A 72,089-nucleotide genomic window follows, 5' to 3' on the forward strand; every position below is an offset into this window, starting at 1 on the left:
TCACATTCTATAGTTTTAATGGATATTTTTCATAAACCGACTGGCCGCTATTCTGTTCGAATAGCAAGAGTGTGGATGAAAGAATAAGAATGAGCTTCATACGCGAGTGCTTGCAAGAACTTTTGACGTGCTAAGCCAAGCATAACTTGTTTAAAGTTGACATAAGTTGCACTGAGTTTGACAGTTCTATCAAATCAAAATGTGTCACACACGTTAAGTGCCGCACAACCTAGCCGAGAATGATTTGGCGCCGGGAATACGCATTTGTCCGAATTGTTGGATCCTCACGGGCTCTATCCTTATAAGTTATCAACGATATCGTGCTGTGTTGTAAACAAGTCATTTTAAAGTAACTTAAGTCCAAGTCAAGTCATAATCAGACCAAGTCAAGTCCTTTTAATAAACTGACCCGATTAATAGCAATAACTCAATTAAAAAATAACATAAACGCAACATTTAGCAAGAAAATTGCTTTACGGGCCAAAACAACATAAATAACCCAATTAAAAAAAAATCATTAGTGAAAACATTTCCTTTTAACCCAAATCATTGGTTTAAAAGACTTGAGTCAAATCAAGTCATTTAAAAGCATTAACTAAAGTGCACTAAAATCAGGTCATTGGCTTAAACGGTTATAACACAAAGGCATCGGTTGAAACACGATGGTTTAATTTCACACAATATACAAAGGTTATAAACTGGAAACAGCTTGATACCTGTTTTTAAAAACGCAAAATCTGAGCATGGATGCAGGGGTTCTTAAACTGTGGTCCATGAACCCCTTGGGGGTCCGTGAACTAGTTTTAGAAGTTCCATGAAGGCCTAATTAAAATATTAATGTATATTTACAAAGTAATCAAAGTAGGATGCGGCCCTTGTGAAAGCAGCAACAACATTAGTCCGTATATTGGCAAGGGCGCTGTCGTGTCCATAACAAATGCGTATTCCCCGGACCAAATCATTCTCAAGCATAGGTTAAACAAAATGTAAGATTCCATCAAGCTGTGGCCTCCTAATAAATAATAACTATTACATATTATGTTGTATCCTCCGTTATTTGCTTGAGACGCGTGTTATTGTCGATGATTTTAAAAGGCAATTTACCAAGTTACTAAAAAGTAATGTTACGGATAGCGTAATATCCTGGATGGGTGCTAATTAGTGCGAAAATAGTGTAAAAAAAAAACATTTTAACTTTTTTAATCGTACGTGGTACACGAACAGCAATTTGCAACTGGTAGCTGGCCGTCCCTTTAAGCCGCTGCTTAAAAGTAAATCCACCATGCTGTGGGCTCTTCTTCACTATTGTGCATTACGACTTAATTACGTTGTAAAAGTTGTGTGTTTTGTGCAAATGAACGACTAGACACTCAACCTTGGGTGAGCACGATATATATTTTGCGTAACGGAAACCCGTGAGATATATTGATCGGAAATTACTAACAAAATAAAGCTTAAGTCGTAGCAGCAATTGTTCGAATTGCGCGAAATTCAAGCAAATACGTAATCCTGGTAGATTCCACACTGCGTCCAACAAAAGAAAAAAAATCCCGTTTTAAAAATACCTGTGTCAATTTAGCATGAAACCGAAAGCTAATGTTCCGCATTGTGTCTAGGATAAACTGACGAAACATGTTTAAAATAAAACCTTTTAAGGATACATCCAGTGTTGTAATGGCAACACCATTACAAATTAACGAAGGCGATGATCGGCCCTAACAAATATGTATTTCCGGCGCCACATCATTCTCGGGATAGTTTAGTTAACTGAACCGGCTCCAACGTAACGTGATTTCGTGATATCGGATTTCGTCCGATCGATTTAATCGGATGGCGTATAAATTATCGCAGTTATCAGCGTGACTGTGAAACATCTATGACAAGGGTGACCAACCAGTCGGCGACCAAGAGCCACATTATTGCTGTGGTAATCGCAAAGAGCCTCACCTTACACATCGGTAGAAATGACTAAAAAAAAACCGTTTCACATGCACAGATACTGTATTTTCTCAACCTAATTTATTTTAAATCTTGGGATACACACCAAAATAAAAATGAAAGATTTATACTGCCATTTGTGTTATACTTAGCGGGACTTTTGACCATGCTTGTCTTCAGTAATCCCTTTTAAATCTGACTGGTATTATTTTGTCACCCATCGGACCAAAATGTTTTATTCTTTAGCCAATCGTTGCCAATCGAAGCAATTCCTTTAGTTTTAGTTGTAGCCTATACGTCATAACTGATCGGTGGGTTGATTTAACGATCGGTGGGTTGGTAAACACAGTTCTACAAACGTAAGTGGATCCAAACATGAAAAGTATTCCAAGTGCAGCCCGTTTGATATTTGAGTATTTTTTAATTAGCACATGTTTCCAAAATATAGCTGCACCTTCCTTTGAAATAGATTTCAGAAGTTCCTTTCCACGAAGATCGATTAATTATTTCTAACTGTGCCGCATCCTCGTCTGATACCAGCGGAGCATGTTGTTTAAAAATCAAGACATATTTTTAAACTGATTACTTGTTGCCAATTAAAGCAGGCTGGTATGGTATTAAAAGTTTGCAACGCGTCTAATTGAAGTGAAAGGAAACGAACGACAACGAAATAGACAAACGCCAATTGTTATTCAGAATGAGGCGTTTGTATTGTGGCCAATGACTGCCAACCTGTTTTTTAATTTAGAAAAAAAAAAAAAAAAAAAATACGATTAAAAAAATAATATTAAATAATCATAGAATACTTAAATATATATGCAAGTATTCTATATGCGCATGTAGGTTGGTCCACGCGACCCCTAGTGGCAGAAATCATCCCTTTTTTAAACTATTGTTTTTTCTAATATACTTTTTTTTAATTGTATTATTTTAACTATTTAAAAAAAAAAATTGGATGGCAGTCATGGACTACTATAGATATTATGCAAAGTCACTAACAAATAAAATAAAAAAAGTATGTTGGCGACAAATTAACCAAAGTTGACTTAAAATTTAAAGCAATGTGAACGAAAGAGCCGCATAAAACTGGTCGAAGAGCCGCGTGTTGGCCACCTCTGATCTGTGACATATATCGGTAGAGAACCATTCACAAACGTAAAACCTTAAGTTGTAGCAGCCATTGTTCGCATTGCATGATATTCAAGTAACGTAATCCTGGTACTACATTGCGTCCAACGTAAGTAAATTCTCGTTTGAAACTGAAAATTGGTTACTATTAAAACTGCCGCATTAAATGCGAAATTTTGTGAACTCTACCTAAATTTGTGTTTGTTACGTTTGCACTAAACGCCAAACTAAGCTGGGTTTAACGTCAGACAAACACGAAATTCATTGAAAATATAAATTACTTACTGTTCAAACTGTGACAACAAACGCTATATTTTGCGAACTTTGCCTAAATTTGGCATTGTCAGCGACCGACCGGGCGAACATGTTGCCACACACAATCGTTCGGCTTACGAACTCTCTCTTTTATGTATATTCAGATAAAGAAAAATTGCAATTTTTAGAGTTTGTGAGTTCACAATCACACTTCACAACATGGTATAGTTTGAATTTCGGTTTTAAATAAATAGTAGCAGAAATAAGGTCGTGTCAAAAAACTTTTGCATTTAATAATCAAATTTGGAAAAATATAGTTTTGGGGGCCATGGCCTGGTAACCATTCTGTCTGACGTATTTTAGTCTGGCGTCAAAACTTCAATCCAATTTATAAACCCGCCGTAGTAAATTAAAATGTTGACCTATCGAATCAGTCACCCCCCAAAAAATATCCAAGAAACAAAAAATCTTCACCTGATGCAGTGACGTCATCTGCTTGAACAACGTTGCCAGGGTTACCGAAGTAGGCGTCACCCATGACCATGTTTTGAACGTTGTACTCGTTACGCACTTCTGTCACTTCTGTGACGTTACGCACTTCTGTGACGTTACGTACTTCTGTGACGTTACGCACATTTGTGACGTTACGTACTTCTGTGACGTTACGTACTTCTGTGACGTTGATATTTTGCGTCACTTCTGTTACGTGAACTTCTGCTCCAGGGAAAATAGTTGCGTTGTTCTGTTGAGATGAAAAAATTAACATCAATGTAAAGCAATATGACCGAAATCTAAATAACCTTAACATCGGAATAAGATTAGAAATATGATTAATAGCTAATGGATGGAACAAAGTCTTAATAAAATCTAAACCCACGATATTGTTGGTTTGTAGACCTCACAGTATGCTTCCACAAAGTTGCAACGAAATATTTTGTTTAAAGTTGCTCACCACAGTAATATCTTGAACATTTTCAACCATCTCCTGTTCGGCTTCGGCTGCTTCGGCCATTTTCACTCGCACAAGTTTAACTTTACACAAAGCTGCTCAAACAAGACTAAGTATATTTATATAAAGCTTAACATACCATATTGCGACGTCACGATATGACGTAATGTGTTTTGGTATGTGACAAATAAATTTAAGGAAATTTATTTAAAGATTTTTAATTCCAACTGTCTCCAGGTGGTGGTTATTTTATTTTTGCTCACCCGCTAGCTGTCGCTACTGAGAAAGCAACAGTCTCAATATTGACGTCACTATACGAGCACGCTAAAAATGAGCCAAAAAGGTTCATAAAAACATTACAATCTAAAATATCAGTTCATAAATTCTACAATCATTAAACAAACTTATTTATGGATGTATTAAGCGTTTAATGAGCTTTCGACCTTACTTAACTAATATCTTTTATCAAAATGTTTTTTAGTCAAACCTTAAGATAACAAAATCAAAAAAAATAAAAATAAAAATCCTTAAATTTAAAACTAAACTTGGCTTAAATATTTAGTTTAACAAAACTAAAAAGGATTCGTTAAAAACAATTTTTGTTAACTAAATAGCCATGTAGTTGCTTGCATTTCAAAAACAAACTTTTTATCATAATAAATTAAACTTTTTCAATTTTATCAGATAACATTAAACGCAAAAAGTTCCGTAAAATTTTGCTCAAATCCTGTCTATCGAAACCCAACCTTCCAACAGTTCGTTGTTGTACTAAACTTCGCTCAAATACCAACGCTTCGTGCAAAGCGCGCGTTCTTTGTTCGTTTCGCAGCCGAGTCAATGTTTAACTCATGTTGCGCAACTTTCCGAATTGTCACGCCCACAAACCACAATGTATAAAGGGCATTTTCAGTTACAATACACTTTTTAAGTAGAATTCGACTGCTTAAGTTTGTTTTAAATTCATGTTATTTAAAACTTTAAAATATTATTTCATGTTCGTTTTGCAAAAGTCTACAATTGAAACACAAGTTGAATATTCGTTGCAATCTAATCCACCAATCACAGGCCTTTGCTGAACCACGTGACTTGGATGCTTGTTTTGCGAGGCTGAAACAGGAACCACCTTAAATCTTAATCTTATTCTGCAAATTGTTTCTTCTCGTGTGATGGGTTTCCCTGGGAACATGCACTAAGAAAGGGGCGGTTTAAAGGGTGGTCCATCAGGCCTTGACCTCCCAAAAAGATATAAAATATATTTTTCTTACTTTTACTATGTAAATCTAATCTAAGGAGTCATATAAGCCACATATTCTTGGTTGTTTTTCCATGAGAGCCATATGATGCTTTTTAACATCTAGTTGTAGGTTGGCAAAAAACAGTAAATTGAGCAGAGTGGTTTATTTTGTTCTCATTTAAAGGACATAACATAATATGCACCTAAAATGAATTAGCTAAGTTTGTACAACTTTGATTACGGAGTTCCGTTGATAGAATGCCTTTTGGATATTAAGATAAAAAGATTTCCCAAACTGGATAAAACATAGCAGTCTCAATAAAAAGGAAATATTAAGTTAGGAAAGCGACCGTGGCCACGTGAAGATTTATTCAGATCATGCTCAGAACTGATAACTTAGATTTATTTGGAAGCAAGATTTTTCATCAAAAGGGCAATTTGACGTCACAAAAAAAGCCATATTTGGCTCGCGACCCATAGGTTCCCGACCCCTGCTGTAAGACAAGGGTGGTCTAGACTGGTGGTGCTATTTAAATCTAAATTTAATGCGAAATTTAATACGTTTTCCTAATGTTTTTTGCCGTTTCAAGCATATTTTCATCATAAAAACGCTATGCATACTAAGGTATGTTGACCTATAAAGGTTTTATTTTGGTAAAAACATTTGAGGTTTTTTACGTAATCGACTAGCCGCCATATCCGTGTAAACTGTTGTTAAAACTTTGCAGACATTGCAGTGCAAGTAACAACATTTTTAAAAACTTATATTTTGTGCTGCAACACTGTACGCCACAAAAATAACGATTATATGGTGAGTTGCTTTGTAGCTGCACTTGTATATACACCCTTTAAAGCGCTGCGAGGTTTACCAGCAGATAAAGCCCTTTGCCTAATATTGGAATTCTGTCGTAAATTTCCTTCGATTCCAAAAGAGGTTCGCAAACACTGCCGTGGCTTTTTACAGAGATCGACAACCTTAGTTTACAGCCATGGAATCGTAAAAGGGTTGTTGAGCTGTGTGCGTCGTAACAATGTGTGTTCAAACTCGCGCCTAACTTTTAGTTAATGTTTAAGATTGTCTGGCAAAAGTGTTTAAACCTAACGAAACAATAAAGCCAAAAAACTCATTCATATAACGAAACAATATAACAAAAAAACGTAGTTTTTACTCGAGTTTAAAAGGATAATGTGTGGGCCGAAACCATCGTTTTGATATGATTTGTTCAAGGAAAGTGAACCTTGGTGTGATCACGTGATCGACTAGCAGCTATATGTGCCTGGCCTCGTGTCACGTGACCTGTTGTGAGCTGGTTCTTTGTGTTGAAATACAAGGTTTGCATCTAACCCGCACACACAAAATGTAACAAAGTTACGTCATGATGTCACAACGTTACGTCACATGATGAGACGTCACACAGTTATATCTAAACGTGACGTCATGAAGAGTAATCTTAAGAAGAGTTTGTTAAATAAGTTTCAGGTTAAAAACGTGTTACTTCCAATACAAAAGCTTCATGCGCGATTGTTACATTTAAACAGTTAAATTGCCAAATAAAAACAGTTGAGGGGAAGGTTACGTGCTTCCGTGGAACCGCATCTTGCAGAGTCAAAGGGCATCTGCTGTAAAGATTTCCGGTTAAGTAAAGATTTTCCGATTTTAAAAAACTTATTCGATCGTTCGATGCAAAGGCCGTCGCGAGTTAGGGGATGGGCGTAAGAACAAGTAATTTGACTTCCAGAAACAACAATGTGTTTAACGCTCAACGTTTCCCAAAATAATGCTCCAACGCAATATCGCCTTCTAAACTTTGCGGACATTTTAGTCCGAGGAATAGGTTTTATTCAGATCGCATTAAAACACGTTAGAGTTGTGACATCAAGGTTGATATGCGGCCAACTAAATAAGTTTTTCTTGTTACTTTTGTATTATTTAGGGCTTGACTGTAAAATTAGCCTGAGGAAAAAATCATATTTGCTTGACACTTTCCACAAAACAATAATATCATAACTTGACAATTAGTTTTTTTTAAGGTGAAATTGCCTAAATAAACAAATAGCAATAATTTACAAATTGCATGACTTTGTGACAAGTAATAATCAGATTCGCAAGATTAGTGTAACATAAAATTAGAGCAATATATCGAATCATATATTTAGTTTGATACTTCGCGCAATTTACCAAACAACTCGACCCAGAAACAACAAAATAGCAAAACTTGCGCCACACTGAGTCCTTGACACTTACACTAGTGGTTGATAAAATATGGGTCTAGAGTTCTGGGCAATTTATTGGTATTCTAGTTTTGTAATGCAGTTGTGGGCGCTGAACATTACAGCATATTGCGCCGTGTGACTCATAAACCATATAAGGTTAGCTCAAAGCAGAGTATTGATGCCGTTATTTTGGGCAATATTCGATTAATATGTTAGATGCTGTGTATGTGTCACGAATCCTTTCAATAATGTTTTGCCAAATTTAAACAGGTACACGCGATTAGACTGGGTTTTAGCTTCATATTTGCACACAAGTTTGCTCAATAACAACAGGTGTTCTTAAGATTAATTGCTTTCTGATATAACTTTGTGACGTCATCCTACAGGTTTCCATGCCCCCAAACACAACCCTTGATCCACCCCTGCTGTTGTCCTAGTGGTTTTACGTAGTGGTCCTTCAATAGCTCTTGAAAGAACCTTGGGCCGCGACAAAAAGTTTTCCGACCAATGACTTACACATTGGCGTCCTTTTAAAGTCAAACACTTATAATGCAAGATAAGTTAGTGCATCTTAAGTGTTTGACTTTAAAAGGTGTTTTTTAATATTTCAATCGTATTTGACGTAAAAGTTCTGCGTTATGTGCTACTACAACATTATTTCCAACATTTTAACTTCGATTGACACCAAATACTCCCGTGTACCCACCCCCTTGGTCACGAACAAATAAATACTTCACATATTGTTACAAGGGAGATCTAATAATTAAAATAGGACAAGCTTGTTGGCCTCCGAAGAGTGATCCTTGGGGGTCGCTGCATTAACTTAAGCGTGGTTTGTATTAGGACAAATGCATCGCGCCTTGTTCACACTTGAGCTGTTTAAAAAGGACTATTGTGTTGTGGATCAGGAATTGGGAGGGCGCTGTAACGTAAAAGTAATAAGTGACGGAATGTTATGTTGTGCCAGCAACAATTGGAGCCGATGTTCTTAAACTGGGATACGATGGAAAGTTACTTTTGTAGAGCATTGCAGGGCGAATCTAGGATTTTGTATTGGGGGTATGGAAATAATTTCGGGATGACGTTACAATGTCACGTCAAATTGAGACATATTTTTCACAAAAACTTTTTGAAAGCAATGTATTTTTAAGACTGAAAACATTCGCGTGCAGCGTGAAAAACACCTTTATATCGTTTAAGTTGCAAGTTTTCATTTTATAGTGTTACACCGATTTTATCGTTTGTGTGCGCGTTTTTATTCTCAGCTTTATCGTTTGTACGCGTGTTTTCGCTTTCCTATTTCTTTCTCACTCACGTAAATTATACCACTTTTGCACCTCACCTTTCACGCTTTATTTCTTATCTTATCCCATTTTCCGTTGGCACCTAATAATTAGTCACGTTTGACACTCACACCTTTTCCTCGCGTTGTTGTGAATGGCGTACCCGAAATCCAATGTGGGCAGTCGTGTTTTGGGGCTAGCTTGAGCTCATTATAGAAACCCTGAGGATTTACGTTGCTGTCACCTTTTTAGGCGTTGGCCGCTTTTCGTTGTTTTAGTGTTTTAGTATTTTACTGTCGCTTATTTTAATACAATTAAAAGACACGCGTTGTAGCGCTTGGCAGTCGGCAGGCCGTTAAATAAAGTTCTGGAATAGTTTGGCGTAACAATAGTGTGTAGTGAGACGCACGATGCTTTTGGGCATAAAAGACAAAAAATAGTCATAAAATTACACTTTGTGGTTCATAACCCAGTGCCCCACATTTATCCGTCCCTCAAATAATGTTATACGCTTTCTCTTTCTGTATTTTAAAGCTTCCATAGAGATATTCATTATAAAGGCAATTGAAACATACTCGGTTTGTAAAATTATGGTTTGTATTCCAACAGCGCAAATTTATTTGCTGAATTTTTTCACAAAGACTGCGCCGCTACCTAGGTTCAGCCAATAGGCGCGTTGCCCGAAAAAGGTTTCATAGACGCCGTTCAAAGCAATAGAAGCCCAAGGTGTGTTGTGGCCTCGGGGTTAAACAAGGTGGTTATGTGGAGCAGAGCAGCGAGTCACCCAGACAATCTTGTGCTCGACTCTCGCGCCTTTGCTCGCTATAGTATTAATTGTTCATCAACAAGCAAGAAGGTGAGCACTTTTAAGTTTTAATCAATTTGTTGACGCGTGTTATATGATATGTTTAGTGCCAGAGAAAAATACGGCTAAAAAAAAATAATGTGCACTATTTCGCATGTATGACGTCAAACTACACTGTGTGCTTATTTCGTTCATTTAATTCAGTGTTTCTTAACCTTATTTACTTGGGGCGCACGTTAGAGACGTATGAAAACGTGGCGGCGCACCTTACGAGCGAAGCGAGCGCGAAGTTTTGGAAGTGTACCGATATTTGTCTTAAATTGCCTGCATTTTTTATTACATGAGTTTTATGGTTGCATATCTTTAAAGGTACTTCCGTTTTTTCCTTTCGCTCGCGGCGCACCTAGCAGCCTTCCATGGTGCACCAGTGCGCACCGGTTGAGAAAGGCTGAAAGCAACTTAAACAAGTTATTTTATACCGGCAAGCGACTACTCTGGGATCCTTGTAAATCTTGCTAGACTGAAGATCGCGATTTCAAACCTCATCACTAGTTGTTTATCCAGCCTGGCCTGGCTCGCACTTTCATCCTGATTAGGGCAACTGATTTCTGCCTACGATTAATATGTCGCTGTTCGTGCTTATAGAATATTCTGTAATTTGTACGCGACAATAAACAGAGACTTGGTAACAACTTCTGGTTTGTGGCTTCAAGTCAGCACTGATAATAATTAAATCAACTTCCGGCCTTCAATCCAATAAAGGTTTGCCAGTATTACGTCATAGTGCAGTGCGCTGTTATAAAAATATTAGGAAACATCGCAATTTTATTTTCATTTTAACTGAAGTAAAAGCAAACACAAAAAGCTCCACAATAAATCTTGTATTGCTTGTAATTAAGGATGTACGATACTAAGACTTGTATCGGGTATCGGCTCCGATCCGATATTATCGGACAACCTGCTTGTAATCGGGGCTTTGGAGCCGGAGCCCCGGAGGCGCGCATTTTAACGGAGCTGGAGCAGTTGTTTAAAAACAAAGATTCAGCTCCAATGTATTTCATAAGATGCCATGCTGCTACTAATGGCTGAATTCATATAATTTAACAGCAACTCTCACAAAATGAAGAATTGTTGCCTCTTTGGCGCCACCTTTTCTAACTAACCATTGTGGTGTTTCGTTTGTGATTATTTTGAAACGCTAGATATGGCAAATTAAGCGTTCATCCTTAAACATTAATGACGCCGGAGCAGTGATATCAATAAGCTCCGGAGCTTGAGCTAACCTATGATATCAATAAGCTCCGGAGCTGGAGCTAACCTATGATAAAAGTGAGCTCCGGAGCTGGAGCCGGACCAATTTAACATTTACGCCTGCTCCAAAGCCCTGCTTGTCATAAACAAATCGTAAAACTCATAAGCAACAAAAACCGGGACAAATTTATTGATTACAACGAAAATAATCAATACGCAAGTTTTAAGTATAATCAGACAGTTGTAGCTAGCAGCAAACATGAATTAGACTTTTTAGAACAAGTAGCGAACATGATTACTCTCAACATATTCTCTGTTTGGACTATTTATACAATACTTTTGTTTCGTTGTAGATATATGAAGGATTCAGTTCTGATGGGCGAGTGGGTTGCTCCTGGCATTTCAATAAGCACGTAATCTTCACCGAATCTGTTGATCTATGATGCAAGCAGAGCAGGCTAGACAAACAACTAGCCTGCAGTGAGGTTCGAACTCACGACCTACGGTCAAGCCGGGACCGTCGCTCTACCACCTGAGATATGCAGGCTCTGAAGGAGAGTCGAGAAACAACCATACGCCAATGCTTGCTCAATCTGTTAGTACAAGCAAGTATTATTACATTTCGTTTCGCGCATTTATAGCTCAGCCCCGCCACCGAGTGTTCAAAGTCACAAGGCAGGATTAGCAATTGGAGAAAAGTTGTTCTGAATGACACAATAATCATCTCACAACCCTGCCAAGCTACTACACATTTCAGGGCTGGCCTTGAATTGAAATTTACACTCGCCAGTCGGGTATGTGTCTACCAATCAGCATTCGCCTGGACAAAAGTTATAAAGATTAATTTGTTTTCTGTAACAAGGACGAGTTTTAAATCGTTCTTCAGGATTTTTTAGGTAAATTCTTAAAATCTCGCCAGGAGCGAATTGCACTCGCATTAGCGGGCGGGCGCAAAATCCCAATACAGCATTTATATATTTGTTTGGCGTTATGTGAAATGAAATCTCTCATTTTGCTTAACAACAATATTGACAAAATGTTTTTATTTGTCAAATAAACGTCAATTAACTGCTTACTCAGATACAGCAGTATTACAACTACCAGAGGATTACCAATTACAATAAGCAAAAGAACTGTTCTTCGATTATTACAAATAAACATCAGTTAATTAATTACTCACATTCACACACAACTTGTGCATTACCAGCGTAAACTTGTAGGGCGTGTCATAATGTGTATTACCGACTACTAGGTGTGCTGTTAGCTTTTATTGTTGATTCCATCACAGAAGGTTGAATACAGGGGGAGCAAGGAGAGCAGAGAAAGTGGTTCTGGCCTCAGTGAGAGACAAGGCCGGTCTCAGGGAGTAATTACAAATGATATAATCAGAAACAAGAAGAAGGCGGTTAACATAAAACAGCAGGAATATATTCTCTGCCGTTATAAACAGACCTACATAATTCACAAGCTGGCTGCCAACAAAGGAATAATTGTTCAAATTAACTGCACAGAAATCAGTGCATAACAAATTACTGGACAAGATGCATTTGAAAACAATAATGTTAAAAAAGTTCTAACATTTTTGTAATCTTTGGTATATTTCAGGATCCACAAATGATCATCACAGCTTGGTCTGAAAACAAATTAGTGTTTGTGTGTATATTTGTCTTTCTAAGCATCAAACTTTTATGTTATACAATACTTTTATAAACTTACTTATTTGTTAAAAATTGTCTGTTTTGTATTAATTTAATAAACTCTCCAAGTTTTACATTGCTGGTTTGGGCAGCTTATAACTGCGCACATGAAAAGCAGAGGTTTCATTTCTCTGCTTTGTGCAAATTCTCAAACCAACTTTAATCAATTGGCAAATTTTTTAAATATAAACTGTAAGTTTGCTATGTGTGTATAAAAACTTAGAGTTGTGAAAACTATTTATTTCCAAATCACCTGGTTTAGGTGTGTGTTGTGTTGGGCAACTCGTGCAGATTTATCCAAAGATTGAAACAACTCGTTAATAGTAGCACAGCACTTCAGATTCTGATCATCCGACAATAGTAAGTTGGTTAAGGTCTCCACTCAACATTATTAGTGAGGTTTGATGTGACCAACATCTATTGGATGAAACCAGTGCAGATTATAAAACGCAACAAAACAACAATATTAAAGCACACAAATGATTTACAAATGTCTAACTAAATGGTTCCCAGACTCTCTACAGCTGTGCACCAATGTGACTGAAAGAAATTTTTAAACATTAATGTAGTAATGGTAAATATTAAGTTATAATTATACTCTGTTTTGCAGAAAATGTGTTTTTCTTCTCTTAGTGTAGTGTGAGCTATAAACGTTGAAGAACCACTGGTTTACCTTTCAAATAAGACATTAAAACAAATGGCAACATAACAATATGGCTCCACTCCAATGCTCTTGGTTTATCTACCAGGCAAGCCATGGTAGGCAATAAATAGAACAAACAGACAACCAGAATTGTTTAATCACCTAAAATAAGTAACACAGCTATATTTTTGCAAAAAAACTTTACCAAAAGCTTAACACCAGTTATTAGCACAAAATTGAACTACTTAAAACTAAGGTCGATCCTTGTGCGATTTGAATTCAGCTTATCAATTTAATAACTGATAATATTACAGTATGCCTCAACATGTAGCAATAGTAAACATGTTATAATTGTATTTTGTTTTGTAAAAAATGTATTTTCTTAGTGTAGCATGAGCTATAAACATTAAAGAACCACTAGTAAAACTCTAAAAACGACATTTAAACACATGGCAACATAACAATAAAGTTACACTCTAATGCTTAGGCTTTTTGTCAAGGAAATCATTCGAAAAGTTTTTTTTCAAAATGCTACCTACTTCTGTTTCAAGCTTTGATATTCAGATATTCATGCTACATATATAACTACAACCTCCAGCCATTATGCTCCAATAGCTTACCTTGTTTATTTTTGAAGATTCTTTCAATTGAAATAATTTAAAGTTGTTTTGATAAGCAATTTTTTTTAAACTGCAATAAAGTGTAGTTGCTCAATGATTGTTTTTAAGGTTAGCTATGTGTAGTGTTACAAGAGTCCTATTAAGTAGCAACAATAGCAAATTAACAAAATTTACATTTAAAAATTTTTTAAAATATTTATATTTTTTTGGTCAAGATGCTTTTGCTGATTAGGATGAATTATTTTACAGAGTTATTCAAAAAATAAAAATAAACTTATAGCAAAATCATTCATTTCTATTTTAAAATATCCATTTGCCTATTTTAGTAATGTAGTCGCACATCAATTGATGATTGTACACATTATTTAGATTAGCACTGGGCTTTAGCAGGTGGTGGTATGATTAAATTTAATTTACCCAGTTTACCATTAAATTCGATGATTCATTCCCTAATTTGTTTAAATGACTTTGTTAGACTCAGGGGTGCTTAGTGGCTATTTTCCCGGCTTGTTTGGTGACACATACAGTACACCCAGTCACCTGATACAGTACACCCAGTCACAACTTGTGTAGCTGAAATATGAATTACTATTATGAAAACTGTTTGGGTGATTTAAGCTTTGTGTAGCTGTAACAAAGGCGATTAAAGTTTTTGGAGTTTGATCGACTTTTGACAGCTGAACACTTTCAAGGTAATCTTACACAAAATGGGCAGCAGCAACTGATAAATACCTCTGTGCAGGGAAAACTGCATGGACCAATCCAAGGTTAAAGTGCATCTAGCTTGTTTAAAGAATGTTGAAGTCGGGTGGTCGTTTAATAATTTGGTTTCATGTTTGGTCTGTTAAATAAACAATGGGTTTTACTTGCCAATACTTTTCACATCGGGACATTAGTTATTTGAAGCAAAATCCACTTGTACACCTGTTAGCTTATATCGTATTGTAATTTTACAGATCCAGTTACAATAGTGCGAATTGCGAAGCTCGGTAAACGGGCGAGACGGGCTCTTCCTATTTCAATGTTCTTTACTCTTCCGGGGTAGGTGTGTAATAACTGGAAAATAAACACTTAAAATCAATGCTCTTTTCGAAACCGTTGTAGGTGTAAATATTTTTAGAGGAACTGCTGTCTGACGCCATTTTATATCAAAAATATTGTTCGAAAGATTTTTATAAATATTTCGAATGTTCAATAAATGCTTTTTTAATACTGTTTAGCCTAACCACATAAAGTTCTAATAAAAAGTTTGCAAAATCTCAAGAACTAATTATTTAACGAAATGAGAGCTGTTGTCAAAAAGCGAAACATGTAATTAATTTAAGCAACAAAATTACTACAATTGTAATTAAATGGGAAAAGCATAAAAAGCCAATCAACTTTCAATCCTGTTTTGTAATTTACCCCACCAAACTTCTACGTAAAATTTATTAACAAGTGAATTTATTTTTTATTTCAAACATGTTTTACGGCTGCTTTAAGGTTACCCAGACGTAACAATGCCTTGGTGACGTCATTTCGACGTCATTTCATTTCATGACGTCATTTCATTGTTGTGTTTACAGTTTTGTTTAAAAAGTAATTTGCCTTAGTTTAAAATAGTTCTTTGTAAATAAGGTTTATTCTTCTTTGTAAATAGCTAACGCTGCTAAAAGTTGCTTTTCGCGGATTGGGATATTATTCAATTATTGAACTGACGTCGTCGCTGAACTGTTTTGAGTGAACTTGTCGGTAAGAAATTTTGTTATGTTTTATTATTAAAGTTGCTATTTTAAAACTCTGGTCAACCGGCAGCCATTTTTATCACAAGTACGCCTGTGGTTCTTAACCTTTTTTTTATTTCGTGGATACCCTTTTCTGGTATTTAAAACTAATAGCACTGGTCTAGAATCCCACCGCTGCGTTTTAATTATTAAAGCAACGCACAATATTTGTGTCAGAGCAGTGGTTGGGTCCTCGAGACAATTTTCTGGGACCGCGAAGCACCTAAAAAAAATTAACACGACGCTCCTGAAGAACAACATTTTTTGTGCAACAAAATTTTTTTTTTCACGTTATTGTACGCTTGAGTTGAATTGGCCATTGTGACGTCATAGCGTTGCGTTGTGCAGCGAAAGAGAATTACGTTTTTACGGCTTGCTGCCACTGTGGGTTGTACGGTCATGGTTTTTAAACTGCTCGTAATTGCTTAACACAATTAAAGTGATTCGTTAGACGTTAGAGGTTAACATAGCCGAGCTGTTAGCCAAGAAGCAAGTGCACCCGTCCCATTGGCACCATTAAAAACAAATGTTATTTTGTGCATGTTTTTAAGGAACTGCGAGCAATTTAAAAAGTAGCTGAGGGACCGTTGCGTAATTGTTTCAAAAAAGTTGAGAACCACTGGGTTAAGGTGTCAGTAGGTCAAGTATTATTGCATTGATTGTTTAATAATATTGCTTAAAATACCCGAACGCTAACCTTAACCCAAATAATGTTTGTTGTGGTAGGATTCTATACCAGCTATTTACTCTATAAACAACATTTTTTAAAAGTAGTTTTCAAGAGAACGTAACCCAGGGTTTGTCAACTTTGACCCTCGACCCGTTTAGGCCACAGAGTAGTTTTCGAGCCACAAACATAAAATATTTCAATTATTACAGAATTAAAGTTAAATTTGTGGTTTCCATAGTTGTTTCACAGACCTCCTTTATGACGTTTCATGACGCATTACCAAAACGTGAGCAAGGGTCATGGAGTATTGAGACAAACAAAACATAAATTTTCTGAAGTTTAGGTGCGCAATGTAATATATTAATAATTCAGCTATGTAGCATAAAGCTACTGCTAAAATTTGCGCAGCGGTAAATGATGTAATATACTGAAATCTGTAAACGCAATAAAGTGACGGCTGTAGCTGAGAGTTCAATTGCGAATGGCACTTATGAACACTTGAGAATCCCTGACTATAATATTTCTTCTTAACATTATTAGCCTACCTACTTAAGAGTAACTAACTTTTAACTTGGATTAAAAATATTTTAATGAAAAAAAGCAAATTGTTGCAACGTAACGATAGCATATGGAAAGCATTGTGGCGTAACAATAATATCGGCAAGCTAATGTAGCCAGACGTAATAAGTTTAAGTTGTTTCAGTTTGTTTAGAAATAGAAAGTTAAAAAGTCCGTGATAAGTCATTTGTTCAATTGACCAAAGTCCAGTCGACCGGCAAATAATCGGTAAAGTGGGTAACGTCAAACATAATCGGTAACGTGGGTAACGTCAAACATAATCGGTAACGTAAACTGCTAGAATAATAATCGGTAACGTCAAACACTAAAAACGTTTTGCGAAAACTTTAGATAAATAGCACAAAGCACCTAAAATTTTTTTTTTTGAGCGTTTATAAAATAAATCTTTTTTAGGCGGTAAAACTTGTTATTTTGGCCAAACTTTCCAGATGTGATGTACGACCTTATCGACCAGTAGGAAAAAACGTAGTTTGTGCTGATAACTTACACAATTGCTTAAAATTTTTTAGTTTTGTTCACCACAAGCATTTATCTCCAGATTTCATTCACCCTTGGTTGGTTCACCCCTACACAAATTTTATTCAACCTTGTGCGATTCACTTGATCAAGAAACATTGACTTACACCATTGTCGATCTCTTAAAACATGAAAACCACTAAAAAATCAAAATCCCCCTATTGGGGAATCCCCACCAGGTGTAGAACTTCTGAGCGAAGCAAAGCAAGTGCTGTGACGTAGTTTGGATCGGTGTCTGGAATCGTAGTTGTTTGTCTGACGCCGCTTCTAGTGCGCCAATACGCCCTGCATATTACTTATCCGTCATTTTGATGGCAACGTTTTACAACTACTTGCTTGTACAAACACCAACGTATTCTTGGCTTATCATAGTTGGTGTTTATTTGTGTAACTTTTAGGCTTTAAATTTGGTGGAAACCCTTCCTTAATAGAAACGGCGCTGCAGGAGAATTAAGGCGAGCGTCTTTCACTGGTCTGTTTATATACTGAGCTGCTACTCGCCTGGGCGTCCCAAGCCAAGCCGTTAAGTGTCGGGTCAAGATTTAGTTAGGTTTGTTTGCTTATCGATGCTGGTGTGTCTTACATAGCTGCTACAAGTGTTAATTGCCAAAGGAAAACTAATTAAAACTAACATTTGCAAATTTCTTCATCAAAATGGAATTTTAATTACGACAAATACACGTGCATAAAATCCAGACAGAACAAAGCACGAATAAATTCATTCAAATAAAAGCAAGGAAACAACAGGCAAGTTTGAGCCTCGCATTAAACAACTGATCGAAGCAAATAGATATTTCATCAAACAAGAGAAATAACCGCTGCTGTGGCTTAACCCATCCTTACTGGTCGGTTGCTTGTAACTTTTAATTGGTAATTTGTTAATTGTTTCTACAAACTAATGTTAATTATGGATGTTCAAGAAAGAAGTCTGTAGACTCTTGCAAAGCTGTGAGAAACTCGACAGTTGGGGGTAAATATATAAGCAATAAACAAACTTAGAACAACAACAAATGATAAGCTGACAGCAGTTGGAGAAAAACTCCAAGAAATAAAAAAATGTTTGATAATTACGATTCGATCACTTAACAGGAGTTTAAGCTTAAAAAACACGAACAATGCACCGATATTACTCACAAATTGAAACATGTTTTATGTTTCTGAAGAAATACAGTGGAAATGTCAATCACACAAAGTCACAGTGAATCGCACAAGAATAAATTCAATTGCAAAAAAACAAGAAAATATAAAACAAAAAGCAAAGTTTTGCATTAAACAACAGATTTAAGCATGGTGGGACAATTCTGTCAAAAAAGGGAGAGAAATTTGAACTAAGATTTAAAAATACTTTCGCTGTAAATCTGTAAACTAATTTTAACAATAGTAAACCGTACAAAAATAAATCACATTCGCAAAACCAAGAAATGATAAAAACAAAAAAATTTGTCAAATAAAATCTGGCAACAGATTTGATCCGTTTTTTAATATTAAAAAAAATTAAGGAAACAATTCCAACTTTCAATAAACTTCTTGGTCACGCATCATTGCTTCACATAACGTGGCAAATTTTTAATCGTCTTCTGATTTGTAGATTTTTCTAGGAGAAAAAATATATTAATTTTCGGATATTACGCGCCAATATAAAGTATTTGTGTAATAGTTTTGTTATTGTTTTCGAATTTTACTTGTTTCAATAAAATAAAGCCATGAAGCACTAAATTATTATTGCAAATTACTATTACCTATTATTCCTGTGTAGGTGATTTAAAATGTTTACTTCTGGACTTACAGACGGTTAAAACTGTTCGGAAACGTTTTTCAAACAAATCGCGTCATTTAAAACCATGTGTTTCGCAGGAACTTATGAAATCGTTCGTTGGTTAATGTTAATGTAAACATCGTTGTGTTTCTCAAATTCGAATCCAAAATACATTTTAGTTTCACTCATTTTTCCAGATGTACGAACGCTCACGGATGACTCCTAGTGGCGAAACACGATTCTTAGTAAAACCAGGCTCCACCAAAATTATCGAGGAAAAATATCGATTCTGTTGTTTCTATCATAAAGCGACCATCAGTCAGTTGTCCAACTATCAGCAATATGCAAATTAATCGAACAGAGATTAGTTGAAACAAATTCTCACTTGGTGGCGTCGGCCGATTCCAACTCTTGTTCTCCAGCTGATGTGAAGTTGCAGTTGTCACTCAACAACTCTCCAATCTTTCCCCGGCATCTTGCCAACGCACTGGCCCCGCGGTCGCCGATGGGATTGCTGCTCACAACAAGAAGCTTCATCTGCGAACAATTACAACTGGAGGTAAACAACAAACTTACGCTTGTGAATGTTGACAACAAATAAAGACTCATAATAGCTTGCTTGAAATCTAGATACTCGACATTTTATTCGATAACAAATACCAAATGACGTCATTGCCATGGCCAAACAGGCAAAACAAATGGAAAAATATAATTTTTTCAGGTTAAAATTTGCTTTAGCCGTAAAAAGTTTAGCTACCGTCAGTTGTTAATAACCTAAAGGTAAAATCACTGCGATGACCGCGAATCATGGCTGAAATTGCAATATTAAATTGGTTTATATAAAAAAGGCACTCATACCACCCACGTATTGGCTGGGATTCGTAATGTTTAGACTTTAATGCTGGGAATAATAGTATAGGACGGCTTACACTTCCTGCACATTAAGTTATATTAACTGACTAAATGTGGTGTATTTCGCCACTAATTGTGTTCACCGCTGTATGAGGAAGAATATATAAAACAAACCAACAGAAACGAAATATTTATCGCAATAAAAAGACTAACGACAGCCTCTTCATAATTCCACCCATTTATCTTTATGCACTTCTTGTTTTTCTTTTCTTATATAATCCCAGGTTGCGATTGAAATGCAAACAAGCTTAAGCCAGACATTTTATCAACGCTGCTGAAAAGGCATTTATTGGACTTCAATAAAAAGCTAAAATAATATTTTTAATAATTTTTTTTAATTTTGTAATTTTGAATTCAACATTATGGTTACCGTACTCAGTGAATGATTAAATGAATATAAAGTTTAAATTAGTTTTGGTGGCGATCAACTTTTATCCAGCCCTGATGATAAGCCACGTTTTGCGGGAATTCCTTGCGTCATATTTACACACAATAATGAATAATATTAAATCTAAACATATATATATACATATACCCCTTGTGCACGCGCCCTAGGAACCACGATCGAGTTTGGATGAGCCAACTTACTGGATGCTCCCTGCGTGCGATTGCTTCGCTCAGTTCTCCAACTTCATCGATTCCACAGTCTCTCAACCACAGCTTGTTCACTTTGTGCGCAATTGTTGCCAGGCAACCAGCACCACGTGACCCGATCTTGTTTTCACTCAGGTCCAAGAAATCCATCTGCATAAACACAAGGAGGTTTAGACAACAGAAATAACCAAAGGGCAACAATATTAATTTCTAGTATTCTTTCACTTTTTAATTTGTTGCTCAAATCCTTGTTAATGGCTTGTGTTGTTGAAAACAGCAACATTTCAAAACATGGGCCAGGGCATTTTAATCAAGAAAAAATAATAGAACAAATATTGAAAAATATTTAAAAAATACTGAATTGTAAACAAAATGCGGATTTGTGTAAAATAAACACGATGCCGCATCGTTCAACGACATTTGAATAAAAATATAAAACTGTAAATTGAGTATTAGGGTGATTAACTATCCTCAGCCCCAGGGACCTTTACCAGTATATTCGTCCCTGGTCTGACAGAGAACTACCATTGCATGGAAATGTCAGGTTGGGCAATCAAGAGGTTCGAAGCCTCAGTGCTTTGTTAACTCACGGGATGTTGTCGTTGTTTGATGCTGCTCGCCAACACCAGGATATGGTCGGATGTGAGTCCGCATCGCCCAATACTGAGCCTCTCGATGTAGGGGATGCACCCAGATAGCAGCTTCACCCCAGCTTCATCCAGAATGTTGAAGCTCAAATCAAGAAGCTCAATCTACATGCAACAAAGTAGATGGAATTGTACCAGTTGGTTGTCTGGGGTGACTGTATGTTACGTCACAGTACGAAAAGTATTAGTGGTACTACACTAACTTCAGCAATAATTCCAACCCTAAGCCAAAATCTAAATCCAAACAGAGGCAAACACTCCGGTGCCAAAACGCGAGGCCTAAACAGTGATCAACACTCGCCCTACAGTTTGACATGTTATTTTGGCCTTTAGATCTAAATCCGAATAATTTGTGACTTTTCCAACAGGTTCAGTTTTCATTTCGTCACAGATATTACTGTATTTGGTTTTATTATGCCGTTGGTCGTAAAATTGTGTTGTTACAGATAATTCTGCTTTCTATAGTGTTGCTTAGTAAGTCTTATTGTGGGTTTCACTTGTATAGGATGGGTGTCGATAATATCACACATTATTACTACACTTTGTTGAAACTCACGGTATGTTGTCGTTGTTCGATGCTGCTCGCCAACACCAGGAGATGGTCGGATGTGAGTCCGCATCGCTCGAGAAGAAGCATCTTGATGTAGGGGATGCACCCGGATAGCAGCTTCACCCCAGCTTCATCCAGATTGTTGTAGCCCAAATCTAGAAGCTCAATCTACATGCAACAAATTAGATGAAGTTCTACCAGTTGGTTGTCTGGGGTGACTGTGTGTTACGTCATATTAAGCAAGTGACGTAACTGGAATTACAGGTTTCACATATCAACATTGACCTGCATCTAATCTAATAGTGAATGGCTTGGTGTTTACCATGTTAATACTTTTGTGTTTTTTTTTTATTACTTTAGAAATAAATTATTTACTCTCAAATAATTCATGCTCTGTCATAACACACACAGCTTATAAATTCAATTATTATGTGTGATATATGTATTAGTACCGGTTGTGTTTTTCTTTGCAAGTTTTCGCAGATAAGTTTGATGTCGTCGACAGAAAGGTTGCTGCGTATGATCGTCAATTCTTTCATCTGTGGAACCATCGGTGCTAGAATTGCAATGCTGATGGTAGCCTCATCTACGTGGAACTTGCGAATCTGAAACATATAGGAGAATGTATAAAGGTCAATTGATAGATTAGACTTCCTAGGTGTGCTAAACTCATCTAGATATTAAACAACCTGATCAGTGGCGTATCCGACAATTAATAACAATCAATCAAGCGGTCTCTTTAATTCATTAGTCCCGCTGCCTCTTCGACAAACTATACACGAGTCCATTTTAAATACTTTTTGAGTATTTTAACCAAGTGCGAAAAATGTTCGCGCTTCGCGCGAATTTTCTTTCTACGTCTGTTTTTTTACGTTTTAATGCTGTCTTTAGAATTTCATCATCGCTTTACCACCGTTGCTCCGTGGAAGGCTTCTAAGTGCGTCGCGGACAAACGGAAAACGTATTCAAACATTGGACATTTATTTTGTAACGTTTTTATTATTTTTATTTTCGGCAATGTAATAAAAACTTGTAAGAAATTGAATAGAAATGCCGTTATCCCCACCAAAAAAATCGAGCTCGCTTCGCTCGCCAGGTGTGCCCTCAATTAAAAAGGTTAAACACTTTCAAACAGATTAACTATTGAAGTGGAATCAAATAACACGGGGGAGAAACAATCTTCGTTTAGTATTGCAGGTGGCGAAAGACGTGCTTGTAATTTATCGTAGTCCCGTACATAGATCTACCAAATAATCAATCACATATATTTTACGTTCTTGTTTTCGTTTTTCTCCTGAAGTTAACGATTGCACACTAAGCGGTTTCTCAGATGGCATACGGCAGGATTGTCGACGACGTACGTGTGCGTTTTGCGTCTAAAAGTTTGATTTTGCTGGACGTTAATTGGCTGTTTCTGATATTACTTATGACGTCATTACAATCGCTATTTTATGACGTCATTACCGTCAGACAAAAAACGGGGAATTACCTAAGTTGAAAAATCGGGACCCCTTTTTGGATTTCTGGATACGCCCCTGGACCTGATTAATGACCCCCCTCCCCCCTTCCAGGAATGTAACACAAACTATCGTACCCTATTAAATAATCACCTTCGCGGATTTAATATTTGTGTTGCCATCGCACCATAGTCCACCATTATACGCCATTTAACCTACAGCCGCCACCTCCCCAATTCAATCAAACACGCACACTTTGTAGTTGTATAGGACAGGGGTTAGCAAACGATTTTTCAGGGCCGGATAATTGTTAAGGATTGTGATCCCTGGCCGGATAACTTTAAGATTTACGTTTGCAGGCCGGATTTATTTTTGTTTCGCACCAAAATGACTTGATTATTACACTGGTCAACAAATTTTCACTTTTTTTTCCAATCAAAATAAAATATCGTCAAATCAGGGGCGTATCCAGAAATCCAAAATGGGGGGGGGTTACGAATTTTCATCTCTGACGTTAATGACGTTATAATATAGCGACGGATATGACGTCATAAAATAGCGATCGTAATGACGTCTTATGCCTTCCATGGCGCAACGGTAAAGTAGCGCTGATCTATTTGAAAGACACCGTCAAAAGGCAAACAAACCGGACGCAGAAAGATCATTCGCGATAAGCGAGAAAATATTTTGGCACTTACTAGTTAAGTGGCCAAAAAGTATTGAGAGGTGGTGGGCGGATCCGGCCCCCAGGCCGTAGGTTGCCGACCCCTGTCTTACACCGACATCTGATATTAACGCGGACAGCAAACAGCAAGAAACATCAGCACCGGCTAACTCGACGTTTTTAGCGAGAAAAAGGCGGAGACCGCTTGATTTATTGTTGCTGATTGTCGAACACACATTTGCTAATCAGCCAACCCGAACGAATAACAAAGGCAAAAGAAAAAAAATATCTAGCATTTACGGCTGACCGAACAAGAAAAGAAAAACGGCGTTTTGCGTTTGATTTTAATTTCGCATTAGCTTAAGACGCGTGACCAAATTACATTAAAAACATTGCCGCTTAGAACGATGAGTGACAAAAACGTACAAAAAAACGAAAATGTCACTTACAAAAAAAAAAGGGGGGGGGGGGGTCCGAACCCCCAACCTTTACAATAAAGCGTCAAGCCAGGATAAACTTGAATAAAACTAAATAATAATTAAAATTAAATTATATTTAAGTAGCTTTATCTAGCACTGAAAAGCAAAATACATCAAAAATTTAAGCAGTGTAACTAACATATGACCGACAAAATACAATATTATGTAGTTTATATATTTATTAAATAACCAACCGTGTGTTGTGTTTCAGCAACGGTCTTGATCAGCATCTTCAATCCATCCCCGATGAACTTGGCTCGTTCCATAATCGCTCCAACGTTGATGGTGATTGGTTTGTTGGTGGCGCGAAGCACGTGACAGAGACTTGCCACGTGGTTGGGAAGAATCGTGCGCGAAAGCAAAACCATGTCCGGGAAAACTTCCACCACTGATCTTGTGATGTCATCAAGCATAGACTCGTAGGCGAGACTGCACAGCGTGAACAACCTCTTGTCGTCTGGACGAACTTTGAACTTACTGTATTTTACACGAGCCTCAACACCAAATTCAAAATATGAAGCGATTGAAACTGGGAAATCCTTCACAGATGTTTTGGCGAAATCTTTGGTCATGGAAACAAGCAGATCCTTGAGCAAGCCTCTCTTGGTGAAAATATCAGCTGAAGAGATTGGAAACAGCGCGTTTAGCTTGCTTTGGAGTTTCGGATTGAGCAGACCGAAGAGAAATTGAAGAACCATTTCCCAATCGACACTTTTCAAGTTTTTCAGTAGCTCTTTAAACCGTTCCATGGGGGTGTCAAACATAATCTTGAGTGCTGCAAAGAACTCTTGCAGGAACTTGTGATTGAACAAAATTGTTCTGTCTCCTTCCAAAATTTTAAGACTGATATCCCTGGACCGACCTTGAACTTTGAGAAAATCCCCCAAACCATTTGTTTCAAGACCAACGTTGGTGAAATCTTGTGCTTCAAAGGTGACTTTCTTGTTAAGCATTCCATACAAAGCTAAATCAGAGAGCTTGCGGAGGACACTTGGGTGATTCTTGAAGTTAACAGAGCGAATGTAGTCGTTCAGAAAAGATGTGAACACATCAGTAGTAGTAAATGCACCACCATCCAATCCATTCTTTAGAATGTATTTTGGAATTGCTTTGGCAAATAATGGGATGAAGCTTAATGCATTGGCTGCTGGATTTTGGTTGAGAACCTCTTTCACTTTTTCGTATTTCTCCTGACTTTTGCAAATTTCCTTGAAAAGCAAATCCTGTGAATTTTCGCCGAGACCAAGTACCTCAAGTGGGAAGTGTGACTTGCAATCTGGGTTCAACTGGAGATATGCTTCCGGTCGTGTAATAAGATACTTGAAAGCATTGCCAAGAATGTCAGACCGCAAAAGGTTTTGGAGAATGACTTCTGGTTTTGCTCTTTCGTACAAACCAATGACTGGTGCTTTCATTGAAAGATTGAAACCTGTTTCATCCATTGAATCCATGATGATCAACACATTATTGGATTTGGAGATTCTTTCCAGAATTTTATTATCTGTTTCCACATCATATTTCCAGTTGGAGTTGAATAGCTTTATGAGGAACTCAAAAACACTAATTTCTTTGCTGTTGTCTAACGATGGCAAGTTTACATAGAAGATGTAGCCAGATGCAGGTTGATTATCACACCCATATTGCAGAAGTTGTAACCCTAAGGTGGTTTTGCCATAACCAGCTCCACCAATAATAACTATAAAGTTGCCATACTTTGCAATGAAGTTAACTTTCGCTGCCTGGTCGCTGAACTTAGATTCTGCTTCTTTGATTGCATTTTCTTTTGCAGCCTGAGAGAATTCATCCACCTCAAAAAAGGTAACATTTTTCTCATTGCCTCTATGGAGCAACATTGCGTTAAAACCTTCTTCTTCGACATTCTTCCTGTTAATGACCAGGAGTTTAACCAAGATTGTTTCTTGAGATTTGACTTTGATGTTGGCCACTTTGTTCTGGTTCGCTCGCAAAGCTGCATCTGAGAATTAAAAAAACTCGACTAAAATTGAAGAACTTGAACTGAAACTCAACACTTAAAAAACAGATAATATGTCAAACAAATGGAACTTTAAGCCCTGCACAACGAACAGATTTCTGCTAAGTCACAGTTTTACTGATCAACACAAAATAAAGCAACGCAGCTATGATGACAATTACCAACAACATTAAGCAGCATTTGAAACCTAGTATACAGTACATGAATGAAATAATAAGGTCTTTTGCAATACACCTCTTTTAAAGCTTTATATTTTAATACACCAAAAGCCATCGCAGACTCGCCGAATCTGACGATCTATGATGCAAGCAGAGCAAGCCGGAAAACAACTAGACTGTAGTGAGGCTCGAACTCACGACCTCGGTTATACCGGGACCGTCGCTCTACCCACTGAGCTATACAGGCTTAGAGCCGTAATCGTTGGTCAGCAGCTTCCGATGAGGCTAGATCACAGTTGTTATTAAACACATATGTGTGTGTGTCTTTCATTGCTTTATAATTTAATTAATCACTTCTTTTCCCGAAAGTCTGCGTTACAACAACTTTTAAAAGACACCTCTACATAGAACAATTGAAAACTAACAAAAAGAATAATTCATTTGACATTTGGGGATGTTAGAAAATTTTACCACGGCGATAGACACAAACCTTTCCACTTGCTTATATGCAAATTACAAACAAACTACCGCGGGGAAACCATTTAAAGAAATTTTGATTCTCCAAATACATGAACAAACAGCAGTAGCGGATTATCCCATTTTTACCGGTTAACCTGATAACATAATTAACATTTTTGGTTCGCTTTTACACCTTTCAGCTCGTTTTCGCCAAATTTGCTGTGGGCAAATGTTTTCTATTTTTAGATTGCAGGTTTATATTATGCGATTAACCGGTAGGTTAAAGTACAAATATCCAGATATATCCGTTATTCAAATACTAAAAGCTCCTAATATCCGAACGAACCCTACTTGAAGCTTAGCCGACAAATTGGGGCTTGTAATGGGTTGATGAGCTGAACAAAAGTTTAAATAAAACAAAAACAGAAAAAGTTTAAATCTGAGTCAACATACAATGATAATATCACATTTCAAACTGGATTTAAGAGATGACAGAAAAGAGACTGCAATTCTATAAAGCAGGGATCGGCAAACTGTGGACTGACAAATGCAAATCATCTGGCCTGCCTCTTTTCAAAACTGGGCCAAGGACCAGACATCACATTTAACGGCTATTATGCAATCCTACAAACAATTCATCAAAATAACTTCTCCACTCTGGACGACCACAACAATGCAATGAACACATCGATATCACGTGACTAGATTGCCCGGAGGCTTCAGATCCACTTTAACACAAAAATAACTGTTAGAACTGTTGCAACCTGGTATGTCCGCTAAACTAACCAGTGAAACAAGTTGGTATCCACTGTCCAAATATACAAGAACACCAAATGAAATATTTCATGTAATTTGAGTGTTTGTGGAATATTTAACAAAATACATGTTCATTTGAAGCCAGTGTTCACAAAGAAATAAAAAGATAACATTGGTAATATTACTTGTTGCTGCTCAGTGGCATGGTGGGGTTGGTAGCTGGGCACACTATATATTAGAAAACTGATAACATTAAGCCATTTACCTATTGCCTTGCCATGTATGAAGGGCAATTGTTAAGTTATAAAATTGTTTTTATAGAAAGTGTGTCGCGATTTTGTAGTGTGCCACAAACATTAGAAACCCACTGCATTAAAGCCTCAATTCTCACAACTGGTCACCCAAAAAAATATTGTTCTATCATAAATCAACAATAGAAGTCGATTTGATACAGAAATATATTTCAAATGTGGTGGATATTTATTTCGGTGACTGAGCGATATTTTGGGGTTCAACGAAAGGTTTCGTAATTTGTCGGACTCGGCATTTAACAAAGGTTAAGAGTCACTGCTATAAAGGGTATCTTTAAAACACAAGTGTAAAATTATTTTCAAGGTGCTTAAGTACATATTTATCCTATAATTTCCTAAAAAAAGTAGATGATAATGTTGCTAAAATATTGTTCGATTGGTGACTTTGCTAAAAAAATTACCAAGAAAATATATTAAGTTTGGGGCTCAGTTCAACATAATTAAAAAATGAAAACATTAATGGCAAAGGGCACCTACTTGAATATTGCCAGGAAAACGTCGACAATATTTTTGGCAATTATTAGGAAAAATGTGGTGTTTGTAGTTATTGTGTGCATTTTCAAATCTAAATAAATGACTTTTAGCTTTCCTGCTGAAATTAAAACAAAAAAATGCTTTTTTGTGCTCAGTCCCAATAAAATAAAACCAGATACTAACTAGAAGGGGGTGCGGTTGTTGTATTTGGGGGTATATTTTCAGGGCTTAGCGTATTTAAATAAAAAAATTATTTATTTTTTTTAATATATTTTTTTGTTAATACTTAATATTTTTTATTTTGTATTGTAAATTTTATATTATATATTTTATATTTTGTTTTTTATTTTCCTTAACATGTTTCTAAAAGCAAAAACAGATATGGGCCGAAAATTTCTCCACTTAATTTATGGCTTTAATACGAAAGGGGTTCAAATATGGCGTATTTGGGGAATGATCGAAACATATATTTAATAAATAGAATTTACGCACATAATGCGTACGGCCATGTTATTATATTTTGGCCAGCTAACATGTTTAGGCAAATATTATTATTTGGGAAGCCTACACTATGCAAGGATCTGTAATGTAGCTTGATAATAAATTTCAAAGCCAAAAAGGTCGAGTAGATCGACAGCATCTTGATTAAGACGTTTCGATACGAACTTGTATCATCTTCAGTGACTAACTGACATTTAATAAAGCTACATTTAATATTATTATTCTCTTTAAATGATGTAACGTATACGGTTTGCTATACTTTTTACAACTTTTTCTGGGTAAATTTTTACCATGCCTTGGTCCGAGCGATCACTGTTAAAACAGACTTTAAATCTGCAGTTTAGAGCAATTTACAAAACAGGTTTATGTGCCTAATAAGCCACCTTTTATATTAAAAGTTTTGCAAATTTAAATCCAATAAACACAGTGTTTTTGTTATTTATATTTATATGACGCCATGCAATGACGTAGCTTTGTAACGTCGTCGCTAAGAATGCATTAAAGTAGAGCATTCTGTTGTTGCGGCCCTTGTATCATTATATTTGTTTAGGCCTGGTGTTTATGTGTTTGAATGGTGCAACAATTACAACATGTGCTAACAGAGATGTGTCCACTGCCTCAAGGATTCGCATTTAAATTTGCGGTGGTAAAATATTTTGTGTTGTAAGAGCAATTAGTTTTTTTACCAAGAGAAGCCTCTTTCTAAAAGGCAATTCGCATGCGCCTAGTTTAACTAAGACAAGCAACTTCGTACAATGAACGTTGCACGCGCAGGACAATAAAGCGCAGCAGGATGCCAGCAGCCGCCTCGTCGCGACGCGAGCTGAATAAAGGAAGTAATATGAAAGCATTCTGTGTTAAAGTTTTTCTGCCGCTAGATAGGAGAAGATAGCTGTTATAAACTAAAACGATGACGTCACACTATTGTTACCATACTAAAAAAATGAATGCGAGGAAGAGAATAAAATACGCTTTTAAGATGGCTACAAAAAATAACTAAATACATCTGCATTCTGTTCCTTTTTTTTGAAAAACAGCATGCAACAACCTTTTCCACCAAACTACTCAGTGACCAGCCATAACAAGAATAAGGAAGACATTATAATTGAAGAAATTTGCAAAAAACATTATAAATATATGATATTAGTACAAGAAGTAAATGATACTAGGAAAGCAAAATATTTCAGTACAACTTAAAACAAAATAGAACAATTTATAAAAAATGTGTGCAATTCAACAGCAATAATAAAAACCATAAAATATCTCAATTAAAGCAATTTAAAAGAGTTTGTACACATAGGGTAGATTTAATCTGAAAAAACACGTTTGTGGTCGCCCTTCAAATTACACAAAATATTTCTTTTTTCTGAAGCAATAGATTCAGTTAAATTACTTTCTTTTAAGTTACAATTTAACCGACTAACATCGCAGTGTAATGCCAATAATAATAGGAATATGACCATTATATATCATTTATTTTTAAAAAAGAAAGTTTTAGTTTTTGCGAGCTGCACTTTGTGACGTCATGACACAAACTACTATTTTAAAACTACGTCATCCAGCTCATTAGCATAAAAATTTATCATAGTTTTAAATTTGGAAGAGTCTATTTACCTGGACAACAAAAGTTAATAAAGTAGTTAAATCGATATAAAGTCACCAATGGATGTGTGTGTACCCAAAAACTCAACTAAATTTAAATTTAAAAAAAATGACGTCATAATAGCGCGGTAATATGTTCACACGGATTCAACCTGCTCTCCGTAAGCCAAATTATATTAAGGGGACAGGGTTTAAATATTTATAATATTGATTTATATTTACTTTTGCAGTAACTGCCACAAACTTAGCCACGAAAGCTGCACGGGCGCATGTAGGGGAAAGCGGGGCAAAACGGAACCTCACTTTTCTCGTTAACGAAAATTGCCAGCGTCAATATTTGTTTGCTGAACAGTGACTATCGCCGAAAAAACGTTTGTCGACAAAAATCAGACTGATTCGATTTCGCACAAACCAGGGAGGGGAGAAAATGTGTTTGGGGGATATTGATATAAGGATAGCGCAGTAAAATGATGCATTTATTAGTAAAGTTCAAGTAAAGACAGAGTAACTTTTTTTGTTAAATAATTTGTAGGTAAGGGTCTGTTTATTAATCTAAAACAGTCGGCATTTTAATTTGAAAATTTTTTAAGAAATCAGGTTTTCATGCGATAGATAGTGTTGGGGCAAAACGGCCCCCTCACAAGTTAATCCGTTATTACTAGAGAATAACTGAAACTTATAATTGCACTGTTTGTTTTTTTGATTAGCATTTCAGTAAGACATTTTGGAACTGGAATAAAATAAATAATATATCATTACTTTATATGTTTAGATCAGTTTTGTAGCAAGGCCAAACAATCAGACGTTTTACCAATATCTCTTGTAAAAAAGCTCGATTGATATCTGTTTAAAGTTCGTATACATCGAGAGAAATATAAGGCAGTTTACGTACGGCCTATTTATACCATGTAACTTTTATATAGTTACAATGCTTCTTATTATAGTGTTATTGTGATTTTCTTGTATGTTTTAGCAAACTTTTGTAAAATATTTTCAACCTATAAGACGCCATGTATACCATTACTTAAAATATGACGTCACGTTGTAACGTAACTTGTGACAATATCTCTTTTCATGCACCCCTTATACACAAATCCTTGATCCGGCATTTCCACACAACAAATCATTTAAATTACATTTTATAAGTGGGGTCCGTTTTGCCCTGTTTAAAAATCGACCAAAAAAGTTAATTTATTCAGGAGGTATGCTTCTTTCAGTTGTTTTTTTTAGCATAGGAGTAACTTTCAGTAAGACCTTTCAGTTAATACCGCTACTCATAAAAAAATATGTTGTGAAACTCGAAATATAGCATTTATTCCTTAAGGCAGGGGTGGGCAATTATTTTTTACCGCGGGCCGCATGAGAAACGTAAAATGTCCTGGCGGGCCGGGGAAAAATAAGATATTAAATACAGGGAGTATGACGTCAAACTCTGACGCTATAAAACAAGTAAGCAAGCGAACTTGTAATTACGTTTGGAGTTGTGCGCAAATGTGCAATGTGAGTCGAATTTAAAGAAATAGTGACAAGACGTAGCGCGAACCGCGAAAAATTTGCATCTATATATCTTTTTAAGCAAACTTTAATTGATATTTAGGGGAGGACGTGACGCATTGAGCACAGATAAACAACGTACATTGCTTTATATATTGGTGATTATTAAGTTGTTGGGCGCATTGAGCAAACATTTAAGGTTAAAATACGTAAACATTTTCGCACAAAAACATGCTTTTTGAGGCTTTAAGTTACCCAGATTAATAAATCGGGAGAAACACGCAGCATGACATCAAGTAAAGTAGTTGGCAAAATTTGAATCAGTATCTGGCAAAAGGGTCGATGTTCCGTTCATATTTTAAAGACAGAATACATTTGACCTAAGCGCAAAAATATATAAAGAAGTTTGTTCAAATTTCGTTTGAGAGAGTGCTGCAGTGCAGAGGACGTTTTTTGTTTATAAATTCCAAAAAATCGCGTGAAACATACAAAAAAGACAAAATAAATTCGCGCGAAGCCCCAAAACAATTTCTATTTCACTATTTAAAACAGGCTAACCGCGGGGCGGATTAAATTGCTTGGCGGGCATATGTTGCCCAGGTCTGCCTTAAGGGGTCCGTTTTGCCCCGCCTTCCCCTACGTTAGGTCTGGTGGGCTCAGGGTAAAACACAACATAACTTATTTCTAATTAATTCTAAAAGATTATTAAGAACTAATATGCTGAACTTACCTTTTTCTTCAACTAGTTGTTCAAGCCAGGCGATGTTAGAGCCTGCACGTTTGCAAAAAAAAGCACAAAATGAAACCAAACAACAGTGATTGTGTGGTATTAAATGGATTTAAAAAAATTAACAGTTTGTTTACTTTGTTGAGGTTTAGGTTTTGAGAAGTGTTGCTTTTTAAAACAAAAGCTACATTATAAAAATATTACCGATTCGCGCAAAGCGAAAATACTCCAGCCATGAGACCGAAACAAGAACAACGTCAACGACGAAATAAAACACAGTTCGGAATAAGACCACAATAACACTAATACCTAATGGTATTAATACCGTCTAAATCGGAATAAGTCATAAAGCCTCATGTGGCTCTTCACCCAGTTATATAAGATTCTTACGTTCATGTTGCACTTATGAGTTTTTCGAATGTTTCGATTTCGTTTGGTTAAATTATGGATTATTGTCGGTTTCGACCCAGACTGTTTGCTTTAAGGCCATTGTATTATTAGTAACACTTTTGAAGCAAGATAAACGCAAAAAATATGCCAAAATAATATTGATGTACGACATTATATCGAGAAATGTGTATTTTTTAATCAATTCGTCGCGTCTCCTTCTAAATAACATTTTGTCTATTTAACAAAACAAAGGCACGTTTTTCGCTTCGTGCGATCGCTTTTAGGGAGTGAGTAAGAAATGGAGTGATAGGCTATTCTTTTACTTTCACGTGTGTAAGGTGTGGTTCTTTGCGGTTAACCAAGTAACAAATGGGGCTCTTGGTATCTGTTTGGTTGGCCACCCCTGCTTTATAGCGTTTAAGTTAAAAAACATTTAATTTCAAAGATGCGTTGAACGCACGACGCCTTTGGCTGAAAAGATTTTATCAAAACGGCAAGCAAGAACGGAATTAGGAATAAGACCAAAATAGAACTACCTTACGGTCGTAATAACGACTCTGGACTTGAGTAGGACCACGTAAAACTACCGGAGTCCCGAGTCCGACGTGCGCATGCGCAGTACCACATTTTTAAACTGCTATGGCCGCCAAATAAAAAATTCGCACCGGTGCGCCATGGGAGGCTGCCAGACAGGGCCGGATTACCATAGTAGCAGACGTAGCAGCTGCTACGGGTCCCGTAGTTTTTTTGTTGCAAAATAGTAGTTGCACCCTAATTTTTGGCTTGCAAACTGAAGTAGCATCAGGGAATATTATAGTTGCAAGATTAAATTACTAGTCCTAATTATTGTAAACTTTAAAAAACAGTAATTTCCGCTGGAGGCAACTGCCTGCTGTCCGGACACAATAATGTATCCGCTAATTTGAAAATACTTTGACGCTTTTTAGCGTGCATACCCAGAAGTGTTACTTATTAGTTTCGGTTCCAGCTTGGTTTCCCAGTCGCACAAAAAACACTCGTGTTTACCTCGCAACGTTTTTCTATAAAACGCTTTGCTTTTAGTCGTCATTATTCCGAATTATGCTGCAGTCAAAAGTTTTGGCGAAAATGCGAAGCGGAAAACATCTCACTGTACTCAAGAGAGATTATTTTCAAAATTGAAGTTCATTAAAAACTATCTGCGAAACACAATGGGGAAAGAGCGGCTACACTATTTAACTTTTTTAAGTATTGAAAGTGAAGTTTTGAAGTCACTGAACTCATCCGGAATAATTGCCATATTAGTAGAGATCAAAATGCGTCAACAAAAGGAAAAACCCTTGAATGATATTGCTGTGGTTTTATGTTTCTCCTTGCAAATAAAACATGACAATATAGGGTGCGCCGCGAGCAAAAGGAAAAAATAACTTAACATATTATAGAACATGTATTTTTACTTTCCGATTAAGTTTAGCTCATTGATCCCACAGTATTTTCAAGTAGAAAATACAATACGATCTATAAAACAACAATATCTAAATCAGATAATTCTATAATACCATATAACTAAGACCAACGACGATAACGCCAAATTCGCATTAATGACCACGACAGAATAACATCAAGAATAGTCTAGATAAGACCTAAACATGTACAATTACGCCCAAGACTGTAGGAAAGGGTACGACATCTGTTTGGCATTGGCCGTTTGCTGTCGACATTTGGGCGCCGCTGTTTTAACCCCGGATTTTTCGCCCTGTTTGCCCTGTATGTGCGGGTAGTTGGTGGTGTTAGCAATTGGGTTAGAGTTGAAAATATTCGGGGAGTTAGTAATAGTTATAGGTGGGGCTTGGGGGTTAGATAAAAGGTGGTATAGGCCTTATTTTTTCCATTTAGGTCTGATTCCGATTTCGTCATTATTACGACTATTAGGTATTAGTCCTATTTACGCCTTATTCTTAACTGTATTTTATTCCGAAGTTAATGTTGTTCTTATTTTGGTATAAAGGCTGTAGTTTCTTTTAAGATATGCAACTATAAAGCCTATATAATAAAAATTGCAGGCAATTTAAGAGAAATAGCGGTACACCCCAAAAATTGTGCGCTCGCTTTGCTTGCAAGGTGCGCCGCCGCGTTTGCAAATGTCTCTAACGTGCGCCCTTAAGTAAAAAAAGTTAAGAAACACTGGGTAAATGGGTGAAATAAAGGCTGTATAAGTCTGAGCCGGACTGGGGACGAAATAAAACATTTAGAGTCGGACTCGGTTTATTTTTAACCGACTCCGCAGCCCTGGTTTGCACCAATAATTATATAACAATGAACAAATCAGAAGCGAAAAGTTCCGACATTATTTCAACACATATTGGCACTTTCCCCCCTGACGCTAAACCCACTTTAACCTAAAACCGCCGTAATAAACTAAAACGTGGACCTATCTAATCAGTTACTTCAAAAAATATTTAACAAAGGAAAAACCCTCACCTGATGCAATGACGTTTATATTTTGCGTAACTTCTGTGGCGTTGGTATTTTGCGTCACTTCTGTTACGTTACGCACTTCTGTGACGTTCATATTTTGCGTCACTTCTGTGACGTTAATATTTTGCGTCACTTCTGTGACGTTGGTATTTTGCGTCACTTCTGTTACGTGAACTTCTGCACCAGCGAAAACTGTTGCGTTGTTCTGTTGAGATGAAAAAGCCATAATATAAAAATTAGAACAACATCAACATTTGAATAAAAGACGGTTTAAAAAAAGAAACAGTTTGGAATAAAACACAGTTTAGAATTAGACACATTTTAAAATAACAAACAATTTTAAATGAGATCAGAAATAGGATTAATAGCTGATAGTCGTAAAAAGGTTTCAAAACGGAATAAGCCCTAAACCCACGATATTATTGGTTTGTAGACCTCACTCTATGTTTCCACAAAGTGGCCACGAAATATTTTGTTCCAAGTTTAACCAGTGGTGAAAGTAAACAGGAACGGTTTGGACCGGCGTCCCAGTAAAATAATGTTACAGGCCCCTCCCCTTTTTTCTTTTTGTTCCTGAAAGCTTTAAAACTAAGAATGGGTTGAATAGTTTTGCATTACGCTGAACGATAATCTCAGCTTTCCTAAGGTCACTTCTTCATACGCTCGTTATGACGTAACTTTGTGACGTCACGTTTGGAAATCTTCATGCGTTACTGCAAGTGAAATTTCTACCTTCAACTCTGAGTTGAACAAAAACTCACCAAGTTAATATCTTGAACATTTTCAGCAATCTCCTGTTCGGCTTCGGCTGGTTCGGCCATTTTCACTCGCACAAGTTTAACTTTACACAAAGCTGCTCAAATAAGACTTGGTATGTTCATGTAAAGCTTAACATATCACTACGTCACAATATATGACGTAATTCGTTATGGTATATCACAAATGAATTCACAATTTAACTTTACACAAAGCCGTTCAAACAAGACTGGGTATGTTCATGTTAAGCTTAACATATCACATTACTACGTCACGATATTTGATTGACTGATATAAGGTTTGTACGTTGTAAAGTAACCTGATATTCCAGCTCATATACCTACACAACATTTCGCGTTCACCTCAGTACAGCAGTAAGGCACTTGCACCAAGCTGCAGGCAACAACCAAACGCAAGCTCTTTGTTGAAGGCGGACTCCAAAGTATTTCCTTGTTCTAAAGGAAATTACGTTAAGGCTCCATCCATTTAGTTTGGCCCCCAACGCCTTTACTCATTTCCGCCTCTTAATCACGCGAGCTATTGTTAAGGTGGTTAAACAGTTAACTTCACGTGAATCATCCAAACTTTATTTTTAGGCCTTTTTAACTAAGTATATTTACTTTTATTTAGCCCTCCGCGAAAATCTAATTATGTTGAGTGGATTAAATTACCCTGGGAAAATGTTTCAGGAAGTGTTTTATATTTGGATGTGTACACTACAGTAATAGGCCATTTCAACTAGCTATATTGGAAATTGTTCTTAATATGTTGCTCAATGCTTATTTTGACAAATTGTTTTGTCCCAAAGGCGTCGTACGACCTATCACAACATCGAAAATAAAAGTTTTGGGAAAACAAAAGCTCTAGCGATATAAAGGCGTTTATCGCTTTGCGCGAATTGATAACATCGCTACAGCTTTTGTATTGAAAGTAACAACTCTCCAATCTATAACATTAACAAAATAAACAAATTGTGTGCAACGGGTTAGTTATTATAACGCCACGTATAGACTTAGATATATGACGTCACGTTAAATTGTTTCCTCCCCCCCCCTAGATCCGCGCCTGGTTTCAAGTAAGTTGCAATGCGTGTTGTTCTACAGTTAGTTGCTTCACTGGCGAGGTAATATAAATCCATTGGACATTTTGTTACTTACATTTAGGAATACCTGATGTTTTATTTTGATACGCGATATTTCGCATAAGAAGTATCGCGTCCTCATACGATACAAAATGACTTGATGACTGTGTCCAAACAAACAAATGAATAAAATTTCCAAAAGTTATTTTTTCCAGGCTTCCAAGGTAAAGTGTGCTTTAGCGTAAGGGAGGGCGCCGCTAAATATTGATCGTTCCGGTGGTGATAAGCAGTGTTGTGTAGTCGTTAAACCAATACTATAGTCAAAACACGAAAAGAAAGGCAAGACTCCGACCGAAAACATTATGTTAAGTCCGGCTCCGACTCTACCGCCTGTAGGCCTGTTTAACTAAATTACTCTCCCAGTGCAGCCTCTGTAGTGTAAACGGGCCGTTACGCTCAACGATAATCTCAGCATTCCTAAGGTTACTTGTGTATACATCCGGTGTGACGTAACTTTGTGACGTCATGTCCAAACAAAATCCATCGGACAGGGTCTGTTTGTGAGATACGTTAGTTCAAGGTACAATAACTCAAGGTGTGGTTTGCATCAGGACAAATGCATCGCGCCTTGTTCACACTTGAGCTGTTTAAAAAGGACTATTGTGTTGTGGATCAGGGATTGGGAGGCCGCTGTAACGTAAAAGTATTAAGTGACGGAATGTTATATTGTGCCAGCAACCATTGGAGCCGACGTTCTTTAACTAGGATACGATGGAAAGTTTATTTGGTTGTACATTGCATTGGCGGATCCAGGATATTGTTTGAGTTGGGAAATAATTTCAAGCCTTCACAATGTTACGCCAAATCGTGACATATTTTTCACAAATCTTTTTGAAAGCGATGTATTTTTTAAAACTGAAAACACTCGCGTGCAGCGTGAAAACGCCTTTATATCGTTCAAGTTGCACAAGTTTTCATTTTATAGTGTGTGGTGAGACGAACGCTTACGGGCATAAAAGATAAAAATAGTCAAAAAATTACACTTTGTTGTTCATAACTCAGTGCCCCACATTTATCCGTCACTGGAATAATGGTTTCTCTCTGTGTTTTAAAGCTACTGTGGAGTTACTCAATTGTAAAGGCATTTAAACATAACGTTATTTATGTCAAACTCGTCCACAATAATATTGTAGGTTTGTAAAATTAAGGTTTGTATTTCAAAACCGCAAAATTTATTTGATGTATTTTTTTACAGAGTCTGCGCCGTTATCTGGGTTCAACCAAACGGCGCGTTGCCTGAAAAAGGTTTCATAGACGCCGTTCAAAGCAATAGAAGCCCAAGGTGTGTTGTGGCATCGGGGTTAAACAAGGTCCTTATGTGGAGCAGAGCAGCGAGTCACCCAGACAATCTTGTGCTCGACTCTCGCGCCCTTTGTTCGCTACAGTATTAATTGTTCGTCAACAAACAAGAAGTGAACACTTCATATAAGTTTTAATCAATTTGTTGACGCGTGTTATAGAATGTGTTTAGTGCCAGAGAAAAATATGGCTAAAAAAAAATAATGTGCACTATTTCGCATGTATGACGTCAAACTACACTGTGTGCTTATTTCGTTCATTTAATCCAGTGTTTCTTAACCCTATTTACTTAAGGGCGCACGTTAGAGACGTATGAAAACGTGGCGGCGCACCTTACGAGCGAAGCGAGCGCGAAATTTTGGAAGTGTACCGATATTTGTCTTAAATTGCCTGCATTTTTTATTACATGAGTTTTATAGTTGCATATCTTTAAAGGTACTTCCGTGTTTTCCTTTCGCTCGCGGCGCACCTAGCAGCCTTCCATGGCGCACCAGTGCGCACCGGTTGAGAAAGGCTGAAAGCAACTTAAACAAGTTATTTTATACCGGCAAGCGACTAATCTGGGATCCTTGTAAATCTTAGTAGTCTGAAGATCGCGATTTCAAACCTCATCACTAGTTGTTTATCCAGCCTGGCCTTGCTCGCACTTTCATCCTGATTAGGGCAACTGATTTCTGCCTACGATTAATATGTCGCTGTTCGTGCTTACAGAATATTCTGTAATTTGTACGCGACAATAAACAAAGACTTGGTAACAACTTACGGTTTGTGGCTTCAAGTAAGCACTGATAATAATTAAATCAACTTCCGGCCTTCAATCCAATAAAAGTTTGCCACTATTACGTCATAGTGCAGTACGCTGTTATAAAAATATTAGGAAACATCGAAATTTAATTTTCAGTTTAACTGAAGTAAAAGCAAACCACAAAAAGCTCCACAATAAATCCTGTATTGCTTGTAATTAAAGATGTACGATACTAAGACTTGTATCGGGTATCGGCTCCGATCCGATATTATCGGACAACCTGCTTGTAATCGGGGCTTTGGAGCCGGAGCCCCGGAGGCGTGCATTTTAACGGAGCTGGAGCAGTTGTTTAAAAAAAGATCCAGCTCCGATGTATTTCATAAGATGCTATGCTACTACTAATGGCTGAATTCATATAATTTAACAGCAACTCTTCACAAAATGAAGAATTGTTGCCTCTTTGGCGCCACCTTTTCTAACTAACCATTATGGTGTTTTGTTTGTGATTATTTTGAAACGCTAGATATTGCAAATTAAGCGTTCTTCCTTAAACCTTTAGTTTTTTCCGTAATGGCGCCGGAGCAGTGATATCAATAAGCTCCGGAGCTGGAGCGAACCTATGATAAAAGTGAGCTCCGGAGCTGGAGCCGGACCAATTTAACATTTACGCCTGCTACAAAGCCCTGCTTGTAATAAACAAATCGTAAAACTCATAAGCAACAAAAACCGGGACAAATTTATTGATTACAACGAAAATAATAAATACGCAAATTTTAAGCATAATCAGACAGTTGGAGCTGGCAGCAAACATGAATTAGTCATTTTAGAACAAGTAGCAAACGTGATTATTTCCAACATATTCTATGTTTACACTTTTGCTACTATACTTGTGTTTCGTTGTAGATATATGAAGGATTCAGTTCTGATGGGCGAGTAGCTTGCTCCTGGCATTTCAATGAGCACGTAATCTTCACCGAATCTGTTGATCTATGATGCAAGCAGAGCAGGCTGGACAAACAACTAGCCTGCAGTGAGGTTCGAACTCACGACCTCCGGTCAAGCCGGGACCGTCGCTCTACCAACTGAGGTACACAGGCTCAGAAGGAAAGTCGAGAAACAACCATACGCCAATGCTTGCTCAATCTGTTAGTACAAGCAAGTATTATTACATTTCGTTTCACAATATTTCGCGCATTTATAGCTCAGCCCCGCCACCGAGTGTTCAAAGTCACAAGGCAGGATTAGCAATTGGAGGAAAGTTGTTCTGAATGACACAATAATCATCTCACAACCCTGCCAAGCTACTACACATTTCAGGGCTGTCCTTGAATTGAAATTTACACTCGCCAGTCGGGTATGTGTCTACCAATCAGCATTGGCCTGGACAAAAGTTATAAAGATTAATTTGTTTTCTGTAACAAGGACGAGTTTTAAATCGTTCTTCAGGATTTTTTTGGTAAATTCATAAAATCTCGCCAGGAGCGAATTGCACTCGCATTAGCGGGCGAGCGCAAAATCCCAATCCAGCATTTATATATTTGTTTAGCGTTATGTGAAAAATTAAATCTATCATTTTTGCCTAACAATATTGACAAAATGTTTTTATTTTTCAAATAAACATCACTTAACTGCTTACTCAAACACAGCAGTATTACAACTACCAGAGGATTACCAATTACAATTATCAAAAGAACTGTTCTTTGATTATTACAAATAAACATCAGTTAATTAATTACTCACATTCACACACAACTTGTGCATTACCAGCGTAAACTTGTAGGGCGTGTCATAATGTGTATTACCGACTACTAGGTGTGCTGTTAGCTTTTATTGTTTATTCCATCACAGAAGGTTGAATAGAGGGGAGCAAGGAGAGCAGAGAAAGTGGTTCTGGCCTCAGCGAGAGACAAGGCCGGTCTCAGGGAGTAATTACAAATGATATAATCAGAAACAAGAAGAAGCTGGTTAATACAAAACAGTAGGAATATATTCTCTTCCGTTATAAACAGACCTACATAATTCACAAGCTCAACAAATGGCTCCCAACAAGGAATAATTGTTCAAATTAACTACACAGAAATCAGTGCATAACAAATTACTGGACAAGATGCATTTGAAAACAATAATGTTAAAAAAGTTCTAACATTTTTCTAATCTTTGGTATATTTCAGGATCCACAAATGATCATCACAGCTTGGTCTGAAAACAAATTAGTGTTTGTGTGTATATTTGTCTTTCTAAGCATCAAACTTCTATGTTATACAATACTTTTATAAACTTACTTATTTGTTAAAAATTGTCTGTTTTGTATTAATTTCATAAATTCCACAAGTTTTACATTGCTGGTTTGGGCAGCTTATAACTTCGCACATGAAAAGCAGTGGTTTCATTTCTCTGCTTTGTGCAAATTTTCAAACCAACTTTTAACAATTGGCCAGTTTTCTAAATATAAACTGTAAGTTTGCTAAGTGTGTATAAAAACTTAAAGTTGTGAAAACTATTCATTTCCAAATCACCTGGTTTAGGTGTAAGTTGAGTGTTGGTCAACTTTGCAGATTTATCCAAAGTTTGAACCAACTCGATAATTGTAGCACAGCACTTCCGATTCCAATCATCTGACAATAGTAAGTTGGTTAAGGTCTCCACTCAACATTATTAGCGAGGTTTGATGTGACCAACATCTATGGGATGAAACCAGTGCAGATTATAAAACGCAACAAAACAACAACATTAAAGCACACAAATGATTTACAAATGTCTAACTGAACCGTTCTCAGACTTTCTACAGCTGTACACCAATGTGCCTGAAAGAAATTTTAAAATACTAAGAAGAACTCTAAATATTTGGAATTAAACTATTCAAATTTCAAAGCCATGTAGGTAAGCATGTGCGATTCGAATTCAGCTTATCAATTAAATAACTGATAATATTACAATATGCCTTGACATGTAGTAATAGTAAACATTAAAGTTATAATTGTATTTTGTTTTGTAAAAAGTGTATTTTCTTAATGTAGCATGAGCTATGAACATTGAAGCACCGCTAGTAAATTCTGAAAACAACATTTAAACAAATGTCAACATAACAATATAGTTACACTCTAATGCTCATGCTTTTTGTCAAGAAAATGATTCGAAAAGTTTTTTTTCAAAATGCTACCTACTTCTGTTTCGGGCTTTGATATTCAGATATTCATGCTACATATATAACTACAACCTCCAGCCATTATGCTCCAATAGCTTACCTTGTTTAGTCTTCAAGATTCTTTCAATTTCAATAATATCTAAAGTTGTTATGATAAGCAATTTTTTTTTTAAACTGCAATAAAGTGTAGTTGCTCAACAATTGTTTTTCATGCTAGCTATGTGTAGTGTTACAATAGTCCTATCAAGTAGCAACAATAGCAAATTAACAAAATTTATATTTAAAAATTTTTTAAAATATTTATATTTTTTTGGTCAAGATGCTTTTGCTGATTAGGGTGAATTATTTTACAGAGTTATTCAAAAAATAAAAATAAACTTATAGTAAAATCATTCATTTCTATTTTAAAATATCCATTTGCCTATTTTACTAATGTAGTCGCACACCTATTGATGATTGTATACATTTATTTAGATTAGCACTGGGCTTTAGGTGGTGGTACTCCAGATTGGAAACTTTGGATATTGCGCGGGGGAGATGTTTTGCAGCTGAAAAAATGCGCGGCTGAAAATAAAATTTCGACTTGAACTTGCGCGGCTGAAAATAAACCACCAGGCTACTGAACGTTCTAAGTTGCGACATTATAATAAACTTACAGGTTTACAGCGTTCATAGAATACTTGAAGCACTGAGCAATTTTTGTTTGGTATGCGGGCGCAGCTAAATATTTAAAAAGCTTGACAGTTTAGCATTTAATATGCAATATTACTCGATATTGCCTAATTTGACGTCACTTTACACGTGACCGTTGTCCACTGATGCGTGACCAAAACGCAGAACTGTGCGTTTTTAGCGTTTCGCAGGGGGTTTTATATGATGCATTATATTATATAGGTCTTATAAACTAGCGTTAAAAAATGTTATGCAACTTCAGTATGCGGCCCGCCAATTTTTATTGTGCTTGTTGTGGCCCTTGTACCATTTTAGTTGTGCAGGCCTGATTTAAGGTGACACATTTTCGGTCGTACACGAGTGATGAGTGAATAAATGTGACGTCATGTTTTACAGGAGCCATACTAACGTTTCTGTTGTGTTCTCAGATTAACTGAGTGCGTTTACTTTCGAGTACCAGTCTAACAAGTAGCAAGTTGAAGCGAGCACGTTTTTAGATAGCGCCACGAATGCAAAACAAGAATCAATGGCGCGATAACACGTAATCACTGAAGCGTAAAAGTACGTGGTAAACGACGATAAATAATAATACATAACACCTCCCCCTTTACTCTTTAAAAAGAGTAAAACATATTATTGACACTGGGGAGTCTCTTTGGGGTTGCGAAGGTAATACCCCTTTGGAGCACGTATGGGCTCCAACGCACCTCGAAGAACATCATCGGTATCCGATGAAAACCTTGGCTGAAGTTGATCCAAATGCCGTCTCCATGTAGGACCGCTGGGGATGACCTTGACATTGAAACTTCTTTCGCCGAAAACCTTAACAACAACAGCAGGTACCCATTTAGGTTCCTGTGTGTGCCGAGGCGCAACGCAAAGTGCGTAACACTGTGTTCCAACTTTAAACGTATTAAAGCCGGGACGTCGGTCTCTGTTGTTGCTCTTGGTTTGCCTTCCCTGAGCCACATGTGCTGGAGAAGGTAGAAGAACATCAATCCTGGTACGGATAAGACGTCCTGTCAGCAATTCGCTGGGTGAATAACCACTTGCCAGTGGCGTTCGCCTATATTGCATTAAGAACTCTTGCAGTGCCGCTCGTGGTGGCAAGTCGGATTTCTTTAATGCCTGCTTGAAACTTTGTACAAGCCGTTCTGCTGCTCCGTTTGTTGCTGGGTGGTAGGGAGCTCCTGTGAGGTGAATGATCCCTCTCTCTCTACACCAACTTTGAAATTCCTCCGATTTGAATGAAGTGGCGTTGTCAGACACGATGGTATGAGGATAACCAAAGTGCGCGAAATCTTGTTCTAAAAGCTCTGTAGTACTACGTGTTGAAACTGAGCTTGTTAAATGAATACATGGATATTTAGAATAAGCATCCACTAGCACTAACCAATTACTACCCAAAAAATTAATAGCATGATCTATATGGACTCTGCTCCAGGGCTTTTCTGGAAGCATCCAAGGGTGATTTGTCATTTTCTGTGGTTTATTTTGAAACACACGACAAGTATGACAATTATGACATGTTTCCATAATATCATGATCAATTCTGGGCCAATATACAGCCGTGCGGGCCAACTGTTTCATTCTTTGAATCCCAAAGTGACCCAAATGTAACAACTTTAGAACAGGCGTTTGTATACTGTGCGGGATTACCAATCTAGCTCCGTAGAGTAGACACCCATTACATGTTGAAAGCGAAGATAATATTTTTCTAAAGCTTTCCACAGTATAACTACTATTTTTACCTGATCCTGGAACTACCTTCTCAGGCCATCCTTCTCTTGTATATCTCATCACTGTGGATATAACAGGATCTTTTGATGATTCTCTCACCAAAACGCGGGGATCTGTAGGGTTCAGTTGCATGCTGACCACTTTAATTGCATTTACCACATGGGTATTCTCCTCCTCTTCTTCTTTGTCAAAGTCCAGATCCGGTCCAACAGGCATCCTACTGAGTGCATCAGCGTTTCCATGATGACCTGTTTTACGATATTCAATAGAATAATTATATTGACCAAGTAATAATGCCCACCTGGCCAAACGATTGGCTGCTAAAGCTGGAGTAGCTTTAGTCGGTCCAAAAATAGCTAATAGAGGTTTGTGATCAGTTACCAATATAAATTTCCTTCCATAGAGGAATTGGTGAAACTTTTGCAGCCCAAAAACAATGGAGAGTGCCTCTTTTTGGATTTGGCTGTAGTTCCTCTGTGTCTTTGTCAGCGTCTTAGATGCGGTCACGATGGGACGTTCGCTGCTATCTGGGAATCTGTGGAACAAAACTGCACCGATCCCTACGTTAGATGCATCACAAGAAACCCCTATTTTTAATGAAGGGTCAAAATGTGCCAGAACAGTATCTGCACATAACATTTCTTTCAAATTGTTGAAAGCAGCCTCTTGGCTTTTACCCCAATCCCACTTAGTTCCTTTACGGGTAAGCCTGTAAAGAGGTTCAGACACAGTAGCTAAGTTTGGCAAAAACTTGTTATAAAACTGAACACAACCAAGAAAAGAACGTAGAGTAGCTAAGTCTTTTGGTGCAGGCATTTTCAATACTGCACTCACCTTTTGTCCTTTTCTAATTCCTACTTGTGACAACGTATGTCCAAGATATTCAACACTGGGTTGCGCAAACACACACTTTTGTTGTTTGCATTTCAATCCTCTGTCTTGAAGTCGCTGCAAAAGTGCGCGGAGGTTTTGCAGGTGTTCTTTAGCAGTTGACCCACTTACCAAAATATCATCTAAATAAACAGCTACACCTGTTAAGTCAGAGGTTAGCTGTCCCATAATTTCTTGAAAATATCCAGGCGCAGAACTTATTCCAAAAGGAAGTCGCTTTTGAAGTAATACCCCTTTATGCGTACTTAATGCAAGCCTCTTTTGGCTCCGTGGACTAAGTAAAATCTGGTTATAGGCATCAGCCAAATCAATTTTACTAAAACCATGTCCACCCCCAAGTTGGCGCATTAAATCTTCAGGTAAGGGAAGTGGTTGCCGATGGATTTCTAATTGTGGATTTACAGTAACAGAATAATCCCCACAAACACGAATAGGTTGATTTTCCTGTCCCGGTAATCGCTTTTTCCACACAGGCACCACAGGAGTCCCATAATCATTAAATTGAGATTTCTCCCAAACACCTTTTGCTATACCTGCCTCATAGGCTTGTGCCAGATGTTCTTGTAATGCAAAGGGCACTGGTCGAGGTTTACAAAAAATAGGCTTTGCATTAGTTTTAAACCTAATATCAAGTTCAAAATCTTTCAAACAACCCAATCCAGGTGTAAATAAATTCGGAAATTCATTACAGAGCTGTTCACATGCAAGTTGTAAAGATTTATGTGAACCACTGATACTAACTGGCGTAACATTACTAATTTTAGATTTACAGCCATTCAGTTGCATCAGCGCATCAATAGATATCCCTAATTTAGAAATTCCACTCCGACCCAAAAGATTAAGATTAGAAATATGGGTGACGATAAATTTAACTGGAACATCAATTACCTTGCTATTAGCACTTACTTGCCTTGGTTCGAATACACCAAGTGTAGGTAACTTGTGTCCAGATGCAGACTCAAAATACAAGTTGCTTTGATATAGTGTGGGTTTGCCAAGCTCTTGCCATCTTTCTTTGGAAATAAAATTCTCACCAGCTCCAGTGTCAACTTCAAATCTAAATGTACGACCATCAATATTGACTTCTTGTTGCAGTTTGCCAGTTGAATTAATAGCTTTGACGGTTTGCAAAACACTGCGCTTGGTGATGGATTTCACTTGGCTCTTCTTCTTTTTGAAACAGACAGATTCAAGATGTCCTTTATTTTTACAAAAATGACATATAGAGTTTTTGTGAAAGCAGGTTGTACCTGAATGACCCTTTCGACCACATCTACCACATGGTGGACCTTTGAAAAAATTACGAGAGGTCTTCACTTCCACATTTTTCTTTTCCCTTACAACATTTGCTTCAATGGAAGGGGTAAATATGTTGCCCATAGCGGTCTCTTTTGCCACTTTGGCTGCATCTTCAGTCTCAAGAGCTATTTGTATTGCCTTGGAAAATGTCAGCCCTTGTTGCACCTTGAAAATAGCCTTTAAAACTGCTTCATTTTTTTATTGAACAGATAAACCTTGTACACATGGCATCATCTTGTGGATTCTTAATTGAAGCAAAATCGCATGTAATAGCATCTTGGCGAATTCTTGCTGCCAATTCATTTACACTTTCGCCGGGTTTCCGATGCATTTCACTCCAGAACTTGAACCGTTCTCTAACAACAAACCTTTTTGGGTCAAATTGCTCTGCCATAAAGGTTATGATATTATCCATAGTGAGCTCATTGATATCTTTTGATGGTTGTTGTTGGGTTGCAAGATTCTGTAGAAGCTTATACACAACTGCAGACTGGTTAGTCAAAAACACTTGTGGTATTTTATTACCAGGAACAGAATGTGCACCTACAAATGTCAAAAACCGGTTGTAATAATCTGTCCACAGTTCCATGGTTGGTTCAAACTGGGCAAAATTTGGCACCGTGCTGATTGGAAATGAAGCTTCAGGCTGGGAAACACTTTTGCCAGCTGCAAATTTTTGGAGAGTTTCCATAAAGCTTGCCATTTGCTCGTTGTTTCTGGAATATTGTTCATCCAGTTCTTTTCTGTGACGTGCCTTTTGTTCCTCCATGTGTCTACTTATGTGTATCTTCTTCTCTTCGAGCTGAGCAGCAGAATGTGCCTTTTGTTCCTCCAATTGAGCAGCTTGCCTACTTATGTGTTTCTTTTGCTCTTCGAGCTGGTGCTTGAACAGTTCCACTAGTTCTTTAGTAGCCATTTTCTTTTGTACTCTTTTTCTTCAGTAAACTATTATTTTGATCGCGGAGATTAAAATAACTATGCAGATCGCATGGATCCCATCCTCGTCGCCAATTTGTTGTGTTCTCAGATTAACTGAGTGCGTTTACTTTCGAGTACCAGTCTAACAAGTAGCAAGTTGAAGCGAGCACGTTTTTAGATAGCGCCACGAATGCAAAACAAGAATCAATGGCGCGATAACACGTAATCACTGAAGCGTAAAAGTACGTGGTAAACGACGATAAATAATAATACATAACAGTTTCTATTATGTTAATATACTTCTCGTAAATAGTAAAGTTTGTTAAAGTCCATATTTATGTTTTAGCAGTATTACTCATTTTTAGGTAATTTAATTTCATACAGAAGTTTACGCGGCTGAAGTTTTGCGCGTTTGCTCGAGTCAGATTTGCGCGGCTGAACACATTTTCCAGAAAATGTGATAAATCCCCCGCGCAGGCCAAACTTTCCAACCTGGGTGGTACTATGATTATATTTAATGTTTCCAGTTTACCATTCAATTCGATGATTCATTCCTTAATTTGTTTAAATGACTTTGTTAGACTCAGGAAGTGCTTCGTGGCTATTTTCCTGGCTTGTTTGGTGACACATACACCCATCAGACAGTCTGAAAATTAGGCCGGATCGCAAGTAGATCTGGCGATACTTTAGACATTGAGCGACTGTAATAAAGCTACTCCAAGAACTTGTGTAGCTGAAATATGAATTACTATTCTGAAAACTGTTCGGGTGATTTAAGCTTTGTGTAGCTGTAACAAAGGCGATTAAAGTGGGAGTTTGATCGACTTTTGACAGCTGAAAACTTTCAAGGTAATATTACACAAAATGGGCAGCAACAACTGATAAATACCTCTGTGCAGGCAAAACTGCATAGACCAATCCAAGGTTAAAGTGCACCTAGCTTGTTTAAAGAATGTTGAAGTCGGGTGGTCGTTTAATAATTTGGTTTCATGTTTGGTCTGTTAAATAAACAATGGGTTTTACTTGCCAATACTTTTCACATCGGCACATTAGTGATTTAAAACAAAACCCACTTGTACACCTGTTAGCTTATATCGAATTGTAGTTTTACAAATCCAGATACAATAGTGCGAATTTTTGTCTGACGCCATTTTATATCAAAAATATTGTTCGAAAGATTTTTATAAATATTTCGAATGTTTAATAAATGCTTTTTTTTAATACTATTTAGCCTAACCACATAAAGTTCTAATAAAAAGTTTGCAAAATCTCAAGAACTAACTTATTCAGCGAAATGAAAGCTGTTGTCAAAAAGTGAAACATGTAATTAATTTAAGCAACAAAATTACTACAATTGTAATTAAATGGGAAAAGCATAAAAAGCCAATCAACTTTCCATCCTGTTTTTTAATTTACCCCACCAAACTTCTACGTAAAATTTATTAACAAGTGAATTTATTTTTTATTTCAAACATGTTTTACGGCTGCTTTAAGGTTACCCAGACGTAACAATGCCTTGGTGACGTCATTTCATTGTTGTGTTTACAGTTTTGTTTAAAAAGTAATTTGCCTTAGTTTAAAATAGTTCTTGGTAAATAAGGTTTATTTTTCTTTGTAAATAACTAACGCTGCTAAAAGTTGCTTTTCGCGGATTGGGAGTTATTATTCAATTATTGAACTGACGTCGTCGCTGAACTGTTTTGAGTGAAGTTGTCGGTAAGAAATTTTGTTATGTTTTATTATTAAAGTTGCTATTTTAAAACTCTGGTCAACAGGCAGCCATTTTTATTACAAGTACGCCAGTGGTTCTTAACCTTTTTTATCTCGTGGATACCCTTTTCTGGTATTTAAAACTAATAGCGCTGGTCTAGAATCCCACCGCTGCGTTTTAATTATTAAAGCAACACACAATATTTGCGTCAGAGCAGTGGTTGGGTCCTCGAGACAATTTTCTGGGACCGCGAAGCGCCTAACAAAAAATCAACACGGCGCTCCTGAAGAACAGCATTTTTTGTGCAACAACATTTTTTTTTTCACGTTATTGTACGCTTGAGTTGAACTGGCCATTGTGACGTCATAGCGTTGCGTTGTGCAGCGAAAGAGAATTACGTTTTTACGGCTTGCTGCCACTGTGGGTTGTACGGTCATGGTTTTTAAACTGCTCGTAATTGCTTCACTCAAATAAAGTGATTCGTTAGACGTTAGAGGTTAACATAGCCGAGCTGTTAGCCAAGAAGCAAGTGCACCCGTCCCATTGATACCATTAAAAACAAATGTTATTTTGTGGATGTTTTTAAGTGACTGCGAGCAATTTAAAAAGTAGCTGAGGGACCGTTGCGTAATTGTTTTAAAAAAGTTGAGAACCACTGGGTTAGGGTGTCAGTGGGTCAAGTATTATTGCATTGATTGTTTAATAATATTGCCTAAAATACCCGAAAGCTAACCTTAAAACAATGTTTGTTGTGGTAGGATTCTATACCAGCTATTTACTCTATAAACAACGTTTTTAAAAGTAGTTTTCTTAAGAGTACATCAGTACAATAGTACGAGAAGCTAACCCTGGGTTTGTCAACTTTGACCCTCGACCCGTTTAGGCCACAGAGCAGTTTTCGAGCCACAAACATAAAATATTTTAAATATAACAGAATTAAAGTCAAATTTGTGGGTTCCATAATTGTTTCACAGACCTATGACGTTTCATGACGCATTTCCAAAACGTGAGCAAGGGTCATGGAGTATTGAGACAAACAAAACATAAATTTTCTGAAGTTTAGGTGCACAATGTAATATATTAATAATACAGCTATGTAGCATAAAGCTACTGGTAAAATTTGCGCAGCGCTAAGCTTTGAATTTTGGTGGAAACCCTTCCTGCATAGAAAATGCGCCTAACGAGAATTGAGGCGGGCGTCTTTCACTGGTTTGTTTATCTACTGAACTCGCCTAGGCGCCCCAAGCAGTTAAGTGTCGGGTGAAGATTTAATTAGGTTTGTTTACTTATCGATGCTGGCGTGTCTTACATAGATGCTACAATTGTTAATATTTGTTGGAAACTTTATGAAATAACGACAAACTACACGTACACAAAATCCAGAGTGAATGAAACACAAATAAATTCTTTCAAATAAAAGCAAGAAAAAACACGCAGGTTTGAGCCTCGCATTAAAAAAAATGCCGATTACCCCCCAAAAATCGAGACCTTTCCGAGTTTGCTTCTGGCCCGCGACCAGAAAAAGGTTGCCGACCCCTGGTTTAAACATTAATACAAAGCGAAGGTAATAATTGCGAGCAAGTTACACGACACAAATATCTGTAAATAAGAAAAGTGTTTTGGTTGGTGAGAAGCATTGTAAGGTTTTTTTTGTGATGTACGGTAGTTCAAGAAACGAACTTGCATAGCTGTGAGAAACCCAAAAGTGGGGGTTAATATATAAAGTTAATATATAAACAAACAACAAACTTAAAACAACAAGATATGTGGTAAGCTAACAGCAGTATAAATAAAAACTGTTTGATATTTAACGATCGATCACTGAAAAAGAGTTTTACATTAAAAAAATCCATCAATACAGCAGAGGTTACCGTTGAAATAGTAATTCACTGGAACGTCGTTCCAGGCAGCTCTGGCTTACTTTCACCAGTTATCGGCACCGATATCACCCTAGTATCGGCCAAAATACTAGTATTATCTGTTGACATCGTGTAGGCGCCGATTTGATATTATCGGGCATCCCTGTGCTTGACTACTGGTAACAGATAGTAGTATTACTAGTATGGGTACTCTTCGATACTAGGCCGGTATCGGTGCCGATCACCCGAAGCGATTCTATTAGAAGGTTCAAAAAACACAGTTTGTTAACATCTTGAGAAAACTCAAAGAAATTACCGAACGTTTTGATTCTAAGCAGTGTTCCCTCTAAGAAAATTTTTCACTGCGCAAATATTTTTTGTGGTGCGCAAGAATATTTTAAGGCTGCGTTGGCAGGAGCCCGGGGCAGATCAATGTTTTTTCTACTGGGGCGAGGTGTGAAAATGTTAAAGATGACATGACACAGCGTGACGTCATGACACAAATATTCTCAATAAACTTGTATGTGGAACTGCAATCGGGTTAAATATGTTCAAGGATATGGCAAAAAAGCGGTCGCGCGAAGAATAGCCAAATATTTGGGTTAAATAACAAAATGTCAATTTTTTAAAATAGGTTGCGTGATGTCTTTAGCGCAAAATCAAGAATCACAAACTATTCGCTCATTTGCATTTATCAAGTTGATTTTGTCAATTTGTGACGGCCATTATTGATTACACAGCTGTATCTGCACAAAAATCATGTAAAAACAGCAAATGTGTCAAAAATTTACTTCCTAAAAATGCATTTCGTTTTTATGATCCCGAATTATCGTCAAACACTCCACTGTTGTTTAAGGCACTGTTCTAAACTCTTTTTTTAAGCTTGTTTTTCCTGAGTAGACATTTAATTCTACGGGAGATAAAAACAACTTAAGTTTAGTTAGTTTTTAAACCTACACATCACGGATGATAAAAACCGATTAGACAAAGTAATTTATTACGTCACAATCGTCAATGCGGATTTGATTTGTTTACTTGCTTTTAGCTACAAACATCAACAAAAAAATGGCCAAAGCGAAATGCTCAAACTGTTGTAGCCAAAAAGTGAAGATATTTTAGTTTCAATTTAAAAATGATGTAAGTGCGCAAAAGCAAATTTTACTGCGCAATTTGTCTGGTGTGGCTACGCAATTGCGCAGTTGCGCACCTTAGAGGGAACACTGATTCCAAGTATTTTGTTTGTTCGCGCATAGACATGACGTTATTTGGCATCGGGTCGGATCGTGATCCTTTTTGACCATAATATCAGGTATGTGTATAAAAAGTAAATTGCCAAGTATTCAACATCCCTAATCAAGAATATATATGTATGAATGTTATCACAGTTGCAATTAGCATATCCTTTAGGCAATATAATAAGCATATTTGCAGTAGCTTCATAGCTGTACACATTGCAGCACTTTTTTCTTTCTGTTACTATTGAACATGACAGTTAACGTCTCTTCCGGCAATGTTTGCTCCACGAAAGTCTAAACAAATATACGTTTATTAAAAAAACTTCCTATTAGGAAAACACGTTTTTTGTTGTTTTTGGATTTTTTAGTTATAACTAGGGCGATTAAGTTTAATCTAAAAATAAGAAATTTACAAAGTCCAAAAAAAATGAAAAAGACAAATTTTGACCTAAAATGTTTTTTGACAATATTTCGACCTATTAGGAATACATTGATTTGAACACATCCTTGTATGAAGTAGGGGAAAGCGGGGCAAAACGAACCCCCGGGGCAAAACGGACCCTTAACCTTTCTCGTTAACGAAAATTACCAGCGTCAATATTTGTTTTTTGAACAGTGACTATTGTCGAAAAAACTTTTGTCGACAAAAATTAGACTGATTCGATTTCGCACAAACCAGGGAGGGGAGAAAATGTGTTCGGGGAATATTGATATAAGGGTAGCGCAGTAAAAAGATGCGTTTATTACTAAAGTTCAAGTAAAGGCGAAGTTACTTTTTTGCTAAATAATTTGTAGGTAGGGGTGGGTTTAATAATCCGAAACAGTTGGCTATTTAAAGTTGAAGTATTTTAAAGAAATCAGGTTTTCATGCGACTGATAGTGTTGGGGCAAAACGGCCCCCTCACAAGTTAATCCGTTATTACAAGCCTAAAACTACACTGTTTGTAACTTTGATTAGCCTTTCAGTAAGACATTTTGGAAATTGAATAAAATTAAATAATAGATTATTATTTTATATATTTAGATCAGTTTTGTAGGAAGGCCAAACAATCAGAAATTTTACCAATATCTGTTGTAAAAAAAGCTCGATTGATATTTGTTTTAATACTTATGAGTTGGTAAGATAAATATAAGGCAGTTTACGTACGGTACGGCCTATTTATAACCATGTAACTTATAAAGAGTGACAATGCTACCGGTTCTGATGGGCGAGTAGCTTGCTCCTGGCATTTCAATGAGCACGTAATCTTCACCGAATCTGTTGATCTATGATGCAAGCAGAGCAGGCTGGACAAACAACTAGCCTGCAGTGAGGTTCGAACACTCGACCTCCGGTCAAGCCGGGACCGTCGCTCTACCAACTGAGGTACACAGGCTCAGAAGGAAAGTCGAGAAACAACCATACGCCAATGCTTGCTCAATCTGTTAGTACAAGCAAGTATTATTACATTTCGTTTCACAATATTTCGCGCATTTATAGCTCAGCCCCGCCACCGAGTGTTCAAAGTCACAAGGCAGGATTAGCAATTGGAGGAAAGTTGTTCTGAATGACACAATAATCATCTCACAACCCTGCCAAGCTACTACACATTTCAGGGCTGTCCTTGAATTGAAATTTACACTCGCCAGTCGGGTATGTGTCTACCAATCAGCATTGGCCTGGACAAAAGTTATAAAGATTAATTTGTTTTCTGTAACAAGGACGAGTTTTAAATCGTTCTTCAGGATTTTTTTGGTAAATTCATAAAATCTCGCCAGGAGCGAATTGCACTCGCATTAGCGGGCGAGCGCAAAATCCCAATCCAGCATTTATATATTTGTTTAGCGTTATGTGAAAAATTAAATCTATCATTTTTGCCTAACAATATTGACAAAATGTTTTTATTTTTCAAATAAACATCACTTAACTGCTTACTCAAACACAGCAGTATTACAACTACCAGAGGATTACCAATTACAATTATCAAAAGAACTGTTCTTTGATTATTACAAATAAACATCAGTTAATTAATTACTCACATTCACACACAACTTGTGCATTACCAGCGTAAACTTGTAGGGCGTGTCATAATGTGTATTACCGACTACTAGGTGTGCTGTTAGCTTTTATTGTTTATTCCATCACAGAAGGTTGAATAGAGGGGAGTAAGGAGAGCAGAGAAAGTGGTTCTGGCCTCAGCGAGAGACAAGGCCGGTCTCAGGGAGTAATTACAAATGATATAATCAGAAACAAGAAGAAGCTGGTTAATACAAAACAGTAGGAATATATTCTCTTCCGTTATAAACAGACCTACATAATTCACAAGCTCAACAAATGGCTCCCAACAAGGAATAATTGTTCAAATTAACTACACAGAAATCAGTGCATAACAAATTACTGGACAAGATGCATTTGAAAACAATAATGTTAAAAAAGTTCTAACATTTTTCTAATCTTTGGTATATTTCAGGATCCACAAATGATCATCACAGCTTGGTCTGAAAACAAATTAGTGTTTGTGTGTATATTTGTCTTTCTAAGCATCAAACTTCTATGTTATACAATACTTTTATAAACTTACTTATTTGTTAAAAATTGTCTGTTTTGTATTAATTTCATAAATTCCACAAGTTTTACATTGCTGGTTTGGGCAGCTTATAACTTCGCACATGAAAAGCAGTGGTTTCATTTCTCTGCTTTGTGCAAATTTTCAAACCAACTTTTAACAATTGGCCAGTTTTCTAAATATAAACTGTAAGTTTGCTAAGTGTGTATAAAAACTTAAAGTTGTGAAAACTATTCATTTCCAAATCACCTGGTTTAGGTGTAAGTTGAGTGTTGGTCAACTTTGCAGATTTATCCAAAGTTTGAACCAACTCGATAATTGTAGCACAGCACTTCCGATTCCAATCATCTGACAATAGTAAGTTGGTTAAGGTCTCCACTCAACATTATTAGCGAGGTTTGATGTGACCAACATCTATGGGATGAAACCAGTGCAGATTATAAAACGCAACAAAACAACAACATTAAAGCACACAAATGATTTACAAATGTCTAACTGAACCGTTCTCAGACTTTCTACAGCTGTACACCAATGTGCCTGAAAGAAATTTTAAAATACTAAGAAGAACTCTAAATATTTGGAATTAAACTATTCAAATTTCAAAGCCATGTAGGTAAGCATGTGCGATTCGAATTCAGCTTATCAATTAAATAACTGATAATATTACAATATGCCTTGACATGTAGTAATAGTAAACATTAAAGTTATAATTGTATTTTGTTTTGTAAAAAGTGTATTTTCTTAATGTAGCATGAGCTATGAACATTGAAGCACCGCTAGTAAATTCTGAAAACAACATTTAAACAAATGTCAACATAACAATATAGTTACACTCTAATGCTCATGCTTTTTGTCAAGAAAATGATTCGAAAAGTTTTTTTTCAAAATGCTACCTACTTCTGTTTCGGGCTTTGATATTCAGATATTCATGCTACATATATAACTACAACCTCCAGCCATTATGCTCCAATAGCTTACCTTGTTTAGTCTTCAAGATTCTTTCAATTTCAATAATATCTAAAGTTGTTATGATAAGCAATTTTTTTTTTAAACTGCAATAAAGTGTAGTTGCTCAACAATTGTTTTTCATGCTAGCTATGTGTAGTGTTACAATAGTCCTATCAAGTAGCAACAATAGCAAATTAACAAAATTTATATTTAAAAATTTTTTAAAATATTTATATTTTTTTGGTCAAGATGCTTTTGCTGATTAGGGTGAATTATTTTTCAGAGTTATTCAAAAAATAAAAATAAACTTATAGTAAAATCATTCATTTCTATTTTAAAATATCCATTTGCCTATTTTACTAATGTAGTCGCACACCTATTGATGATTGTATACATTTATTTAGATTAGCACTGGGCTTTAGGTGGTGGTACTCCAGATTGGAAACTTTGGATATTGCGCGGGGGAGATGTTTTGCAGCTGAAAAAATGCGCGGCTGAAAATAAAATTTCGACTTGAACTTGCGCGGCTGAAAATAAACCACCAGGCTACTGAACGTTCTAAGTTGCGACATTATAATAAACTTACAGGTTTACAGCGTTCATAGAATACTTGAAGCACTGAGCAATTTTTGTTTGGTATGCGGGCGCAGCTAAATATTTAAAAAGCTTGACAGTTTAGCATTTAATATGCAATATTACTCGATATTGCCTAATTTGACGTCACTTTACACGTGACCGTTGTCCACTGATGCGTGACCAAAACGCAGAACTGTGCGTTTTTAGCGTTTCGCAGGGGGTTTTATATGATGCATTATATTATATAGGTCTTATAAACTAGCGTTAAAAAATGTTATGCAACTTCAGTATGCGGCCCGCCAATTTTTATTGTGCTTGTTGTGGCCCTTGTACCATTTTAGTTGTGCAGGCCTGATTTAAGGTGACACATTTTCGGTCGTACACGAGTGATGAGTGAATAAATGTGACGTCATGTTTTACAGGAGCCATACTAACGTTTCTATTATGTTAATATACTTCTCGTAAATAGTAAAGTTTGTTAAAGTCCATATTTATGTTTTAGCAGTATTACTCATTTTTAGGTAATTTAATTTCATACAGAAGTTTACGCGGCTGAAGTTTTGCGCGTTTGCTCGAGTCAGATTTGCGCGGCTGAACACATTTTCCAGAAAATGTGATAAATCCCCCGCGCAGGCCAAACTTTCCAACCTGGGTGGTACTATGATTATATTTAATGTTTCCAGTTTACCATTCAATTCGATGATTCATTCCTTAATTTGTTTAAATGACTTTGTTAGACTCAGGAAGTGCTTCGTGGCTATTTTCCTGGCTTGTTTGGTGACACATACACCCATCAGACAGTCTGAAAATTAGGCCGGATCGCAAGTAGATCTGGCGATACTTTAGACATTGAGCGACTGTAATAAAGCTACTCCAAGAACTTGTGTAGCTGAAATATGAATTACTATTCTGAAAACTGTTCGGGTGATTTAAGCTTTGTGTAGCTGTAACAAAGGCGATTAAAGTGGGAGTTTGATCGACTTTTGACAGCTGAAAACTTTCAAGGTAATATTACACAAAATGGGCAGCAACAACTGATAAATACCTCTGTGCAGGCAAAACTGCATAGACCAATCCAAGGTTAAAGTGCACCTAGCTTGTTTAAAGAATGTTGAAGTCGGGTGGTCGTTTAATAATTTGGTTTCATGTTTGGTCTGTTAAATAAACAATGGGTTTTACTTGCCAATACTTTTCACATCGGCACATTAGTGATTTAAAACAAAACCCACTTGTACACCTGTTAGCTTATATCGAATTGTAGTTTTACAAATCCAGATACAATAGTGCGAATTTTTGTCTGACGCCATTTTATATCAAAAATATTGTTCGAAAGATTTTTATAAATATTTCGAATGTTTAATAAATGCTTTTTTTTAATACTATTTAGCCTAACCACATAAAGTTCTAATAAAAAGTTTGCAAAATCTCAAGAACTAACTTATTCAGCGAAATGAAAGCTGTTGTCAAAAAGTGAAACATGTAATTAATTTAAGCAACAAAATTACTACAATTGTAATTAAATGGGAAAAGCATAAAAAGCCAATCAACTTTCCATCCTGTTTTTTAATTTACCCCACCAAACTTCTACGTAAAATTTATTAACAAGTGAATTTATTTTTTATTTCAAACATGTTTTACGGCTGCTTTAAGGTTACCCAGACGTAACAATGCCTTGGTGACGTCATTTCATTGTTGTGTTTACAGTTTTGTTTAAAAAGTAATTTGCCTTAGTTTAAAATAGTTCTTGGTAAATAAGGTTTATTTTTCTTTGTAAATAACTAACGCTGCTAAAAGTTGCTTTTCGCGGATTGGGAGTTATTATTCAATTATTGAACTGACGTCGTCGCTGAACTGTTTTGAGTGAAGTTGTCGGTAAGAAATTTTGTTATGTTTTATTATTAAAGTTGCTATTTTAAAACTCTGGTCAACAGGCAGCCATTTTTATTACAAGTACGCCAGTGGTTCTTAACCTTTTTTATCTCGTGGATACCCTTTTCTGGTATTTAAAACTAATAGCGCTGGTCTAGAATCCCACCGCTGCGTTTTAATTATTAAAGCAACACACAATATTTGCGTCAGAGCAGTGGTTGGGTCCTCGAGACAATTTTCTGGGACCGCGAAGCGCCTAACAAAAAATCAACACGGCGCTCCTGAAGAACAGCATTTTTTGTGCAACAACATTTTTTTTTTCACGTTATTGTACGCTTGAGTTGAACTGGCCATTGTGACGTCATAGCGTTGCGTTGTGCAGCGAAAGAGAATTACGTTTTTACGGCTTGCTGCCACTGTGGGTTGTACGGTCATGGTTTTTAAACTGCTCGTAATTGCTTCACTCAAATAAAGTGATTCGTTAGACGTTAGAGGTTAACATAGCCGAGCTGTTAGCCAAGAAGCAAGTGCACCCGTCCCATTGATACCATTAAAAACAAATGTTATTTTGTGGATGTTTTTAAGTGACTGCGAGCAATTTAAAAAGTAGCTGAGGGACCGTTGCGTAATTGTTTTAAAAAAGTTGAGAACCACTGGGTTAGGGTGTCAGTGGGTCAAGTATTATTGCATTGATTGTTTAATAATATTGCCTAAAATACCCGAAAGCTAACCTTAAAACAATGTTTGTTGTGGTAGGATTCTATACCAGCTATTTACTCTATAAACAACGTTTTTAAAAGTAGTTTTCTTAAGAGTACATCAGTACAATAGTACGAGAAGCTAACCCTGGGTTTGTCAACTTTGACCCTCGACCCGTTTAGGCCACAGAGCAGTTTTCGAGCCACAAACATAAAATATTTTAAATATAACAGAATTAAAGTCAAATTTGTGGGTTCCATAATTGTTTCACAGACCTATGACGTTTCATGACGCATTTCCAAAACGTGAGCAAGGGTCATGGAGTATTGAGACAAACAAAACATAAATTTTCTGAAGTTTAGGTGCACAATGTAATATATTAATAATACAGCTATGTAGCATAAAGCTACTGGTAAAATTTGCGCAGCGCTAAGCTTTGAATTTTGGTGGAAACCCTTCCTGCATAGAAAATGCGCCTAACGAGAATTGAGGCGGGCGTCTTTCACTGGTTTGTTTATCTACTGAACTCGCCTAGGCGCCCCAAGCAGTTAAGTGTCGGGTGAAGATTTAATTAGGTTTGTTTACTTATCGATGCTGGCGTGTCTTACATAGATGCTACAATTGTTAATATTTGTTGGAAACTTTATGAAATAACGACAAACTACACGTACACAAAATCCAGAGTGAATGAAACACAAATAAATTCTTTCAAATAAAAGCAAGAAAAAACACGCAGGTTTGAGCCTCGCATTAAAAAAAATGCCGATTACCCCCCAAAAATCGAGACCTTTCCGAGTTTGCTTCTGGCCCGCGACCAGAAAAAGGTTGCCGACCCCTGGTTTAAACATTAATACAAAGCGAAGGTAATAATTGCGAGCAAGTTACACGACACAAATATCTGTAAATAAGAAAAGTGTTTTGGTTGGTGAGAAGCATTGTAAGGTTTTTTTTGTGATGTACGGTAGTTCAAGAAACGAACTTGCATAGCTGTGAGAAACCCAAAAGTGGGGGTTAATATATAAAGTTAATATATAAACAAACAACAAACTTAAAACAACAAGATATGTGGTAAGCTAACAGCAGTATAAATAAAAACTGTTTGATATTTAACGATCGATCACTGAAAAAGAGTTTTACATTAAAAAAATCCATCAATACAGCAGAGGTTACCGTTGAAATAGTAATTCACTGGAACGTCGTTCCAGGCAGCTCTGGCTTACTTTCACCAGTTATCGGCACCGATATCACCCTAGTATCGGCCAAAATACTAGTATTATCTGTTGACATCGTGTAGGCGCCGATTTGATATTATCGGGCATCCCTGTGCTTGACTACTGGTAACAGATAGTAGTATTACTAGTATGGGTACTCTTCGATACTAGGCCGGTATCGGTGCCGATCACCCGAAGCGATTCTATTAGAAGGTTCGAAAAACACAGTTTGTTAACATCTTGAGAAAACTCAAAGAAATTACCGAACGTTTTGATTCTAAGCAGTGTTCCCTCTAAGAAAATTTTTCACTGCGCAAATATTTTTTGTGGTGCGCAAGAATATTTTAAGGCTGCGTTGGCAGGAGCCCGGGGCAGATCAATGTTTTTTCTACTGGGGCGAGGTGTGAAAATGTTAAAGATGACATGACACAGCGTGACGTCATGACACAAATATTCTCAATAAACTTGTATGTGGAACTGCAATCGGGTTAAATATGTTCAAGGATATGGCAAAAAAGCGGTCGCGCGAAGAATAGCCAAATATTTGGGTTAAATAACAAAATGTCAATTTTTTAAAATAGGTTGCGTGATGTCTTTAGCGCAAAATCAAGAATCACAAACTATTCGCTCATTTGCATTTATCAAGTTGATTTTGTCAATTTGTGACGGCCATTATTGATTACACAGCTGTATCTGCACAAAAATCATGTAAAAACAGCAAATGTGTCAAAAATTTACTTCCTAAAAATGCATTTCGTTTTTATGATCCCGAATTATCGTCAAACACTCCACTGTTGTTTAAGGCACTGTTCTAAACTCTTTTTTTAAGCTTGTTTTTCCTGAGTAGACATTTAATTCTACGGGAGATAAAAACAACTTAAGTTTAGTTAGTTTTTAAACCTACACATCACGGATGATAAAAACCGATTAGACAAAGTAATTTATTACGTCACAATCGTCAATGCGGATTTGATTTGTTTACTTGCTTTTAGCTACAAACATCAACAAAAAAATGGCCAAAGCGAAATGCTCAAACTGTTGTAGCCAAAAAGTGAAGATATTTTAGTTTCAATTTAAAAATGATGTAAGTGCGCAAAAGCAAATTTTACTGCGCAATTTGTCTGGTGTGGCTACGCAATTGCGCAGTTGCGCACCTTAGAGGGAACACTGATTCCAAGTATTTTGTTTGTTCGCGCATAGACATGACGTTATTTGGCATCGGGTCGGATCGTGATCCTTTTTGACCATAATATCAGGTATGTGTATAAAAAGTAAATTGCCAAGTATTCAACATCCCTAATCAAGAATATATATGTATGAATGTTATCACAGTTGCAATTAGCATATCCTTTAGGCAATATAATAAGCATATTTGCAGTAGCTTCATAGCTGTACACATTGCAGCACTTTTTTCTTTCTGTTACTATTGAACATGACAGTTAACGTCTCTTCCGGCAATGTTTGCTCCACGAAAGTCTAAACAAATATACGTTTATTAAAAAAACTTCCTATTAGGAAAACACGTTTTTTGTTGTTTTTGGATTTTTTAGTTATAACTAGGGCGATTAAGTTTAATCTAAAAATAAGAAATTTACAAAGTCCAAAAAAAATGAAAAAGACAAATTTTGACCTAAAATGTTTTTTGACAATATTTCGACCTATTAGGAATACATTGATTTGAACACATCCTTGTATGAAGTAGGGGAAAGCGGGGCAAAACGAACCCCCGGGGCAAAACGGACCCTTAACCTTTCTCGTTAACGAAAATTACCAGCGTCAATATTTGTTTTTTGAACAGTGACTATTGTCGAAAAAACTTTTGTCGACAAAAATTAGACTGATTCGATTTCGCACAAACCAGGGAGGGGAGAAAATGTGTTCGGGGAATATTGATATAAGGGTAGCGCAGTAAAAAGATGCGTTTATTACTAAAGTTCAAGTAAAGGCGAAGTTACTTTTTTGCTAAATAATTTGTAGGTAGGGGTGGGTTTAATAATCCGAAACAGTTGGCTATTTAAAGTTGAAGTATTTTAAAGAAATCAGGTTTTCATGCGACTGATAGTGTTGGGGCAAAACGGCCCCCTCACAAGTTAATCCGTTATTACAAGCCTAAAACTACACTGTTTGTAACTTTGATTAGCCTTTCAGTAAGACATTTTGGAAATTGAATAAAATTAAATAATAGATTATTATTTTATATATTTAGATCAGTTTTGTAGGAAGGCCAAACAATCAGAAATTTTACCAATATCTGTTGTAAAAAAAGCTCGATTGATATTTGTTTTAATACTTATGAGTTGGTAAGATAAATATAAGGCAGTTTACGTACGGTACGGCCTATTTATAACCATGTAACTTATAAAGAGTGACAATGCTACCAGTACTTGGTATAGTGCTAGTTTGTTTGTTTTTTTGTATGTTTTTGCTTACTTTAGTAAAACATTTTCAAGCTATAAAGGCGCTATGTATACCATTAGTTAAATTATGACGTCACGTTGTGACGTAACTTGTGACAATATCTCGGAAAATTTTTACTCGTCACTTGAACACAAATCCTTGATCCGGCATTTTCACACAACAAGGCAATTAAATTATATTTTATAAGTGGGGTCCGTTTTGCCCCGCCAGGGGTCCGTTTTGCCCCGTTTAAAAATCGACAACAAAAGTTAATTTATTCAGAAGGTACGGTGTTTCTTTCAGTTGTTTTTTAGCATAGGAGTAACTTTCAGTAACACCTTTCAGTTAATACGCTACTCATCAATAAATATTTTGTAAAACTCGTAATATAGCATTTATCCCTTAAGGGGTTCGTTTTGCCCCGCCTTCCCCTACTGCATTAGTGTCTTTGCGCTGTAAGTCACTTGCTTTGAAAGTTATACTGAATACCACTAAAACAAATATTCGTTATATTTCCGGGTTCATGCAAAACTTTTTTTAAAAATGCTTAGTTCTCTTAAGAAAAACAAGACGTTGGTTATTTTACAAAAATTGTTGAGCAAACTGTTAAAAGAAAAAATGCAAAAAAATAATAAAGACACAGCATATTATCAAAATAGAAAATGGGATAATTGCAAATCACCACCAAAAAAGACACATCAGCAAATTCTGTTTAAAAACATTTGTCCAAATCAGCAATACACAACTATTGAAGCAAAAACGACGTTCGAGCTAAATCTAAATTGATAAACCAGGCCTGAGTGGTTCTGCCGTCACGCGTATGCCGTATATTGCTCCAATTAAGATATATTGCAGTTCAAATGTTGTTTGGTATCATGTAAAACTAAATTTGATAAATTAAACTGAATGGCAACTTAAAAAGTTCACGACCGTTTTTTAATTTTGTAAAGGATTTTTGTGCATGAAAATATAATGAAATATTTTCGACGAATTTTGACCCAACGCGTCAATTTTGTCAATATTTTGCCAAATCCGTATAACAAATGTAAGCATTGTATTAGATAACAAACTGTGCTAATGAATGTTGGCAATGTAATAACAAAACTTAACATTCGTTGGCTTCGCGCTTCTTGCTATATAAAATTGGTAAACTTACCGCCTTTATCTGCTTGCATTGCTAAACCGCCTTCCCGATCTATGCAACAACAATGCACGTATTGGCAGGGATAAAATGAAAGACGTAAATGTCGCAGTGGCACATGTACCATGACACTTTGGTTACTTTACAAAAATGCCTTTACAACTCGTTTTCCCCTGTGAACCATTATGTCCACATAGAGCAGTGATTCCTAAACTTTTTCGGTTTTCTTTATCCCATGTCGCGAAGTGCAAAATTTCCATTCACCCAAATGCAAATTGATATGACCGTAATATCCCACCTAACAAACATAACGATCTTTTGTGATCCTTTTGCTTACTAGATAATTTAGAATCGGTGAAAATCGAAATAAAAATAAATCATTCACCCTTATCTGTTGGCTCACCCTTGCATTTATTTCGCACATCCTAGGGTGAACCATCCACTAGTTTAAGAAACACTGCTCTAAAACTGTTAACCCCGTTAAACATGCTTATATCGAAAAAAACAACAACAGACGAATAATCAATTTATACAGTATGCAAATCTGTCCGTAATTAACTCTAGATGATCAGTCACTGTTCATAAGGATTCTTTAATAAAAAAAAAGACCAAAAAAATCAAACTAGCAGTTTTTACGTTAATACCATCAAAAATTTAATGAAGATTGTGTCATGTCCAACATACGATTGTTCTGACGCAAAAAAACATGTAAGAACAACCGGAACATTATTTGTTTATTACTATTTCAAACTATCTTCAGAAATTTATTTTTTATATAAGAAGCTTCTTATTACTGCTGTTGTTTAACCTTTAAAATTGGCTAAAGGCCACAGTTTATTAGTAACAAATACAGTGTAGCCTTAATAACTTACTTCGACTACTTCCATCTCTGTTTTCTCCTGCAAGGAAAAACACAAAACAAACTTGTAAACGATTCGAAAAATTGATGCGGCTTTTTAGGAATAAGTTTAAATAAAACGAAAAGAAATACGCCAGTTGCAAAGCTTTCAACCACCCGTTTCGTCAAACACAGTTGCGAAGAAAAGATGGTTATTATGACTTTTGATTCTTTGACTTAGGGTTTAAGACACAATAATTACACTTCCACTTCGCGACTGGTTGGTTGAATAAAATCCAAACTGTGAGTAAGCAAATAGAAACTATATCCTTCGTTAGCCATGGTTATTATTTGTTTTATAAAATATTGTGATATTAGAGCAGTGTTCGGCAAACTTTTTTGTCGCGGCCCCAAAAGTTGTCTTTTCAGAGGTATTAAAGGCCCACTAAGTTTACGATAACAGTGGTGTCTTTAGGATATTTTATTTTAAGGTGGAATGTTACACGGCGCCTTGATTGCCAAAAACACTGCCATGCTTTATGTAAAAATAATACTATAAAACGATGAATATGCGCGCGAAGGGCAAAAAAATTTGCGAAAACATGCAGTTAAAGTTGGCAAAAAATATAGTTCAGCAGGCTCTCAGGACCACGTTTGGCAAGTGGGCCTTTCCAAGCTGAGTCAATTTAAAAATTATACGCCATACTAACTTTAAAAACAAAGTGCAATGAATGTATTGTAAGGCTATCACGCGGCCCACAACTACATAGTAACAATAAGCCATTCAAAATGACCTCGCGGCCCACTTAAAATGACTCTACGGCCCACAGTTTGCCGACCACTGTATTGGAGTGTCGTTAGACCACTATGCAGTATGAACGGATCTGTAACGTAGCTTGAAAATGAATTTCAAAGCCAATAGGTCGAAAATTGACATCATAATGATAAAGACGTTTCGATACCTGCTTGTATCACTATCAGTTAATGTGACAAAAAACCTTACTTATACGTTATAATCGAAGCTAAAATTCTACACGTTGGATGGCTTCTTGACATTCATTTTACAGCTACGTTATAAATTGTATTTACACCCAATCCTTGGCGTGTATGTGTATATCTTCTAGACTTAGAATTTTACAGTTTGTTAAACTTAAGTACATTTATATTATACGTAACACATTTTAATTATTAATCCTAGAGTCTTGCTATAAATAGCCAGATAAATTTGTATCCTCATTTTTTAAGGTTTGTTTCAACTTTTTTTTACCCCAACTAGGGTTCAAATTGTTAGGATAGTTATCGCGCCGACAGAAAATAATTGCATTTGCAAATTGCATTATTGTCGTTTTTCTGAAAGAACTTGGCGGTTTCTTCTACAATCAGTATTACTGCTTACCTATAGTAACAAAGAACCCGCTTTTCGTAACCAATTTGATGCCATGTAAAATTCTATACTTGATTGTTGTACTGCTTTTCATACATCCATCATTCCTACTGACCACAAAATGGAAATCTTGAACACGCTTTGTCCTTATTAATATTTCAGCTATTCCATCTTCCAATTTTTCATTTATTCCATTGATATTAAAGTTGTCTTCCTGGGTATCCAGCTTTATTTGCATTTGCTCTTGGGAGTTTCTGTGTATCAAAAAAATATATGCATCACAACTTATTAAAGACAAAACGGTATAACTTCGTTCATGGTAAACCGAATGATTCTATATAGTAATTGTCAAAAGATGCTAAACATTGTTTTAAAGGGAACGATTAAACTTTTCGTATTAGCCTACACGTTCGTAAACGTAGTTTCAATTTCACAATAACCGTGAAAAAGTGAAACAAGTAAGTGAATAAATCAATTACTGTCCAATAAAAGAAGAATATAAATTCATTACTTATTGCAGCTAAGAAAAGCTGGTTTGTAAAGCAAGGGCGTGTGCATTACGCAACCTCCGTCCCGTTGGCCAAATGCGGCGCGCAGAGTGAAAATAAGTGCCTGGCAGCCCAGCAAAAGGCTTTAGTTTTAGCCTCAATATCCAATACTCAAACGAGCATCGTTGATTAGTTGTATGGACCATTTAAATGAGACATGTTAAAAGCACAGTCAATTTGTTTTTCCCTGCAAATCTACCGAAAGTAATAGTGCTAATTATTTTCATAAGTCCTTCACTTGAAATGAATTTAGTATATAGCGCCTTCCGTGGCTGTAAACTTGGCATTTGTTTAACCTACAGTACATGGGTAGTGGTGTTTTACTACAAAATATAGGGAATACAAACTCCCCTTATCGATTAGCATTGACTAATGAACACCTGGAAAATGGACTTTAGTTTGCCAGCTCATAAGTTAAGGTAAATCGGATCGATGATAATTGCGTTGGATTTGCGGTCTGATCTACATACACATATTCTGCTCTTCGGTTTAAAGGTTGCATACCCTTGATGTAAAGCGTATTTTTTTACGTTTATGTCATTTGGAAATAAGCACTATAAATTGACTTGAATAATTATCTGAAAGTACAATATCTACCGCATTTCAAACGTTTCCATGTGAAGATTCTCATTGTCTAGTCGAGCGTCACCAAGATAATCTGTAACACGCATATCAACAGTAGCGTCATTTTCGCCAGCATCACTTTTTTTAAAAACGATAGATTTAACCTTCGCCAACCCAAGTTTTTTCTGTATAGAGAATTTAAAACATTTCCACCTGTAAAGCAAAAAATAGAACAATTTTAAACACCGTAACTTCATTAGAAATTAATAAAGAATTGTAACAGCTTTGATAAACCTTTTGTTTTAAATTAAACAAATTTGCCGTAAACTACAACTATTTTTTGTTAAGATTTTATAATAAATTCTATCTGACGTTAATAAATAATGACGTCATAACTAATAGCGGGTATGACGTCATAAAGTGAAGATTATAATGACGTAATAAAGTAGTGATTGTAATTACGTCATAAATAGGAAAAAACTAATCAGAAATAGCGAACCTTTACACGCAAAGCGAACACGTGCGTCGTTGACAATCTTGTCAGGCGCCAGCTGCAAAACCGCTTAGTGTGCAATCGTTAACTTCAGGCGAAAAACTAAACCAATACCGTGAAATATATGTGAATGATTTTGGTAAATCCATATACGTGACTACGCTAAATTACAAGCATGTATTTCGCCACCTGCAATGCTAAACGGAGATCGTTTTCCAGGGTGTTATTATGCCACGATTAGCGCAACATCTGCGTCGAGCAGTGTGCAAAGTCAGCTAAAACAAGCTGCGGTTGAGGAAAAATAAGTCGTGTCAATTACACACGAAACATGTGGTCTTAGAATATGCTTATAGAGAATAATTTTGCGTTAACTATCATTACATAAAACTGGCGACTGAAACGCGCACGACAGTCACAGTTATACCACCTTTTTAGAAAATATGCTTTAGTTTGAAAAATGCCGTTTTTACACCAACATCGGGTATTAGCACAGACAGCGAATAGCGAGGAAAATTAGCAGCGTCTAACTTAATTTTTTTCGCGAAAAAGAGAAAGGGTTTGACTTACAAGGTCAATTGTTGGATACGCACTTGCTAATCCGCCAACCTGAACGAATAACGAAAGAGAAAAAACATCCTGCGTTTACAGTCGGATAAACAAAAGACGAAAAACGGCGTTTTGCGTTTGATATTGGTTTCGCATTAGCTTAAGACGCGTGACCAATTACGTAAAAAAACATCACCGCTTCAGACAGTTTGTTAAACCCTGACAAAAACGAACAAAAAACGTCCCCCCCACTCTGGATACGCCACTGTCCTCTTATGCTGTATTAAAGGTTGTTTTATCCGACTAACTAAACGAAATCATATTTATACAAACCATAGTTTTGTGGCAAACTTACTGTGAAAAGTGCCGTGTTTTAAAAGTAAATCCCAGTTCATCCCGGTGTATGATTGTCGTGAAGTACTTCCATTCAGATCCATCTTCACTTGTTTGTACCTAAGATTTTTTTAAATTATCGAAATCGTCACAACTGCTTCGTTAAAATTTATTGACGTGTACCTCAACATTAGCGGCTTGACTGCCATCTGTGACGAAACAAGTTTGTAGAGTTATTTGAATTGTTTTTTTGAATTGCTGGTTGGCCGGCTCACATGTCAAAATCGGAGTTATTGAATCCTTTTAAAATCACTTTATTTAGAAGTAAAATTATAAATGAACAAGAAATGTTACGATAACCACTTACACTTCCATCTGTCTCTCCATAGCGGGAAGTAAGTTTTATCTTAACTTGATGATCCAAAGCACCTTTTGGTATGTTCACTACACATCCCCAAAGATTCAGTATTTTTCCTTGGTTTCCAACAAATGACGAAACCTCACTGTGGACATCTTGCTAAACACGTTAGGAAAAGCGCAATAAACCAAAAAAAAAACATTAATAGGTAATGATTGTATCCCTGCCACATATGATGATAATTCCTAAAACATAATTGGTGTATAATTGATGTTGTTGTTTATTTTCTACAACATTTAGACGTCTAAAACCAACATCCAACACAAAAAAGAACTTAGACGATGACGTCACACTATTGAAGGTTGTTTGTCCCCCAATTAAAGGTCCCTAGGAGTACAAACCTCTAAACCTCTTAATCGCATCTGCATGCCACTTCACGTTATGTTTTTTTATGTACTTTTTATATAAAGCTCCGGACAAAAATCGGCTTGAAATATACCAAAGCAAACCAAAAAATAACAATAGCGGAAAAACAATCATTTAAATATAGTTTTAATTAATCATTTAAATATAGTTTTTATTAATCATTTAAATATAGTTTTCAAGATCCTGCATCGATAGCTGTTGACAAAGGTTTTACTGTGTGATGTTGCTATATTTTTAAACCAGGCTCCACTAAAATTATCGCTGTTGTTTCTATCATAAAGCGACCATCAGTCAGTTGTCCAACTATCAGCAATATGCAAATTAATCGAACATCGATTAGTTGAAACAAGTTCTCACTTGATGGCGTCGTTCGGCCGATTCCAACTCTTGTTCTCCAGCTGATGTGAAGTTGCAGTTGTTACTCCACAACCATCCAATCTTTCCCCGGCATCTTGCCAACGCACTGGCCCCGTGGTGGCCGATGGGATTGCTGCTCACATTAAGAAAATCCATCTGTGAACAATTACAACTTGAGGTGAACAACAAACTTACGCTTGTGAATGTTGACAACCAATATAGACTCATAATAGCTCACTTTAAATCTAGATACTTGACATTTTATTCCGATAAGAATATACCATATGACGTCATTGCTATGGTCAAACAAGTAAAACAAATGGAAAAAGATAATTTTTTCAGGTTAAAATTTGCTTTAGCCCTGAGAAGTTAAGCTACCATCAGTTGTTAATAACCTAAAGGTAAAATCACTGCAATTATCACAAATGTGGCTGAAATTTCAATATTAAATTGGTTTATATAAAAAAAGGCACTCATACCACCCACGTATTGGCTGGGATTCGTTATTTTTAGACTTTAATACTGGGAATAATAGTATAGGACGGCTTACACTTCCTGTACATTAAGTTATATTAATTGACAATATGTCGGTGTATTTCGCCACTAATTGTGTTCACCGCTGTATGAGGAAGAATATATAAAACAAACCAACAGAAACGAAATATTTATCGCAATAAAAAGAATAACGACAGCCGTTTCATAATTCCACTCATTTATATTTATACACTTCTTGTTTTTCTTTTCTTATGTAATCCCAGGTTGCGATTGAAATGCAAACAAGCTTAATCCAGACATTTCATCAACGCTGCTGAAAAGGCATTTATTGGACTTCAATAAAAAGCTAAAATAATATTTTTAAATAATTTGATTAAATTTTTGTAATTTTGAATTCAACATTATGGTTACTCAGGAAATGATTAAATAAATATAAAGTTTAAATTAGTTTTGGTGGCGATCAACTTTTATCCAGCCCTGATGATTAGCCACGTTTTGCGGGAATTCCTAGCGTCATATTTACACACAATAATGAATAATATTAAATATATATTTATATATGATAACCCCTTGTGCACGCGCCCTAGGAACCACGGTCGAGTTTGGATGAGGCAACTTACTGGATGCTCCCTGCGTGCGATTGCTTCACTCAGTTCTCCAACTTCACCGATTCCACAATCTGTCAACAACAGCTTGTTCACCTTGTGCACAATTGTTGCCAGGCAACCAGCACCACGTGACCCGATCTTGTTTCCACTCAGGTCCAAGAAATCCATCTGCATAAACACAAGGAGGTTTAGACAACAGAAATAAACAAGGGCCAACAAATTTATCTGCATAAACACAAGGAGGTTTAGACAACAGAAATAAACAAGGGGCAACAAATTTATCTGCATAAACACAAGGAGGTTTAGACAACAAAAATAAACAAGGGGCAACAAATTTATCTGCATAAACACAAGAAGGTTTAGACAACATAAATAAACAAGGTGCAACAATATTGCTTTCTGGTATTCTTTCACT

At 36.5% G+C, this 72,089-nt stretch overlaps 2 protein-coding genes across 2 annotated transcripts in view; both read right to left on the bottom strand.

Annotated features, from left to right (window-relative positions):
* Positions 1–4,333, bottom strand: part of LOC146134779 (NACHT, LRR and PYD domains-containing protein 14-like) — a 13,903-nt gene extending 9,570 nt beyond the window's left edge. The window contains exons 1-2 of the mRNA XM_083395638.1: positions 4,274–4,333; positions 3,796–4,063 (exon numbers count right to left, since the gene is read on the bottom strand). Of these exons, the coding sequence (XP_083251764.1) occupies positions 3,796–4,063; positions 4,274–4,333 (328 nt within the window). The remainder of the gene's footprint in view (positions 1–3,795; positions 4,064–4,273) is intronic.
* A 15,349-nt stretch (positions 4,334–19,682) lies between these two features.
* On the bottom strand, positions 19,683–36,747 carry LOC146134780 (NACHT, LRR and PYD domains-containing protein 3-like). The gene is made up of 8 exons (XM_083395639.1): positions 36,688–36,747; positions 35,930–36,131; positions 24,799–26,579; positions 22,457–22,609; positions 22,011–22,172; positions 21,398–21,559; positions 20,802–20,957; positions 19,683–19,838 (listed from the first exon to the last, which is right to left on the bottom strand). Exons 1-8 carry the CDS (start codon positions 36,745–36,747, stop codon positions 19,683–19,685), a joined length of 2,832 nt encoding a protein of 943 aa, XP_083251765.1.
* Positions 36,748–72,089: the final 35,342 nt, after the last annotated feature.

Source organism: Ascidiella aspersa, chromosome 8 (genome assembly GCF_963924565.1).
Source record: "Ascidiella aspersa chromosome 8, kaAscAspe10.2, whole genome shotgun sequence".
NCBI classification, from domain to species: domain Eukaryota; kingdom Metazoa; phylum Chordata; class Ascidiacea; order Phlebobranchia; family Ascidiidae; genus Ascidiella; species Ascidiella aspersa.

What these genes read in the sequence shown, in the direction of transcription:
- LOC146134780 (XM_083395639.1), bottom strand. Translation starts at nt 36,747, where the DNA reads ATGGCCGAACCAGCCGAAGCCGAACAGGAGATTGCTGAAAATGTTCAA. An exon ending in ATGTTCAAGATATTAACTTG is followed by an intron (nt 36,132 to 36,687) that starts GTGAGTTTTTGT and finishes TCATCTCAACAG; the next exon opens with AACAACGCAACAGTTTTCGC. An exon ending in TCGCACGCAGGGAGCATCCA is followed by an intron (nt 19,839 to 20,801) that starts GTAAGTTGGCTC and finishes AATTGTTCGCAG; the next exon opens with ATGAAGCTTCTTGTTGTGAG.